The sequence below is a fragment of the Vicia villosa genome, unplaced genomic scaffold, assembly GCF_029867415.1.
Source record: "Vicia villosa cultivar HV-30 ecotype Madison, WI unplaced genomic scaffold, Vvil1.0 ctg.000835F_1_1, whole genome shotgun sequence".
NCBI lineage: Eukaryota > Viridiplantae > Streptophyta > Magnoliopsida > Fabales > Fabaceae > Vicia > Vicia villosa.
In genome coordinates, this window is record NW_026705367.1 from 381,134 (window position 1) to 453,222 (window position 72,089).

Sequence of the window (72,089 nt, forward strand, 5' to 3'; positions counted from 1 at the left end):
AGCAAACAATAGAAAACATTTAAATGAATCCTAAACTTTTAAGGTAACCCCTCTTTTATCGAAAATTTCTCCCCAGCAGAGTCGCCAGTTCTGTAATACGGTGAACTGACTTTTATAATCGAAAAATGTACGGTTAAGCAAGAGTCGCCACCGACTTTTATTTTATCCAAACAAATTCAGAAAGGCAAAAAGAAACAGAAAAAAACCTTTTTAAAGAAATCTAAGTTCGGGGGGTAATTTATGCAAAGGGAAGGTGTAAGGCACCCTTTGCATCCATGGTTTTCCATGGGCTCTTAATTGCTTTGCTTGCTCGTTTGTCTTTAGAAAAAAGTAGATGAAAGAAAAAAGTGGACTTTAGCTCGTAAATGAGCGTAGCCAGTTTTCGAAGAATTGTGAGAAAGAATATTAAAGATGAGCATTGCAAGGCAATTAGGGGCAATTACCTTAAACTCAGATGATAGGTCTCTTTTAGCCTTTCAGAATGAAAGGGTCTATCCTTGCCATAAGAGGGCAGGAAGCCTTTCGTTTGGAGGTTGAAGGGTCGTCGAAGCATCCTTTGCCACGAGACTGTCCCATGCCTTAGAAGGGCAGGTAGTCTAAGGCAAGAATCAGAATAAGCCATTTTCGTTAGGCAACCAGAAGATACCTCAGCCTTTTTCCGTAGGCAACTTCCGAGGGTCGAGGTCATTTGTGTATCGAAGGCAGCATCATTTAGGGTCGTGACCTTTTTATCGAGGCAACATGGCTGAGGTATCCTCGTATTCGAGGGACTTGGCTTATTCTGCAAAAAAACACAAGGCAACAGGCAACAAGGCAACAGGCAACAAGGCAACAGAGAGGTTACCCCAAAAGAGTGTGTGTGTGCCACAATCACGTGGTTCAGTTCAGTTATTTATCTTGTAAATTTAGTGATTCTATGTTCACTTCAAAAGTTACACTCCCTAGGATTACTAACCACGCATTTAAATAATATAATCAAAACAGATATGGGGGAGGGAAATTGTAACCAGCGGATCCCTTAATAGGGTTTGACATAAGTAAAAATAGACATAAAATAAAATAGGGTTTAGGGTTACCAACGACGTAGTTTTGGCATTTGACAAACCCTGAAAAGGAAAAAAGAAGAGACAGAAAACAGAGAGTGAGTGCATTATCGGTTCGAAGGCGAACTTTATTAACCATAAAAGTTAAAAGAATAATGAAATTAATGAAACAATAATAAAAGGCACTTAGCTTCGAATTTGATCTGATATGGTTGGCGGAAAGCCTCGGGGTAACCCTGAAAAAGGCAAAGGCAGAAATAGTGAAGGCAAGACAAACCCCTGATTTTAAAAGAAAATAAAATAGGCTTTAAAGATAAGATACTTAGCTCTGGGTTTTTGATCAGGCGCGTTGTCGGAAGGTATCTGGAAAGTAACCTGGATCCAGTGTGGCAAGTTTGTGAGGGACCATGGTGCAACTGCAAGCTCTGGGACGTTGGATTAATCCACGCATGCATAAGCTAGGAATGTCTGCAAAATAGTCCAATGCTCACGATGGTAGTACCTCGCAAAAAGAAGAAAGTGGTAGTATGAATATTTAAAATGATGTATGAACAGATAAAAATTATTGACGATTATTAATCACAATTAACAAAAAAAATTAAAATAACCGTATTAGACTTTTTAAAAAAAAACTAATAAAATTAAGTTGCTAAACTAAGACTAAATTGAATGAAATAAATAATTTTTTATGTATGTAATTTAAATAAATGATAAAAATGCAAGTTATGAAAAAAATGTATATATAAAAATGTGATGAAGGTGACGTGAGATCATGAGATTAGTGTTAATCTCATTTTTATTTTTAGAACCATGAGAAACTAAACAAAAAGGAAAAAACATGTTAATCTTAAAGCTAAATATACAATACAGATGAATAAGGCGGCTTGTTTCGCTGAGACTTTATGTACCGAATAACTCCTGCCTTTTAAATTATTTAGCACCAAATGCAAAACCACTCATGAATCAGATTGATAGATCATTATTAGCATAAGATGCAGAGACATAACAAATGAAAAAGACGCAGAGAATTTAAAATGGTATAAGCAATCAAACAGTAGAAACTTTGATAACCTGGCATCGTCGTCGTCAACGAACGCAAGCATGAAGGCGTGAACACATGATACCGTAATGACACAATAAAAACTCAGAAAAAGCTGCAACATCATTCTTTATCCACACACAATTTAAATCTAAACACACAATATTCTCACTCTTCACGAAAAATAAAATAAAATCAAGACAGAGAGTAGAAGGAAAGAATACCGCATACGTTGGATGGAGTACAACGCCGGTGACCAGTGGTGCGGCTATTGGTGATGTCTGATTCCCTTTGCGTGAGGCAGCAGTGGTCGAGATCCTGCAGCAGTGTTGCAACTGCATATAGCGTCATCGGTTTGTCGTTGTTGTGATTTTTATGTGATGCGACCATTGATGTTGTTCTGCTTGGAGGTTGTAATGGATCTTCTTGCTCCTTCCAATTCTCCTTTCAACCGTGTGGTTGGTGTTTGTGGAACGCGTCGGATCTGCAATGTGCGATGTCGGTGTGATGCCGATCGGGGAGTCGTCGATGTCACGTCGTGGTATGTTGGATTCAGACGGTAGTACTGTGCGTCATAGGGGCTGGTCGGCGCGATGAGGCATCAGCGGCGGCATGAGGAAGGTCACGGTGGTGGGCTCTCGCGACTGTCTTTTTTCTCCGCAATTGCTTTGTTATCGGCAACGATTCCATACCTCATGCTTTCTTTTCCTGTACAAAAAAAGTAGAAATTATCTGAATTTTGTGGAGAAGTTTGTTTATATAGTGTGAGTTGAAAAATTGATTGACAGAAATTTTGTGCAAGAAAACAAAAGTTAAGAAAGTTGCGATAAACATCAGGATGTGAGATGAAAAAAATTGGCGGTGGATGAAAAAATCTACCGGTTCCCCCCCTAGGTTAGGATTAGTGATCTTATTTATAATGAAAAAAATTAGGTTAAGTGTTAGAAAAGGAAATATATTTTTCATTAAATTATTAATACAAATTTTATTTACATTGATTTTGGTATCCAAAATTAATATTTTTTTTTATAGATTTTTGAGCTATAAAATGCATAAAATCAACATTTAAATGAAAAAGAAATATTTTAAAAATACTCATAAAATGGAAAATGAAAATAATATTTTAAATAATAAAAAAAAATTATTTTTGTGATTTTTTTATAATGAGTGGAAATAAAATTAACTAAAGTTAGAAAGCAAAAAAAGAAAGAAAAAAAAAAGAAAGTTAGAAGTGGGGTTCGAGCTCGGGATCTCTCACTCGTGTACCTTTTACCTCAAATTCTTACCAACGGTGTTATGTCACTTATACAAAATAAAATGACATTTGTAAATATGTGAGGGCAAATTTTGGGGTATGACAGTCTTCTCCTATACTTTTTACGGTTCCTAGGATTATCCATACTATATAGAAGTAGGAAATCCTTGTTTATATTGGACGTACGGGTCATCGAAGGGTCATCGAGGTCGTTGAAGGCAACAGGTAGAGATACCTTTAGCAAATTCGAAGGGGAAATCATCGTTTCGTAGGCAACCATTCGAGGGACTAGATCATATATTCGTAGGCAACATCGAGGGTCATCGAGGGACTTATGATCTTTGATGATTTTTAATCGAGGGAAAATTTGCTATTGGGTACCTCTATATTTGAGGGACACGACCATTATTATTCGTAAGGCAACCAAGAGGAGAGTACCCTAGAGGTGAGTGAGTGCAAGTGTGTTAGATTCGAGTATTTAATCTTGAATTAGGTTAGCTAGCGTTTGATTAAGTTATCTTGCCATACACGCCCTAATTACCATACATCTAACAGTTAAAGTTACGGAAAGTAAAAGCAGAAAAAATAAAGGCCTAAACAATTACATGGCTTCGGGGAGGGGATTACATATTTACCGAATGGGGACATAAATTATTACAAACCCATAATAGAAATTAAAACGAGAATACAATATACACGAAAATTAAAGAAATGGCTTGTGAATATCCATGAAATAATCCAATGCCTCAATGCGGTGGTACCTCGCATAAACAAGAGATGTTAGTAACATGATATGGAATAAAGTTGGAGAAATGATAAAATATCAACGTTAATCAAAATTAACTAAAAATCTAGAGATTTAAAATCTAAAAGGAAATAAAAAACAAAACTATATTTTTTGGTATTTTCATGTAAAGAAAATATAAAACATGCTTTATTTTATTTTATTGTATGATGTGAATTAAAATAAGGAAAACAATTATAACAGAACCAACAATTAACATGGGCTAAAAGAAGAAAATGGTGGTGTGGATAGCAGGTGGGGCGCTGCAGTCCAAATAGAGGCATTGGGCAAAAGTGATTAAGTCCAAAGATCAATTATGCAGTCAGCCAAAGGGTGCGGTCACGTGGGTGTGTAGCATAGCCAAAAAAATGAATTAGGCCCATTAAGATCACTTAAGCCAAAAATAAATTAAGAAAACCCTAAAACTATGAAACCAAACCGCCCCAACACCTTCATCAGTCTCATTCTCTCAACATAACTCTGTGCCCCTGTCTCTCTCAGAACGTAAAAACATCCTCTCTCACCTCATCTGATATTTATTTCAACTTCCAGATTTTCTTTTCAATTTATCACAGTTCCATACAAACTATACAAGTAAATCAAGGTTAAACAGCAAAACGGACCACAAGGAATCAACATCCAAGGGAATTAACCGCAATCAATCAAAAGGGAAATTAAACAAATCAGTTACCGTCGCAGAAGAATAGTTGAAGATTTGTGGTGTTGCTACAGTTCCGATTTGCCAATTGTTATTGATGTTGTCGAATCGAATTGCTGCGACGTGGTATCGATCGGATGCCAATTGCCTTGGTATATGCGTTGATCGGAAGGTCCTATGGTGGTGCGCGGCTGGATCGACGGTGGTCATGGTGGCTGCTTCACGGCGGAGGGTGGTGGGACGCGACGTCGTCGGTGAAGTTTGTTGCAACGTGAAAAGTATAGCATCCAATCCGATTTAATTTCCTCTTAATAAGTGTTTTTTTTTTTAATTTTCTGCTGATGAAGGATTGCTGCAAAAAGAACATACATAAACCTGAATGTGAAATTGTTAGTAGAACCTATTGTGTTAATTCTCATTGATGGATAAAGAAATTGGTTCCACATTATGTTAATGGTGATATGTTATAATTATTATTTTTTACAGATTTATGAACAAAAAAGAAACCTGACAATCTGGATTATGTAACTTATATAATTTTGTTAATTCTTGTTTCGCCATTTATGTACTGATGCTGTGAATGAAAGTTTGTGTGGGTGAAGACAAATATTAGTATATAAACATCAAGTGAAAGAAGTTTGATCCAAAAGCCTAGGTTTTAAATAAAAAAATAAGTAACGCAAGCTAAGTACAAGAGGGGTGGCAATTGAACATTTGGTAACATGGCATGAAAAAGATATGTATAAGAATTTGAATGTACGAAGAGTGTTAATGAAAATATGACGAATAAAATTTTAGAAAAAAGAGGGCCATCAGATAATATCATCCTGTAGCAAAACAAATTAGAAATTAAAATAGAAAAGATAAATAAAATTAGGGCCTCATATACTAATCACCGGCCAAAATCATTTGAAAGGAAAAGGAGGCCTCAGGTCAGGTGTCATCATTGGCCACCGCATAAAAAGAGGTTTTGAAAAAAAAAAGCTTTTGAAAAAGGATTTGCAAAATTGTTAGGGTTTGTGTAGAAATTGTGAAGAATTGTTTATGAAAATTGTTGATGATAAATGTGAAGGTGGAGTGCTCTATTTATAGAGTGGAATTAGGTCAAGACCGATCCTAAAAAGGGAATTGAACCCGTGACCTTTTGTTTGCAAGTCTTACTTCCTAACCAATTGTGCTTTGTTATTTTTTTGAAATAAAAAGCCAATTGAAAGTATATGAAGCATCGACCAACATTGTCTATTTATTAAAATATAAGTAATTTAAGAGTAAACTACTATATTTTAAAATAGACTCTAAATCGAATAGTTAGAAAATTTAGGATGTCAATGTAAATGAATCCAATATTTTATAAAAATCCAATTTTGAAAATAATTTCGAAAATTTTTATCACTAAAAAGTGTGGGCAAATTTTGGGGTATGACAGCTGCCCCTGTTCAATCTTCTTAAACCTGAGGATGAAGATTAGCTTGTGTGTCAGTTGAAATCTGAAGGTGGAAGAGGATTGAGCACTAGAATACCAAGAAATTTGCCCTTGCAGATGCAGGGACTTTTAACGGGGATGGGCTTACAGATGCCATCAGGATGTTGACAGAAAGTTGTCTGAGATGGGCTTAACGATGCCATCTAGGTGTTGACAGAGTATTGTCCAAAGCAGATGCTTTTCAGACTGAATCATATGCATTGTTTGTGTCTTAAGGAGAGATTCATCAAAATGAAGTAATGTCTTATAGAAGACCACCTGAAGAGGTTCCTGAATAGGGTAGATCATTGACTGATGTAAAGGAGATTAGGATTTAATACCAAGCTCGGGAAGAAGTGTCTTGTAGAAGACTAGCTAAAGAATCCCTGAAAAGGCAAGAAATGTCTTGGAAAAGATTGGATAAATGCGTTGAAGAAGATTATCTAAAAAGGTTGAGATATGTCTTAGACAAGATTACCTAGAAAGGCTCCTAGAGAGGATGATAGACGTCTTAGAGAAGACTACCTAGAAAGGATAAGCAATGTCTTAAACAAGATTACCTAGAAAGGCTCCTAGAAAGGATATGATACGTCTTAAACAAGACTACCTAGAAAGGCTCCTAGAAAGGATATGATACGTCTTAAACAAGACTACCTAGAAAGGATCCTAGAAAGGATATGATACGTCTTAGAGAAGACTACCTAGAAAGGTTCCTAGAAAGGATAAGCAATGTCTTAAACAAGACTGACCTAGAAAGGCTCCTAGAAAGGATATGATACATCTTAAACAAGACTACCTAGAAAGGCTCCTAGAAAGGATATGATATGTCTTAAACAAGACTAACCTAAAAAGGTTCCTAGAAAGGATAAGAAATGTCTTAGAAAAGACTACCTAGAAAGGTTCCTAGAAAGGATACTAAACGTCTTAGACAAGACTACCTAGAAAGGTTGATGAACGTCTTAGAAAAGACTACCTAGAAAGGTTGATAAACGTCTTAGAAAAGACTACCTAAAAAGGTTCCTAAAAAGGATGAGAATTTCTTTGATTATTTCTGAATTATCTTTGAAGACCCGGAATGAAACATCATAATTGTATTTTTGAGCGTTAAGATTAAATCGTTGATATGATTGTCTTTTCACTGTACTTGGATGATAACGTTCTTTTGATTGTGAAATGACCTGAAAAGGAAAAATTAGTTTAATGCAATGTCATGATGCATGTATTGTGAAACGAGGTTCTCGAAATAAACGAGAATATTGTATGTTATGTATGTAATGTGAATGAGGCATGAATGAATTATATAGTCGGAGCATATTGGTAACTTTGTATAGCAATTGTTGGTTGAGAAAATAAATCTCTGTAGGCTGCTGGAGACGATGACAAGGGGACTGAGAATTCCTGTCTTCCATTCAAAGATATCCAGCTGGGAATTTTTTGATTACCACTTGGGGATGAAAGTATCTTGAGTGATCTGATCCTGATGTATCCTGACCGGGGACAAGAGAGAAGAATAGTCTTCTGATGTACTATTTGACTAGGTTTCAGCTGCGAGCGTCAACTTTAATGGAGATAGTGAGTTTGAATAAACCCTGTTGGAGAAGAAGATTGTGTCGGAGAACCGACAGTTTCGGAGATAACTCCGTTGGGGAACCACGTCTTTGTTGGGGAAGAGACTATTTGAAGATAACTTCTTGAGGATTGCTATGTGGGCATATATTGTGAAAAACAACTCTATGGGGAAGATTCCCGGAGATTTCAAATTTTCATTGCCCCATGTCTTTAGGTACCATACATGGTCCTTCGTTTGTGAAAGTCTACCTGCCCCTAGGGTCGGTAGCCTGATATACCTGACGCTTGAGATGACTGGAACCAGAACTTTGAATGAGAGACTGATACTGACACCATCTGATACTAGTAGCTGAACAGCTCTTGCTAAGATTGGTGACCAATGCAACATGCCCCCAGTGATGGACTGGCGTTTCTGGCTGTTCAACGCCTTCGAGAGATTCGATGAATCATGACCATATTGCCCCTGGATATCTGAATGATTACTCAACAGAGTATTTCGACTGGTTTTGTGCCCCTGAGGGTGATCAGAATTTGAGATATTCTTCCTCGAACTCAACGGAGTTCTGAAGACAACTTGTCCTTTGAGAGGATTAATTTTTCATCAGCAGCTCATGATGGAAGCTTCCCTGGTGTCAAATACTTGTTCATATGCAAAGAATGTTTAGTATGAGAAATATAATTGTAATGCAAAGTTCATGTTTGTCTTGAAGTTTAAAAGGAGAATTTTTTTTAAAGGATGTCAAAACATCAATTTTTTGTGTGAAAGATGGTGCGATACCAACTCAAGCGTTTAGCAAAAACTCCTAGGAGTCGGTTTACCGTATTCTCATTACAGTATGCTTTCGAATTAACCATGCTTCAATTAGGACTTTTGAGGGTTTTAACGTGGTCAGGTTCACTGTTTTAGAAAAAAAGATTTTTAGGCTCAAAATTTTATTGGTGCCCACCCCCTTCGTGATGTTCTCCAACCTAAGTTCAGTTAACTTGACGTGAGCATTCATCCTTCAAGAGGAGTTTGAGACGTACGATTGAGGAGTTGATGAGGTGTTTAGACATGGCAGTCACTTACCTTTTATTCTTGGTGTCTGATCACACGATCTTGAATTTATAGACACGCGAATTTGCCCCTTTTTGGTTGAGGATTTTTTTTTATTTCCCTAACTTTTGCGTGGGAAAATTCTTTTGAATTCCGAGTTTGAAGTCCAACGGGATGCCCTAACTTTTTCCTAAGTCATTTTTTTTCAAGTTATTGACTTAGCGGGCTTTCTTTTTTCTTTTTTTGATTTTTTATTTTATTTTGAACAAGTCGTATGATTCTGAGACGTCTTCGATTGGCTGGAAAAATTGTGACTGCCTCATCTTTTGATCAACGAGGGATAACCATTGTGGTATTAACTTTCCTCAATCTTTTGAAGGATAACCATTGTTGTATCCTCAGATGCATGCTCATAATGAATTTTAAACGCTCAATCAGGTTAACTGAACACTACCCTGCCCCTAGGTTAAATGTGAGGGTTTTTCGTATAGAAAAGAAACTCCTACTTCAAGGCTTAAAGGGGTTGACAAGGGATTAACTTCCTTATATCTCCAGTGTTTGGGGATTTGAAACAATGTCTGTACATCATCAACAGGGTTTTACTCGAAAGCACACCATTTGAGATTATGAGTATTATGTGTTCGTCATTCTCCCTTCAGAGTCATCATGCTTTATCACTGAGAGTTTGGTATCACCAGCAAAGAAAAACGTGTTAGAGTGAGAGTGAATGAATTTTTTTCAAGACAAAAATATTCAATGCATCATTATCATAGTTCAAAAACAAACAAATATGGCATATAAGCAGTATTGAATCAAAACAAGAAAGACTACGCATGAACATGCATGATGATGTAGAGATTGTCAAAGTTGAGGAGATTTTCTCCGTATGGACTTATTGCTTCAGAAGATCTGTTGAGTCGAATGAGAACTTCAAATCTGGATTGCAGGTGCGAATGTGATAACCTTTGTGTCTATTAGGTCTTGAATCTTGTCTCTGAATGGCTGACAGTCATCAATCGAATGGTCAAGTGCCCTAGAGAGCTTCAGGGATTTGAGGAAGAAGATGAGAAACTCGTTGTCTAGTTCGCAACATTAGAAATGACTTTGGTTGCATCTTCGTTTGAAGACCTTTGGCTTTCACCTTCGAGTGTCCTTCTATAAGAATCAAGCTCACCATATCTAGTGGGTCATAGCCTCTGATTCAGGGTACGGTACTTTTGAGTTTAAAGGCGTGTGGCTAAAGGAAAATAAATCCTTTTGCCCCTTGATAGGGATTGTACCTTTGAGTGTGAAGGCATCTGGTTAGAGGAAAATAAATTCTTCTGCCTCTTGATAGGAATTGTACCTTTAAGTTTGAAGGCATTTGGCTAGAGGAAAATAAATCCTCTTGCCCCTTGTCGGAAGTTAATTGTACCTTCGAGTTTGAAAAGCATCTGGTTAGAGGAAAATAAATCCTCTTGCCCCTCGATAGAAGTTTAGGCTCCTGATAGTCCTTCCGTCCTAAATCCCTAAGATCCTTGAAAAGAGTTAGTCAACAGGTAATGTAAAAGCATAAGGTAGTATGAACAAGTAAATCCTACAAACAAAACCTGCAAGGAAATTAAGTGGTTAGATAACAAACAAGTCACGCAAGAGTCCTTAGGTTTAAAGGCTTGCATGAAGTATGACCAGGTGACTACCCTTCCCTAATAGGTACTTCTAAAGATAAGGATGATATCAGCAACGGGTTCTACCGAGTTATTCAGAATTGTCAGCCCTTCTAAAGCACCCTCGGACATGATGCATTTGCACGATGCAATGATACTTTGAGAGAGGACCTATCTGAATTGTAGCATCGGGTAGCGACTAGTTCTCAACATTTGTCAAGAGTAATCCCCCCACTACGTTCCTAAAGGCCAAGATGGGTTAAAGGGTAACTAAAGGTCCTTGAGCTCCGGCGCACCCAAAGTTACATACATAGACCTCCCTCATTTGAGAAAGGTGTGCATATATCTATGGAGTCCTAACTCAAGCGTCAACTTCATATTGACTCATCTCCCACATATGTGAAAGAGGTCGCCATGACTATGCCACTCCTATCTTAAATGTACTTGAATCCGGGTATAGGATTCGTCCTTCATTTAATTTCCAAGCAACCTTGAAAAGTAAAGCAAACAAAACAAGCATATTATATGATCTAAGCTCTAAGGTAACCCCTCTTTTTATTTATCCCCAGCAGAGTCGCCAGTTCTGTAACATGGTGAACTGACTTTTATTTTTATATGCAACAATGTTGCGGTGAGCAAGAGTCGCCACCGACTTTTATTTTGTCCAATTTTAGGAAAAGACCTTTTTTAAAAGAAAACGGGCTCGGGGGGTAAGTTATGAAAAGGGAAGGTGTAAGCACCCTTTTCATCCGTAGTTTTCTACGGGCTCTTAATTTGCTTAGCTCATGTTTGTTTGTTTTGAGTTGAAAAGAGGCATAAGGACTTTAGCGTAAATGCGTAGCCTTAGTTTCTCGAAAGAGTGTTGAAAATATATTTTTATTGAGCTAGGCAGATTAAGAGCACTACCCTAACTAATTGGTCTTCTCCTATACTTTTTACGGTTACTAGGATTATCCATACTATATAGAAGTAGGAAATCCTTGTTTATATTGGACGTACGGGTCATCGAAGGGTCATCGAGGTCATTGAAGGCAACAGGTAGAGATACCTTTAGCAAATTCGAAGGGGCAATCATCGTTTCGTAGGCAACCATTCGAGGGACTAGATCATATATTCGTAGGCAACATCGAGGGTCATCGAGGGACTTATGATCTTTGATGATTTTTAATCGAGGGACAATTTGCTATTGGGTACCTCTATATTCGAGGGACACGACCATTATTATTCGTAAGGCAACCAAGAGGAGAGTACCCTAGAGGTGAGTGAGTGCAAGTGTGTTAGATTCGAGTATTTAATCTTGAATTAGGTTAGCTAGCGTTTGATTAAGTTATCTTGCCATACACGCCCTAATTACCATACATCTAACAGTTAAAGTTGCGGAAAGTAAAAGCAGAAAAAATAAAGGCCTAAACTATTACATGGCTTCGGGGAGGGGATTACATATTTACCGAATGGGGACATAAATTATTACAAACCCATAATAGAAATTAAAACGAGAATACAATATACACGAAAATTAAAGAAATGGCTTGTGAATATCCACGAAATAATCCAATGCCTCAATGCGGTGGTACCTCGCATAAACAAGAGATGTTAGTAACATGATATGGAATAAAGTTGGAGAAATGATAAAATATCAACGTTAATCAAAATTAATTAAAAATCTAGAGATTTAAAATCTAAAAGGAAATAAAAAACAAAACTATATTTTTTGGTATTTTAATGTAAAGAAAATATAAAACATGCTTTATTTTATTTTATTGTATGATGTGAATTAAAATAAGGAAAACAATTATAACAGAACCAACATTTAACATGGGCTAAAAGAAGAAAATGGTGGTGTGGATAGCAGGTGGGGCGCTGCAGTCCAAATAGAGGCATTGAGCAAAAGTGATTAAGTCCAAAGATCAATTATGCAGTCAGCCAAGGGGTGCGGTCACGTGGGTGTGTAGCATAGCCAAAAAAAATGAATTAGGCCCATTAAGATCACTTAAGCCAAAAATAAATTAAGAAAACCCTAAAACTATGAGACCAAACCGCCCTAACACCTTCATCAGTCTCATTCTCTCAACATAACTCTGTGCCCCTGTCTCTCTCAGAACGTAAAGACATCCTCTTGAAGGATAGAAAAACACTTAGAAAGGGGGGGTTTGAATAAGTGTAGCTTTAAAAACTTGACAGATAAAAATAAATTGCACAGTTATTTTTATCCTGGTTCGTTGTTAACTAAACTACTCCAGTCCACCCCCGCAGAGATGATTTACCTCAACTGAGGATTTAATCCACTAATCGCACGGATTACAATGGTTCTCCACTTAGTCAGCAACTAAGTCTTCCAGAGTCTTCTGATCACACACTGATCACTCCAGGAACAACTGCTTAGATACCCTCTAAGACTTTCTAGAGTATTCTGATCCACACGATCACTCTAGTTACAACCTGCTTAGATAACCTCTAAGACTTCCTAGAGTATTCTGATCCACACGATCACTCTAGTTCCTTACAACTTAATGTAATCAATTCTAAGAGTATTACAATTTGCTTCTAAAAAGCTATAATCACAAACTGTGATATTTCTCTTAACGTTTAAGCTTAATCTCACTAATATATTACAACAGCAATGTAGTGAGCTTTGATGAAGATGAAGATTCTGAGCTTTGAATAGAACAGAGTTTCAGCAAGTTAATATGAGTTGTTTTGTTCAGAATCGTTAACCTTGCTTCTCATCAGAACTTCATATTTATAGGCGTTGGAGAAGATGACCGTTGAGTACATTTAATGCTTTGCGTGTTCCGTACAGCATCGCATTTAATGTTATACGCTTTTGTCAACTACCTCGAGCCTTGTTCACGCTGTGTCTACTGACGTTGCCTTTAATAGCTTTTAACGTTCCTTTTGTCAGTCAGCGTAGCTTGCCACTTGTACTTCCTTCTGATCTGATGTTTGTGAATACATCGTTTGAATATCATCAGAGTCAAACAGCTTGGTGCAAAGCATCTTCTGATCTTCTGACCATGAAGTGCTTCTGTGCGTGATACCATCAGAACTTCAGTGCTTCTGATCTCATGTTCTTCTGATGCTTCCATAGACCCATGTTCTGATTCTGCTTCGACCATCTTCTGATGTCTTGCCAGACCATGTTCTGATGTTGCATGCTGAACCCTTGAGACAAAGCTTCTGAGCGCTGAATTATGCATACTCTTTATATATTTCCTGAAAAGGAAATTGCATTGGATTAGAGTACCATATTATCTTAAGCAAAATTCATATTATTGTTATCATCAAAACTAAGATAATTGATCAGAACAAATCTTGTTCTAACAATCTCCCCCTTTTTGATGATGACAAAAACATATATAAATGATATGAATTTGCGATCAGAAAGAGCAGACGGCAAAAGACAAATTACACAGCTATAGCATAAGCATATGAATATGTCTCCCCCTGAGATTAACAATCTCCCCCTGAGATAAATAATCTCCCCCTGAAATAAATACTCGAAGAACTTTAATAAAAGACTTCCCTGATTATTTCGGTAGAGACGATCACATAAGCTTCTGTCTTCAGAGAATTCATAGCTTCTGACTTCTGCTTCCATTGGACAGCTTCAGAACTAGAATTTCTTTAGATCCTTAGAACACTCACAGCTTCTGATTCCTGCTTCCGTTTAGGACAGCTTCAGAACTTGAATTTCTTTGATCATCAGAACATTCACAACTTCTGATTCCTGCTTCCATCTAGGACAGCTTCAGAACTTGAATTTCTTTGATCTTCAGAACATTCACAACTTCTGATTCCTGCTTCCATTTAGGACAGCTTCAGAACTTGAGTTTTCTGGATCTTTAGAACATTCACAGCTTCTGATTTCTGCTTCCCTCGAATAGCTTCAGAGCTTTGAATTTCTACCAACATCACTTCATGCTAGATTTGTATCAGAACATTGTTGAATGTACCAGAGCATCATCAGAGCATCTCTACATCCTGAAATGTTACAGAACAAAAACTAAACGACAAAAGTCAGCATGAACGAGTCAGAACATAAAATGTATATTAGAACACATGATATGTATCAGAGCCATATAGGCTAAAATAATGTATCAGAGCAAATAGAATTTTGTCAGAGCAAATAGACAAATATGGATCAAATTCTATTATCAGTGCTTCTGATTCATTCTTCTTTCTTGCTTCTGATTTCTGAAGCTTGACAGCACTCAGCTTGCTTCAGTTTCCATGAGCTTATTCTTTTTACAGAATAACACTTCTTATGGTTTTGCTTCTTGTGTTTGCTTTGAAGATTCTCTTCACTTCTTTATACCTGCAAAACACTTAAACCATATAGAACTTGCAGTTCTTGTTAGTAAATGTGTGGGAGCTTTACCCAGCAACTGATAGATTAATCAAATCATTTATCATTTATCTTCTCCCCCTTTTTGTCATAACATCAAAAAGAATATTTCAAAAGATTCAGATGAATAAAACGACAACCAAAATCAATGAAATGTAAAACAAAGAAACTTTTCATTTATAATCAAAAGATATTACATGAGAAGATGTTTAACAAGCAGATGCAACAAGGAAAGAAAACAGAGACAGAGTGTAATAGAGAAAATATAAGAGGGAAGGAGAAGCGTTTGAAGAATATTTAAAAGAAAATAAAATGATGGATAGCATTTAATGTTACGTGACATGAGGAGAGATAATAAAGACAAATGAGGTGACTAGCACAGTTACCTATGGTCGGCGTCCCTTCAACTGCACGCGCGCTTATCCATGAACAGTAACGACAGGTTTACCATCCCGAGATAAAACGTTACAGCTGTTTTGCTTTAAAAGAGGTTCTGAATCAACTTAGACAATGAAACGTTAGTAATAACCGAATCATAATTTCTAAAAGATTTCAATCAGAACTTCTGGAAAAAAAAATCCACATTCATTTCAGAAGATACTCATAAGTAAGAACTTCTCATCTTCTCATTCTGGGCATAAATCCATACTGATGTTCTTCAGAATGAACTTAAACCTATCTTCAGCCAGGGGTTTTGTAAAGATATCAGCCCATTGATGGTCTGTATCCACAAAGTTTAAAGATATAACACCCTTCTGAACATAGTCCCTTATGAAATGATGTTTAATCTCAATATGTTTAGCCTTTGAATGAAGAATAGGATTCTTAGATAAACATATAGCAGAAGTATTATCACAGAATATAGGAATGTTACTCTCATATATCTGATAATCTTCTAACTGACTCTTCATCCAGAGCATCTGTGTACTGCAACCAGCAGCAGCGACATATTCTGCTTCTGTTGTTGATAGAGCAATAGTTGCTTGCTTCTTGCTATACCAGGAGATCAAATGACTTCCAAGAAATTGGCAACTTCCTGAAGTACTCTTTCTTTCAATTCTGTCTCCAACATAGTCAGCATCGCAGAATCCTACTAAGTTGTATTCTTTAGATTTTCTGTAAACTAAGCCAACATTAGTAGTACCTTTCAGATACCTTAGAATTCTCTTAACAGCAGTTAAATGAGATTCTCTAGGATCTGATTGGAATCTAGCACACAAACAAACACTGAACAGAATGTCAGGTCTAGAAGCAGTCAAATATAGAAGAGATCCAATCATACCTCTGTATAACTTCTGATCTACCTTCTTACTTACCTCATCCTTACCTAGGATGCATGTTGGATGCATAGGAGTTTTGGCTTCTTTGCAGTCTAGAAGATTAAACTTCTTCAGAAGTTCCTTCACATACTTGGTTTGGTGAACATACGTTCCTTCTGATGTTTGATTTATTTGTATTCCAAGGAAATACTTGAGTTCTCCCATCATGCTCATTTCAAACTCAGCCTGCATAGACTCAGCAAACTCCTTTCCAAGTGTAGCATTAGATGTTCCAAAAATAATATCATCTACATATATTTGACAAATTAAAATATCCCTTTTAAAGGTTTTACAAAAGAGAGTAGTGTCCACTTTTCCTCTAGTGAAACCATTATCCAGAAGGAAAGAACTTAAGCGTTCATACCAAGCTCTGGGAGCTTGTTTCAATCCATACAACGATTTCTTTAGTTTAAAAACATGATTAGGAGACATAGAGTCTTCAAAACCAGGAGGTTGATGGACATAAACTTCTTCATCTATATAACCATTTAAGAAGGCACTCTTAACATCCATCTGATAGAGAGTGATGTTATGTTGAGTGGCAAATGAAATTAATAGACGAATAGATTCTAACCTGGCCACTGGTGCAAAGGTTTCTGTATAGTCAATCCCTTCTTGCTGACTATAACCCTGAGCCACCAGTCTGGCTTTGTTCCTTACCACTTCACCTTTCTCACTGAGCTTGTTTCTGAAGACCCATTTTGTACCGATTATATTGAATCCATCTGGTCTAGGAACAAGATCCCAAACATCATTCCTTGTAAACTGATTCAGTTCTTCTTGCATAGCAATTATCCAGTCTGGATCTTCTAGAGCATGATCAACAGAAGTTGGCTCGATCAAAGATACAAGACCTAATTGACAGTCTGCATTGTTCTTAAGGAACGCTCTTGTTCTGATTGGATCATCCTTCTTTCCAAGAATGACATCTTCTGAATGACCAGAAATGAGTCTGGATGATCTTCTGACAGATGGTTCTTCAGAAATGCTTAGATTCTCCAGAGAAGCTGATACTTGATCTTCAGATTCTTTGCTTCTGAGAAGCTCTGCTTCTGATACGTTGCTTCTTGGCTCAACAACTTCTGATATATCAATATTACAATCTGCAAAATTATCAAACTGCTTTGGTTTTTCAGAACCAAGCTTATCATCAAACCTGATATTGATTGATTCTTCTACAATTAATGTTTCAGTATTGTATACTCTGTAGCCTTTTGAGCGTTCAGAATATCCAAGAAGGAAACATTTTTGTGCTTTGGAATCAAACTTACCAAGATGATCTTTAGTGTTCAGAATAAAGCATACACATCCAAAAGGATGGAAATATGAAATGTTGGGCTTTTTATTCTTCCACAATTCATAAGGAGTCTTATTTAGAATAGGTCTGATAGAGATTCTATTCTGAATATAGCATGCAGTGTTTATTGCTTCTGCCCAGAAATGCTTAGCCATATTGGTTTCATTGATCATGGTTCTGGCCATTTCTTGCAGAGTCCTATTCTTTCGTTCTACAACTCCATTTTGCTGTGGAGTTCTAGGACAAGAGAAATCATGGGCAATACCATTTTCTTTGAAGAACTCTTCAAAGAATCTGTTCTCAAATTCACCACCATGATCACTTCTGACCTTTATGATTTTACACTCTTTTTCAGATTGAATCTGAATGCAGAAATCAAAGAACACTGAATGAGACTCATCCTTGTGTTTCAAGAATTTTACCCACGTCCAGCGGCTATAATCATCTACGATGACTAATCCATATTTCTTCCCTCTGACAGATGCTGTTTTGACTGGGCCAAACAGATCAATGTGCAAGAGTTCTAATGGCCTTGAGGTAGAAACAACATTCTTGGACTTGAATGCAGGTTTGGAGAATTTGCCCTTCTGACATGCTTCACAAAGAGCATCTGATTTGAATTTCAGATTAGGGAGTCCTCTGACAAGATCCAGTTTGTTAATCTGAGAAATCTTTCTCAAACTAGCATGACCTAATCTTCTGTGCCAGACCCACTGCTCTTCAGAAACAGACATAAGACAAGTCACCTTCTGACTCATAAGATCTTGCAGATCTGTCTTATAAATGTTATTCTTCCTCTTGCCTGTAAATAGGATTGAGCCATCCTTCTGATTTACAGCCTTGCAAGACTTTTGATTAAAGATTATATCATAACCATTGTCACTCAATTGACTGATAGATAAGAGGTTATGTGTTAATCCTTCTACAAGAAGTACATTAGAAATGGAAGGAGAGTTACCAGACTTTATAGTTCCAGAGCCAATTATCTTGCCCTTCTGATCTCCTCCAAACTTGACTTCTCCTCCAGACTTAAGCACCAGGTCTTGGAACATAGACCTTCTTCCTGTCATGTGTCGTGAGCATCCAGAGTCCAGGTACCACGACATGTTGTGCTTTGTCCTTTTTGCAGCCAAGGATATCTGCAATAGGAATAATCTTATCCTTAGGTACCCACATTTTCTTGGGTCCTTTCTTGTTAGATTTTCTCAAGTTCTGATTGAACTTGGGTTTAACATTGTAAGCAATAGGAGGAACAGCATGATAATTCTTAATGTGAGTTTCATGATATTTCCTAGGTTGTGTCACATGCTTTTTGGTGTGTGTTATGTGAAAACTTTGAGCATGTGAAGTGTGCCTAATATCATGGGAGTGGCCATACTTGAACTGATCATACAATGGCTTGTATGTGAATTTCATTTCATCAACAGGTTCAAGTTTGTATGGGGTTTCACCCTCAAAACCAATGCCGACTCTTTTGTTTCCAGACACAGCATATATCATAGAAGCTAGCTGACTTCTGCCAATACTTCTAGATAAGAACTTCCTGAAACTTAAATCATATTCTTTCAGAATATGGTTTAGACTAGGAGTGGATTTTTCTGAATCAGAAGGAGATCCAACATTATTGGATAATTTTAAAAGTTTTTCTTTTAATTCAGAATTCTCCAACTCAAGCTTCTTTGTTTCAAGTTCAAATAGCTTTTTCAGCTTTTTGTATTTGAGACTAATCTGAGACTTGAATTCCAGAAGTTCTGTTAGACCGGAAACTAACTCATCTCTAGTAAGTTCAGAGAATACCTCTTCAGAATCTGATTCTGATGTAGATTCTGATCCGTCATCTTCTGTCGCCATCAGCGTACAGTTAGCCTGCTCATCTTCAGAGTCTGAATCATCTTCTGACTCATCCCAGGTTGCCATAAGACCTTTCTTCTTATGAAACTTCTTCTTGGGATTTTCCTTCTGAAGTTTTGGACATTCATTCTTGAAGTGTCCAGGCTCATTGCATTCATAGCACATGACCTTCTTCTTGTCAAATCTTCTGTCATCAGAAGATTCTCCACGTTCAAATTTCTTTGAACTTCTGACGCCTCTGAACTTCCTTTGCTTGTTCTTCCAGAGTTGATTTAGCCTTCTGGAGATCAAGGACAGTTCATCTTCTTCTTCAGATTCCGATTCTTCAGGATCTTCTTCTCTAGCCTGAAAAGCGTTAGTGCATTTCATGATATTGGATTTTAATGCAATAGACTTACCTTTCTTTTGAGGCTCGTTTGTATCCAGTTCAATTTCATGACTCCTCAGGGAACTGATCAGCTCTTCCAAAGAGACTTCATTTAGATTCTTCGCAATCTTAAATGCAGTCACCATAGGACCCCATCTTCTGGGTAAGCTTCTGATGATCTTCTTTACGTGATCAGCCTTTGTGTATCCCTTGTCAAGAACTCTCAATCCAGCAGTAAGAGTTTGAAATCTTGAAAACATCTTTTCAATGTCTTCATCATCCTCCATCTTGAAGGCTTCATACTTCTGGATTAAGGCGAGAGCTTTAGTCTCCTTGACTTGAGCATTTCCTTCATGAGTCATTTTCAAGGACTCATATATGTCATAGGCCGTTTCCCTGTTAGATATCTTCTCATACTCAGCATGAGAGATAGCATTCAGCAAAACAGTTCTGCATTTATGATGATTCCTGAAAAGCTTCTTCTGATCATCGCTCATTTCTTGCCTTGTCAGCTTTACGCCACTGGCATTTACCGGATGTTTGTAACCATCCATCAGAAGATCCCATAGATCACCATCTAGACCAAGAAAGTAACTTTCCAGTTTATCTTTCCAGTATTCAAAGTTTTCACCATCAAATACCGGCGGTCTAGTATAACCATTGTTACCGTTGTGTTGCTCAGCAGAGCCAGATGTAGATGTAGACTTTGCAGTTTCATCAGCCATCTTTTACTGAAGCGTTTTTCTCTTCCTGAATCTTTTCTAAACACGGTTAAGTGCTTGCACCTTAGAACCGGCGCTCTGATGCCAATTGAAGGATAGAAAAACACTTAGAAAGGGGGGGTTTGAATAAGTGTAGCTTTAAAAACTTGACAGATAAAAATAAATTGCACAGTTATTTTTATCCTGGTTCGTTGTTAACTAAACTACTCCAGTCCACCCCCGCAGAGATGATTTACCTCAACTGAGGATTTAATCCACTAATCGCACGGATTACAATGGTTCTCCACTTAGTCAGCAACTAAGTCTTCCAGAGTCTTCTGATCACACACTGATCACTCCAGGAACAACTGCTTAGATACCCTCTAAGACTTTCTAGAGTATTCTGATCCACACGATCACTCTAGTTACAACCTGCTTAGATAACCTCTAAGACTTCCTAGAGTATTCTGATCCACACGATCACTCTAGTTCCTTACAACTTAATGTAATCAATTCTAAGAGTATTACAATTTGCTTCTAAAAAGCTATAATCACAAACTGTGATATTTCTCTTAACGTTTAAGCTTAATCTCACTAATATATTACAACAGCAATGTAGTGAGCTTTGATGAAGATGAAGATTCTGAGCTTTGAATAGAACAGAGTTTCAGCAAGTTAATATGAGTTGTTTTGTTCAGAATCGTTAACCTTGCTTCTCATCAGAACTTCATATTTATAGGCGTTGGAGAAGATGACCGTTGAGTGCATTTAATGCTTTGCGTGTTCCGTACAGCATCGCATTTAATGTTATACGCTTTTGTCAACTACCTCGAGCCTTGTTCACGCTGTGTCTACTGACGTTGCCTTTAATAGCTTTTAACGTTCCTTTTGTCAGTCAGCGTAGCTTGCCACTTGTACTTCCTTCTGATCTGATGTTTGTGAATACATCGTTTGAATATCATCAGAGTCAAACAGCTTGGTGCAAAGCATCTTCTGATCTTCTGACCTTGAAGTGCTTCTGTGCGTGATACCATCAGAACTTCAGTGCTTCTGATCTCATGTTCTTCTGATGCTTCCATAGACCCATGTTCTGATTCTGCTTCGACCATCTTCTGATGTCTTGCCAGACCATGTTCTGATGTTGCATGCTGAACCCTTGAGACAAAGCTTCTGAGCGCTGAATTATGCATACTCTTTATATATTTCCTGAAAAGGAAATTGCATTGGATTAGAGTACCATATTATCTTAAGCAAAATTCATATTATTGTTATCATCAAAACTAAGATAATTGATCAGAACAAATCTTGTTCTAACACCTCTCTCACCTCATCTGATATTTATTTCAACTTCCAGATTTTCTTTTCAATTTATCACAGTTCCATACAAACTATACAAGTAATTCAAGCTTAAACAGCAAAACGGACCACAAGGAATCAACATCCAAGGGAATGAACCGCAATCAATCAAAAGGGAAATTAAACAAATCAGTTACCGTCGAAGAAGAATAGTTGAAGAATTGTGGTGTTGCTTCAGTTCCGATTTGCCAATTGTTATTGATGTTGTCGAATCAAATTGCTGCGACGTGGTATCGATCGGATGCCAATTGCCTTGGTGTATGCGTTGATCGGAAGGTCCTATGGTGGTGCGCGGCTGGATCGACGGTGGTCATGGTGGCTGCTTCACGGCGGAGGGTGGTGGGACGCGACGTCGTCGGTGAAGTTTGTTGCAACGTGAAAAGTATAGCATCCAATCCGATTTAATTTCCTCTTAATAAGTGTTTTTTTTTTAATTTTCTGCTGATGAAGGATTGCTGCAAAAAGAACATACATAAACCTGAATGTGAAATTGTTAGTAGAACCTATTGTGTTAATTCTCATTGATGGATAAAGAAATTGGTTCCACATTATGTTAATGGTGATATGTTATAATTATTATTTTTTACAGATTTATGAACAAAAAAAACCTTACAATCTGGATTATGTAACTTATATAATTTTGTTAATTCTTGTTTCGCCATTTATGTACTGATGCTGTGAATGAAAGTTTGTGTGGGTGAAGACAAATATTAGTATATAAACATCAAGTGAAAGAAGTTTGATCCAAAAGCCTAGGTTTTAAATAAAAAAATAAGTAACGCAAGCTAAGTACAAGAGGGGTGGCAATTGAACATTTGGTAACATGGCATGAAAAAGATATGTATAAGAATTTGAATGTACGAAGAGTGTTAATGAAAATATGACGAATAAATTTTTAGAAAAAAGAGGGCCATCAGATAATATCATCCTGTAGCAAAACAAATTAGAAATTAAAATAGAAAAGATAAATAAAATTAGGGCCTCATATACTAATCACCGGCCAAAATCATTTGAAAGAAAAAGGAGGCCTCAGGTCAGGTGTCATCATTGGCCACCGCATAAAAAGAGGTTTTGAAAAAAAAAAGCTTTTGAAAAAGGATTTGCAAAATTGTTAGGGTTTGTGTAGAAATTGTGAAGAATTGTTTATGAAAATTGTTGATGATAAATGTGAAGGTGGAGTGCTCTATTTATAGAGTGGAATTAGGTCAAGACCGATCCTAAAAAGGAAATGATCCAACCCAAAGGCCCATGGACCTTTCTTGATGACCAAGATTAAGAACCTGGACATACTTGTGTCCAGGTGTGTCCAGGTGCAAAAGAGATAACAAAAAAAGTTAAAAAATATGGAAATGCAGCAAGCGGGATTTGAACCCGTGACCTTTTTTTTGCAAGTCTTACTTCCTAACCAATTGTGCTTTGTTATTTTTTTGAAATAAAAAGCCAATTGAAAGTGTATGAAGCATCGACCAGCATTGTCTATTTATTAAAATATAAGTAATTTAAGAGTAAACTACTATATTTTAAAATAGACTCTAAATCGAATAGTTATAAAATTTAGGATGTCAATGTAAATGAATCCAATATTTTATAAAAATCCAATTTTGAAAATAATTTCGAAAATTTTTATCACTAAAAAGTGTGGGCAAATTTTGGGGTATGACAAGTGGCTTCGCTAGTTTTTTCTTTCAGATCTTCAGTCATCTCCGCATCAAAGGATTCTTCAATATCAGTATTGAAGACCGTGTTGTCATTTAGGCTTTCACTAACCTACTTTCTAGTTGAAATTATCTCCGATTCAGCAACATCGATCTCAGATACTTCCACCATGTTGACGTCAAGTGGTTCACACAGGTTAGTGTCAGCAAGATTCAAAGGGTCTGTGTTAACCTTCATATGACTCTAGGTTCTATCAGCGAATTTCAGACGTTCGTCCTTGATAGCATTCTGAATTAGATCTCTGAAAAGAAAACATTGTGAGGTTTTATGGCCTAAAAAACTATGATATTTGCAAAAGCCTCGCTTCTTCCGTTGTTCTAACAGAGGAATTTTGAAATTGGGAGGCACTATCATTTGGCCATCTTTTACTAACAAATCAAATATTTCGTCACATTTAGTGACGTCAAATGTATAAGTTTTCTTAGGAAATCTATCGCTTTTATCATTCTCTACTGGATTTTTTCCAATAGAAGGGGTGAGCAATTTGCAAGAATAAGGCGGTGCTTCTTTTAATTCAGCTAGATCTATTTCGACCTCTTCCACGTTGTATGAATCTTCGAAAGACTCGCCGTCAACGTCTTCAACTTCAATATATGCTACCCTCTCCTTCTTGTAACTTTTATTTGCTCTGGCCTTTTCTGCTTTTAGTCGTTCGACTTGTCGAACCCTGTCTGCCAATTGGGCCATATCCCTTAGGTATTGGGTATCTAGTTTCTTTCTGATTGAATAATCTAGACCGCCTACAGCCATTTCGACTAATTCGTGTTCTGGGACAACCGTGAAGCATCTTGATTTCATCAAACGGAACCTGTTTAAGTAATCATCTATAGGCTCTGTGAATTTCCTCTTGATGCTAGCCAATTCTTTCAGACTTATCTTGGTTTGACCCATATAGAATTGTTCATGGAATAATCTCTCCAAGTGTGCCCATGCGTCTATGGAATTTGGGGGTAAGATAGTGAACCAAACAAAAGCATTTTTTGTTAGCGAACTAGGGAAGTATTTAATTCTTAAATCCTCGTTCCCTGCTAGATCCCCTGCTTCCGTCAAATATCTAGCTATGTGTTCCACCTTTGACTCACTAGTGTCCCCTGAAAACTTCGTAAATTTGGGTACCATGGTACCTCTTGGTAATTCTATTTGCATAATGTATTCGGGTATGGGGGACGTATAGTTTGGACGTCGAAGTCCAGTATTAAGGCCATTGTTAGCCATTATTCTCTCTATCATGGCAGTAAGACTGTTTTCGGTTGCCAAATTGTCTCTCCTAACCCTATGCACAACTTCGTCAGGATGTTCGTCTCTTCCTACTACAACTACTCTAGGCTGTTGCTGGGGAATTGCTTGTCGAGCAACGTTGGTCGTTTGATTTTGAGTTTCTAAATCTACCACTTGGTTTCGTTCGACTGGCGCTGGCCTAGATGAAGGTACTGCGGTTTGAACTTGTTCTAGAACTGGGTCCCCTTCCTGATAGGTTGATTGGTTGTTTCTTCGCCTGTTTTGCGGGACTCCTAAAAAATCCGCCATTCGTCCTATTTGTGACGATATTTTTTGGTATGTCTCTACATTCTCTTGGTTAGTCCTGGCAATGTTTGTTGCTAACGGATTAAAGATCGACCCTAATTCTCTAGCAAGGACCCCTAACATATCATGGTTACTTGCATTCATTTCCTGTCGAAATGTCGCTTGACTACTGGTGGTTAAGGGAGGTATTTGGGCAGAGAAACCAGTGTTTCGTGCGCTTCGACCTATCGAACCGACATTAGGCGAAAACGCCGTTGGGTTAGGCGCAATGTATGTAGGCCCTGTTCCTCGTAATCCTGCCATGTATGAATATGGCATTCCATATGGATTGTTGGGTCTCCAACCTTCAAAAGCGGTTGATGGTCCTGGGGTAAATAATTGACTTGCGGCGTTTGTCGAGAAAAGTGGTATCTCGCTTGCGCCTGTGAGTGGAGGCACAGTAGTCGAACACGAGACTAGAACAGTCCCTGTTGTCCCTGATGTATTTTCGGGTACAGCCTGGGAACTACCTATGGGTGCAGATCCTGTCGAACCCGATATTTCCTGCGCCTCTTGAGTAGAAGTCGAAACGTGCATAGAATTTGCCGCTACTGTTCCTGACCCCTGTGGGGGATCTTGATCTCCCCCTCCACTGGCCGCATTGACCATTTTCTTGTTGTACCTTCGTTTAGGAATCGGTTGTGCATTGTTGGTTAATTTACCGTTCCTAAGGTTCATACAAGGTCTTGATATTTTCTAGACAAAACAAAACAATCAATTAATAACAATCTGTTTGACACTGTCCCACTGGGCGTGCCAATTTGTTTACGGTGATTTCTGGTAAACAACCGCTAGTCCTCCAAACTATAAAATATACTTTGGTTACTCGTAGGATCGACTAGATTGATCCTAGGACATAGTCAAACAATTGTCTTTCGATATGATTTGGTTCATGTTTGTTCTGGCTTCAAGAAAACTTGTTTGTGATGTATGACTATTCACTTGAAACAACACTTGTTATACATGTTAATGTGACTTTCGACAAAGAAAACATAAATAAAAGCGTGTAAATTGTAGGAATGTAAAGTGCAAGAATATAACGTGCTCGAATGTTAAATGCAGGAAAGTAAAGTTGCTTCGAAATGAAAGTTATACGAAGAAAATAAAAGGAATTGAAAAGATACTTGAATAAAGAAAGATACAAATGTATTTAAAATGGTGTTGGTGTCATACGTATATTTCTCAGCGAACTCGTTCTCTAAACACTTGATACTTGAGTGATTTGTGAGTGATTTGTACAAAATGAACACACGGAATCCTAACATTAAGACCCTTATTTATACTAATTTCGACCCTAACGGTCCTACACTAATCTGATGCCACGTTGCTAACAAGAATCCTTGGGACGCCATCTGTCCTTGTTCGGTTACACAGATTACTTCGAAATTCAAATCCTCCCGCCTAAATCCTCTTTCGACGCGTGGCAACGTGATCAGAACCGAGAATATCACGAAAACACGTTAAGCTTTAGTACCCTTTGTATTTCGCAAAACGTTTAAGTCTTAAAGATAATTCACTTTGAATTAGCTCCGATTCTAACTATCTTCGCTTCCAACCTTAAACAACATCCTCGAAACATGGCCATCAGTAGCCATTTTTAATCTCAAAAATGGTCATCAGTAACCATCTTTCCTCGAATACGAATTCTTCAAAGAATGTTTCCTCTAAACGAAATCTCCAGCCAACACATGGATATGAATAAAAGGTGAAGATTACATTATAGTAGTTAAGGACATACTCTATTTCTAAAAAATATGTGAGTCACATTGATATGAACAGAATTTATAAAACTCTTGTATTACATGAGAGTGAAGTACTAACGTGTCAACTACTTATGTTATTAAGTATAATGATAATGATATAGCAACAATTTGTATTATTGATACTGAACAACCTAACACAATGATTTTAGTTTTTTTGTTAAGAATATTCTTTGCCAAAGACTAAGGTTGTTGTGATATCAAACAGTGTTGCAAAATTGCAACATTACTTATGCCAACGACATGCAACGACATTTTTTTCAATGTTAAAAGTACATTTTGCAACAACTTTATATTTTTCTCAGCCACATGTATTGCTATCGAAACTCATTTTTTTGTAGTGTTATTATGAGGTTTTATGAAAAACTAGTTATAGATTCATGATCGTCGTGAAATTATGCCTCTAATAGTATATTTACTTGCTTAAAACGGTTAAGAATCATTTACCATTTTATGTTCTTGAGTTCACGAGTGTTTTTGAGCAAATTTCCGGAAATTCAATTTAAACGCGTTTTCATGCAACTAATGATTGAACTAAATTCCTTAAGAATGCATAAACATCATACACAAAGAAAACACAAGAAAAAAAAAACGAGAATTAGGCTTACTTGAACGAAAAACTCAAGAACTTGTCGACAATAATTGTGAACATGGTGGCTCTCCAATCAAGCTCCGATGAAGGTCTAAACAAGATTACAGTTTATAAATTTTTGTAGATTTGAAATCCTCTCAACATCCCTTACTCAAATCGAAGCTCAAATTCAAGATCCGGGAAACCTCAAAAATTGAGTTTAAAATCGAACTAAACCTTTGATCTTGATTTGAACTATTTTGGTTAGTGATTGGTGTAGGTAATGGTTTGGTAAATTAAATGTAATGAAGGTGGAAACACCGTTGCTCAAAAACTTAAAAGAATTGGTGAAAATTCAAAATTTCTCCAAAGTGAAGAAACATGAATTTTGAGGATTCAAATTGGTATAGTTTTGGTAAGGGTAAGGGTGAGTTGTGGATAATTTTCTGATGTGAAAATGAATTGTTATGTAGAGTTAGAATTAGGTTAAGGGTTAAACTTGGGATTATGAAAGTTGGGAATTTCACTTGAATCTGGTGTAATGCGCTCCAAATTGTTTATACATTGTGAATTTAGTGTAAATTCAAAAGTGTGTGAGATGCATGATTGGTTATGCGTGAAAAATTTGATTATTTTTGTCTTTTAGTGCCAAAATCTTGACTTTTTCACTGACTTTTTTTATTTATGATGCATCAAAATGATTAATGAAATTCAAATGAAAGGTTCTGACTTCTCACAGATAAAAAAAAATAGGTAAGTTATGAATTCTTACATAACACAATGAAAGATTCTAGCTTCTCACAGATAAAAAAAATAGGTAAGTTACTAATTCTCAGGTAACATAATGAAAGGTTCTGGCTTCCCACAGATAAAAAGATAAGTAAGTTACGCTTTCTCAAGTAACACAATGAAAGGTTCTAGCTTCTCATATATCAAAAAGATAGGTAAGTTGTGGATTCTCACATAACAAAATGAAAGGTTCTGACTTTTCACAAATCAAAAGGATATGTAAGTTCCGGATTCTCACATAACATAATGAAAGGTTTTGGCTTTTCATAGATCAAAAGATAAGTAAGTTATAGATTCTCTCATAACATAATGAAACATTTTTGCTTCTCATAGAACAAAAAGGTAAAATATGCCTTCTCACAGAATAAAAGGTAAATTCTAGTTTCCCACGGAATAAAAGGTAAGTTATAGATTCTCACAAAATAAAAGGTAAGTAAGTTACGGATTCTCACGTAACACAATGGAAAGGAAAATTATGGCTTCTCATAGAATGAAAAGCTAAGTTACGGATTGTCACACAATATATATGGGTTCTTAATTCTCACAGAACTAAGCAGATGTCATTCAATAATCCTTAAATTCAAAAGGAAAATTATGGGTTCCCATGTAACACAATGGGGGGTTCTGGTTTCTCACAGAACAAACTAAATGGCTTCTGGAAATACTTAGATTCAACAGGCTTATGAATTTTACAAGGAAATAAAGTGGCTTTTGTAGGTGTCATGCAATGTTGGTCTTTGCCCCAAGAATATAACAGTTATGACGGCCTAGGAATGCAAATGAGTGTCTCACATGACTTGTAATATACACGATATTTATATTTTATGTGTCCAATGTGCAATGAAGCGTGGAATGGTTTGCAATGGTTTAATGATAATGCATACATGGTTTATGCACGAGTAATGCATGATGTATGCAAACATGATCATGGTTTGACTGTTCAACTAGTTCCCATATGGTACAGTGGAACAATTAATACTGAGAAAGGTTCTTGTGTAACAAAGCTTTTTTTGTCAAAAGAGAAGGTTATGTGATATGGTATTATGAAAGCATGATTCCTCGGTGTCTATCTTGAACTCAAAGGTTGTTGATATGTTTTCGACTTGTTGGGTCTAGAAGAGATTTTTCACACTAGGAGCTCTGAAACAGCTCATCATAATGTGATCTTGAGATAATTTTCCCCAAAACTCATAAATATTGAAGCATTATACCCCATGATTATCTGGTTCCTAGAGGGATTTGCCTTTGACCAACAAATTCATTAGGTGATAAGTGCCCTAAAACTCATAAATGATGTTGAAAATGTTATTAAACTCTGATTTGACTTTCTAAAAATTTTCAAAACCAATTTTTTCCAAACCACGCAATTCACCCCCTCTCGTGTGTGAAGTCTCAAGTCCAACACTAAGTCCACTTCTTCCAAAGGATGTTGCACTTGCATCCTTTAGGTCAATATTATCGGGACTTTCTCAAACCCAAAAGGCTAATTGTCATATATTCAATCGAGCATGCAGATTTCTAAAGCTGTTTATTGGCCATTTTGGCCGATTTCCTCTATTCGAGAGTCTTCACGAACTCTGGCTTTGACTACCATCATTTCTCGAGATTCGGCCTCTAAGGTTTTTATTATTCTGTTTTCAGCCATGTAGGCCAAAATTTGAGCTAGTACGCTCGATTCAAGCCTTATTATCCTCTGACTTGGACCATCTGTTGTAACCAAAAATGGTCTCGTACTCCCACATAAAGCCATTGTATGGATGCAACTTAATGGAGTAGTATACATTTGTTGGATAAATAAATCCAACGTCACCCTTAGGGGTTCGAATGGGCTTAACATCCCAACCCATGGGGCCTAGAGAGAGTTTGCAAACCTCTCTTTAGGTGCATCCCCTGAGGGATCATACTATAACGAAATAAAGTTGCGCCCACACTAACAACAATTGCTTTTAGTGCAGTGGTAAACGCTTGATCCTACAATTGGTATTATAGCCTGGTTATGGGTTCGAATCCCCCTTGCTGGCACTGGGGGGAAGATTGTTGGATAAATAAATCCAGCTTCACCCTTAGGGATTCGAATAGGCTTAACATCCCAACCCATGGCGCCTATAGAGAGCTTACAAACCTCGTTTTAGGTGCAGCCCCTGAGGGCTCATATTGTAAGGAAATAAAGTTGTTCCCTCACTAAGAGCAATTGCTTTTAGCGCAGTGGTAAGCGCTTGATCCAACAACATCAACCCCTTTAAAGTTATAGTCTAATCCAGCGAGTGTACGTGGCAAAACATTCGTCACTTATCAGTCAAAGTTCCTCCTGTCGGTCAAAATATTCATAAGTATAACCTCATAATAACTTTACTTAATACAACATCAACAAATAAACATAAGAGCACTTCCTAAGATTAGCCTCAACAAAGGCACTAATATGAGATTCATGATACATATGGCATATTTTAGTTAACACATTCCTAAGAGCACTTCTTAAGAATAACATCATAAACATTTTACTTCACACAACCTTAACAAAATGAACACTAACAAGGAAAAAAAAACTATTTTACTTAACTCATTGTACATATGGAATTTACTTAACTTATGGTACACGTGGACTTTTGTCAACATCGACACTAAAAAGGAAAAACATATTCCCATTTTTATCAGCATAATTAGAATAATAGAATTAGTAGTAGAAAAAAGAACTTTCGTCAATATAATCTATAAAAAAAATGAGCAATCCAATCAACAAAAACTAACATTTTAAAGTTGTGTCCTTGGATAAAGTGAGTTACATACTGAAAAATGTAATGAAAAAGATACGACATTAAAGGAGGAGGCTTCATTGATGTTTGATTGTCTTTCCTTCATTTCAAGCTCCATTGATGCTTCAATAGAGTCATGGTGCTCAAAGGGAGGAAATATACATATGTTGCAAGAGTTGATGTTAAAACACTTACACGTGTTGGAAGAGATGTAGTTTCAAAAACGATGATGGAATTCGAGTTTAAATGCTAGGTGTTTAGATGAAGAAGATGGAGATGAAAATTGCTCAGGGTATATTTTCTTAAAAGATCGTTTGATTTCGTAAGATAATGAAGATGAAATGAGTGTTGAAAAGTAAATGAATAGTTAGAGTTTAGTTCGGGGAAATACATGTAAAAAAGATATCTTCTCGGCTGGAAAATCCAACTGAGGGAATAGATAAAATTTATATATAAAAAAAAAGAAGATAAAAGCCCATGTGAAATAGATAAATGATCTTTCCTCTAGGTTGGAAATCCCAAATGAGGGAACAGATAAATTATAAATAAAAAAATAAAAAGGCGTCAATTGAAAAAAATAAAAGCAAAATTAAAAAAGGTGGGTTTTGAGGCTTGGTCCCTAAGCCACATTTCCACTCAGTTGGAAGTCGTAATCGAGGGAATAGATAAATAAAAATATAAGAAAGGCATCAATTGAAAAAAATTCAAAAGGTAGATTGAGGCTTGGTCTTTCAACTAGATTTCTAGTCGGTTAGAATTACCAACTAAGGAAATAGATGATATTTATTTTTTAAAATTTTAAACGTTGCACTCCTAAAGATTATACCTTGGATATAGATTGACTAAGTGAAAGCTTAGTCATAAAATATATTATAAAATATATTACTGTGGTAGGGTCGAAATGTAACATAATTATAAAATAAATTAAGTTCTAAACTTAGTCAAGAATAACAAAAATTTAAATAATTTATAATTAACAATATAATATTAGGTTTCAAAATTTAGTATGATGCAGGTTTATGAAGCTCTAATCAAGGACAGAAATAGGGTCGACTGGTACCATATGATGACTCACAACTTTGCTAGACCGAGAGCCAAAGTGATTATGTGGCTAGTATGCCAAGATAGACTGTCAACCAAGACACGTTTGAAGCACTTTGTGTTGCTGCAACACACCAATTGTGAGCTCTACAATGAGGAAGAAGAAGATCTCGAGCACTTGATGTTCAATTGCAAAGAAACCACCAGTATATGGCAAATGATTCAGAGCTGGCTGGAAATAAAAGAGAATAGAAGAATTAATCTTAATTGGATCAAGAGGAAAACTAAGGGGAAAGGCTGGAAAATGGGACTGCTTAAAGCTACAACAGCTGAAGTGTTCTATGGTATATGGATGTATAGGAATAATAAGATTTTTGGAACTGTGGGGGCATATTGAGATCCACAAGTTGTTACTAAGAATGTCATTGATTCTATAGTCCATAGAGGGTGGTTGAAACCCAAATATATATACCATATAGTTAAAATACTCATGTAAATAGGGTTCAATTTATGTGGCTTATTAGCCTATGCTTGTAATTGTTCTTTGGAATAAATAAAATCTTTTATTTCAAAAAAAAATTAGGTTTCAAAATATTTTCTAAATGTGATGGAGGGGAAACATTTATTTTGTCTAAAAGATGAAGGGGAAATCCGACGTAGTAGTGGTGCGAGACGGGTCCGGCGTGGAAGGGACGAAATCAAAGGGGGTGGCAGGGATTAGTGAGAAATGGATTTTGGGTCATTTTTTCTACTGTAAAATTATTCTCTTTTGTAAAAATTGTACCTTATTTATACTAATTTTTTAGTTAAAATTAAAAAGGAAAAAACCTATATTGACAAATCATGATAAATTACGACCAATCAAAAACAAATATGACAAGTCACAACCGTTTAGAGACAAGTATGACACATTGCGACCAATTAGAGAAATTATGACGCATTGCGACCAATTAAAAAACAAGTATGTCAAATTATAACCAATTAGAAACATGAATAAAAAATTGGAAAAGATTATGTTTTTTTATATATTTAATTATTTTTTGATTAAAAATAAAAAATAAAAAATTCAAAAAAAAGTGAAAATAATATTAAAATACTCCAAAAATTCAACATTTAGCTTTTTTTGACCTTTTAATACAAAATAACAATTAAAAAGGAATACAATAGGGATCGAACCTACTGTTGGAACAAAATTGGTTTATGTTATATCCCTTAGGTTTTGACAATAACAAAGTATTTAAAGAACAATTTGGTAAAAAAAATGAGTGTTCAAGTGTGTAGGTGCAAAGATAAAAATATTGATTGGAAGTCGATTCTGAAACTGCGTTGAACATTGAAAGATAAGCTCTTAAGAGACCGATTCTGAAGAATCAACTTCTGATCAACTCATCTTCTGATGATCAGAACCTGAAGTCTCCAGACTTTGATCAAGTCAGCTTCTTAAGATCAAGCCAGCCTCTGAAGAGTCAGAGTCCGAAGGATCAGAAGTTAAGACTCAGACTCTGTAGGACCTAAACTTGAACCCAATCAAAGCTCAAGATCCTAGGATTTTCTGACAGGTCGCTATCAGACTCTCAAGTCAATTTGTCTTGTTCTGGTCACATGAAGACTTAGCAGAAAGTTGCAAAAGCCTTAAGTTTTGCAACGAATCTATTGATGCCACTCTTCAAAGACTCTTTTGTACTTGAAGTTCTAGCCAGCAACTCTTCATGGAACTCTATAAAAGGAGCTGAAGATTTGCAGGAACATACAACACTGCGCCTTGACAACAAAAAAGAAGTTACTTTATCAAAATTGTAGCACAAGAAAAACTTAAAAGGTTTCTTATCCTTGCATATCTTAGAAATCTCTAAGTCTTAGAGTCTTATTGTGTTTTATTTTGTAAACACCTCTGATTGTATATCAAGTATAATTATCACTATATCACTATCATTTATCTATTAGATAGATTGTTAGAAGTATTTTGCTTGTGTGCTTGAGCATTTAAGTCCATTACTTGTGTGTTTGGGAATTGGAAGTCTCTTGCCTGCGTGTTTGAGAAATCATAAGTCTCTTGCCTGTGTGCTTGAGCATTGAAGTCCCTGACTTGAGTGTTTGGGCATTGAAAGTCTCTTGCTTGTATGCTTGAGCAATTTGTAATCAAATTTTGGTTATAGTGGAAATCTCTTGGAAGTGAAAGGGGACTAGACTACTCTCGGTTTGTGAGAGGAACCAAGATAATTGCTTTGTGTCCCTCTTTTCTTTCTAAGTCTGAATTTATTATTTGCTGTTACAATTATCTCAACTCTGAATTAATGTTTGGTTCAGAATCTATTAAGATTATCCTTTAGATTATGAGTTAGATTCTGAATTTACTCAGGTTCTAAATGTTGTACTCATAATCTGTCAAATGTTCTTTGAAGATAACAAAGTATTTTCTTTAACTCGGATTTGTGACATAACAGTCCGGAATCTAATCAGAAATATTTGAAGAGAACTAAAAGAGGAAAAAAAGAAAACACAAATCAAGCCCCTTTCTTGTATTTTTCTCACCTTTACCTGCGACCATGCATCTCATGTCCCTACATAACTACCAACTGAGTTGACTTACTCATATACATTTTTTTGTTTTTTATCTTGAAATGTTCCTAAAAACAAGATTGTAAAAAACACGTGGGCAAACTTTAGGGTATGACATCTGCCCCTTAATTACCTTTAATCCGAGAGCACGAGTAACGAAAGTCTTCATGTAATCATGGTGGAAAATAATTAAATACGAAAGAACCCAAAATTTTGTCCACCGAGGTATGAAAATAAATATAAAGGAATTAAGAAAACATCTAGATCAGCACAATATGTGAGATCGTCGTTAACTTGTAAATTGATGCTTAGATCAAATAGGAAAGGATCGTCCTTAACTCGTGAGTTGATGCTTAGATCTAAAAGATAGGAAACTATCATCATCAACTCGTAAGTTGATACTTAGATCTAAAATACAAGTCGTTGCCATCCCAATTTTAGAATAAATAAATCTCTCAAACTCCTCAATCATAAGTTCCATCTCACCTTTTTTATTTCCAATTCATATCTTATAATATTTGAGTGTTAGAGACCTTACCATATCTAATGAATCGGTCTAATAATTATTTTCAAGTAAGTTGTTATTATACCATTGTAAATTGGCTTAGTGTTACTATTAGGCCGTTATTCTAATCATGTTCATTTGTTCAGCATAATTATTTGTTTATATTAATGTGACCTACTCTCTGTGCCAAGAAGTCACTATGTGCTAAAGGTTCAGTAAAGATAATAGCGAGAATACTTTTGTTTGAATTATTTATATAATGATAATTAGTGACAAATAAAGAATATCTTACTTGTCACATCTGATATGTTTTTGACTATTTGTTTGAGTTATCTATGAAATTGATGTAAATTATACAAATGATGTTGAATTCTCTAATCGTGTAATTGTTATTGATGCATTGTGTTTATGTTGTTAAAATAAATTATGTGAATTCCCTATATATGCCTTATGTGAAATTCGTATATGTGAATTATGTAAAATCATTTTGTGTGAATTATGTGAAATCCCAACATGTGAGTTATATGAACAATGGTTGTGAAAATTGGATAGTTTTTATGTTGATAGTAAGTTCTTCAACCTCTTACATAATCTCACATAAAACAAAAACGACACATAATATATATCCTTGTAGTGCATTATTTTAATTGTCTACCAAATAATACTTCAATTCCAAAATACAAGTTGCACAATCATTATACAATGTAAAATGTATTAATTTCTCTATCTAGAACTTATTATTGAGAGAGTTACTTCATTCACGGAAGATGCTTGTCTTTCAGAAAAAGATTGTTCTTCAATTGATATCATTTCTATTAAGAAACCTGGTTCCTTTGGTTGAGGTAAAGTACTTTCACCACCTAACATCATAATCACATGTGGCATGTTTGGCCTATAATCAGGAATATGTTGCACACATAGAAGACCTATTTGAATGCATCGTAAAGCTTCATGTTGAACACATGTGTCTTTTAAACAATTATCAATCAATTCATGTGGGACTCCCTCTCTCCATAATCTCCATGCCTTCAAAAATTTAACAGAATTATTATTTAGTATGTTAATAAAAGCAAAAGAATTGTTTAGTGTTAAACTTACATGCCAAAGAAGATTGTGATCGTGTTCATGATAGGTAAGTGATCTATTTTTCTTCCCACTTATTATTTCTAGCAATAACACGCCAAAGCTAAATACATCGGATTTTATGGAGAATAATCCATGAATGACATACTCAGGCGCCATGTAACCACTGAAAGAAACCATTTAGAAATTAGTTTGATGATAAATTAATCATAGCAAATTGTTATTATCATAAAAGATACTTACTATGTTCCAATTATTCTTCTTGTCTTTCCTTCGATTTGATCACCTCCGAACATTTTAGCTAGGCCAAAATCTGAAATTTTTGGGTTCATTTCATTATCTAATAAAATGTTACTCGCTTTCAAATCTCTGTGTATGATTCTTAACCTAGAATCTTGATGAAGATATTGAAGTCCTCGAGCAATTCCATTCAAGATATTAAAACGCATAGACCAATTTAATAATTTACTTTGAACCGAGTCTGCTAAGATTATCCAATGAATTGATTAGATAATTATTATTTTTTCAAAATTAGTATAAAAAATAAAACCAAATTTTAAAAAGAAAATTACTAACCAAAAATAAATAAATCAAGACTTCTTTTAGGCATGTACTCATATAGTAATATTTTTTCCTCTCCTTCAATGCAACAACCAATAACCTTCACAAGATTTCGATGTTGCAATTTGGCACACAATATGACTTCATTTTTAAATTCTATCAGCCCTTGTTCAGACTTTCCTGAAAGTCTTTTGACTGCAATTATTTGTCCATCTATCAATGTACCCTGGATTTTATAATTAAAAACAATGATTTATGCAACGGATATATTATCTTTTTAATTTAAAATCAAACACGTTGAAAATTTACCTTATATACGGGTCCGAAACCACCCTCGCCGAGTTTATTATTGAATGAGAAGTTATTTGTAGCCTTGAGCATTGTGGATACATCAAATAGAGGAAGCTCAAAATCTTCGTTGCCGTCTTTGAGATTTTTTCCTTTTGTCACAAGACTTGGGATCAATGACATTTAAAATTGAAAATTATAATATAATTTTATCATATAAAACAACAATTTTTTTGGGTTTATGAATTGATTAGAAAAATTATATATAAGTAAATTTTTGTATATATATTAGATTTAATAAATAAAAAATATTCTGTTATTTGTCTTTATGTTAGATGATTCATGATTGTAATCAGTTAGTACTTCAAGTTATTTTAATAATAAGTTAGTCATCCTATGTGTATAGACATGAAGACATATGATTGGTTTATATGCCTTGAAATTCTGCTACATTTATCATTTTATCAAGACACATAAATCATTTAGAAGTTTGGTAATCAACCCATATTCTTCTTCATAGTCGTATTGCCAAAGAATTGAATAGATGATTTTTTTTTAAATCTAGATTATATTTAGATGAGAGATGAATTTGCCTATAATTAAACTAAATTTAGACTCTTAAGAAACTTACCTTTATGTTTTACTTTGGTTATATAAATGTAGGAGAGAGCCAATAGCATCAAAAGGGCAATGGAAATTGGGATAGAAACTGCCAAAATCACATTTTTCCTCTGCCCATGTTTAGCATCTGCATTACATGTTCACAGTGAAATGAATCACTACTCAAAATCTCTATTTATTATTAACAAAAAAAAAATTTTTAAAAAAAAATTCAAACTCTTACCAATTTCTGAACTAGTATCTGTACGAACATATAAATCTTGGCCACTACTTTGTGAAAGTCTCAAATCAAGAAGATCATCAAACCAAAGAGAACAACCACTAACTTTTCCGGTTGGATCCAAATATGTATAAGCAGTGCAAGAACAATTTTGCAAGCATTTCATTTTGCAATTATCAAGTGTCATGTTTAAATTGATCCAAGAATTCGTAGTATCCGGAAACTTCATCCCTACAAATTTATGAAACCCATCTTGATTTTTAACTCCACAACTCCAATTTCCACTCTGCACGCATCCTTGTGTCCAATTCATTGCATTCCATCGTTCATAAGATTTCGGCTTAAATCCGTCTAAACATTGACACATTGGTGACCCATCAATGATGCAATGTCCGTTCGGGCCACAAATGTTGTAAACATCACAACCATCAAGTGGCAATGATTGGTAAATACTCCATGTTTTTGACTCGGGAACCCAAATGAGACGTTGACGAGACGAGAGGGTTTGGTTGATAACCATTATTGAGACCACACTTTTATTTTTTAGTGTGTACATATAATACGCCTCGTCCTCGTTGTTGATAAACTCAAAATTATAAAGTGGATTAGTCTTTAATCCAACAACTCCACTAGTTTGAGCATTCCATGGTCCTGACCTATAATATTTTGTTGACCCTTTCCAAATTATAGTTTCGGGATTGCTGGTATGCATCATGGTTATAGTTAAATTACCCGAAGATGGATCATCCGCGGTTCTCCAAGCTGCAAGACGCTTTTCAAATCCAGTTTTTTTGTTCCATCCAAATTTCATTTCTGATAATATTGTATCACACGGATAATCAAAACTCTGCCACAAAAAATTTTCTTCTCCTCCCAAATTTGACTCCGAATTTGAATTTGAATTTGAATTTGAATTCTTATACCTAAGAACAAAATTCCCGTTATCCAACAGCTGAAGGAAAACGGGACTCGAAATCTTTTTTGTTGCATTTATTGACCAAACAAGAGATTCATTGTGGTTGAGAAGCAAAAGGTTTCCATCTCGATTTATGATCAACTTGCTCGAATTATCTTTGGTTGGATTATCGCGATTTGCAACCCAAACAACTCTTCGAACCGGGATATTTTTATACCAAATTCCTATATAACGGTTTGAGGAATTACCAAAGAATCCCAATTCAAAGCTTCCATCTTTAGAAACCAAAGTGCTGCCATCAAGAAATGAAGTTGACTGGGTGATAGTATCTATTGCAAATGAAATATGAGATAGAACAAACAAAAGACTAGTGATGATGATAACTAGCATAGAAGGAAAAGACATTTTTTGGTTGGTTTTGGGATAAAACAAAACAACCAAAGAGTTTTGACAAAGGGAAAGAGTTGAGAATGAGTGATAATGTGGCTGCGTTTGTTTTCAATAATAATATTTTTGAATAGGCATTTTAGAAGGGTTGACTAATTTTCTTCATTATCTACTTTTAAAATATTCAATGGTTACCACTTCATTGTCTTTTTAAAAATATTATGGGATAGTAGGAACTTTTTGAATGCATGTATATTCAAACACGATATTCACACGTAATGATGTGAGCATTATCATTTAAGAAAAGGAGAAAAACACTATTAAAGTTATTCTAAACAAAATATGGATAGCTCTAATTTGGTGAATGAGAAATACAATTATTTTTTATAACGGTATTTTTAGTTATGATGAGGTGATATCCAACATCATGTTTTTCTCTTGGAGATGGAGTTGTAATAGGGAACCTCATAGTAGGATATCTTTTTATGATTGATATAAATTATCATTACTTTGTAACAAAACTTTATAGTTTTTTCTTGATGTAAGGGTTGCACCCCTAGTGCGATATCTTATATACAGTTGCTTATTAAAAAAAAGTTTTTTAATTAACATTTTTACATATATGATTATATTTTTAAAATTTTAGTTTCTTTGATACATTGAAATAAATGATACATTGTCAATGTTTGTTTCTTTACAATTATCATACATTATTAAAAATTAAATTTTTTGTTAATATATGTAAGATATAAGTATCTTGATTTTCAATTATTATATATGTATATGAATTTCATAATTAATTAGTAAGATATCCGTGCTTCCGCACGGGTAAATTTATTTAATATTGTATGAAATTTAATTAGATGCATATAAATTTAAAATATATCATATAAATTCAATTATATTAATAATTATATAAAAAAGAATCTATAAGATGAAGAAAAAAATTTTAACATTTAAAAATAAAAATTATCTCTCAATTTATAGTAATTGTTGATTAAAATAAAATAGATATTGTGTTGATAATGACCCGTGAAATAAAAAATTTATTTGATGCGATATAAAATATATTTAAATACAAATGTAAAATGAACAATAATCATATGAATTTAATTGTATTAAATAATCATTAAAAAATCGTGAGATGAAAAAAGAAAAAAAACTAAGGATATTATCTCTCTAATAAAAATAATGATTGATTAAAATAAAATAAGTATTGTGTTGATAGTGACCCGTGAGATAATAATATTAATAATTTTATTAAAATTAAAAAAAAATTAGAGATGATAAATAAATAGAGAAATTTTTTTTAAATGAAAGTAAGAAAGTGTGGGAAGAAAATTTGAGAGAAATTTGAAATTTTAATTAAGATAGAGAAAGTGTGTAATGATCGATTAAAATAAATTAAATATTATGTTGATAGTGACCCGTGAGATAAATAAATATTTAATTTTATTAAAATTAAAAAAATAGATTATTAATAATTTTTGTGATTAAATGGAGAATAATTAAAATGAAAATAAGAAAGTGTGAGAAAATAAAATGTGAAAGAAATTTGAAATTTTAAGAGAGAGTAGTGTGCTGGGGAGAAAAAGTTGAAAAGTTTGTTATTGAAAAGTTAAAAAGTTGGGCCAATGAAAGACCAACAATTGGAGCATAGTTATTAAAAAGTTGAAAAAGTGGTATGTTATTTTGTTAATTACGGAATTGTCCTTTTTTTATGTGTAAAGAGTTTTTTAGCAAAGGGCATATTAGTCGTATTGGTCAATCTCTTATTATATGTTTGTATAGTAGATGGCTATTGATCGACTTCTCACAAAAAGTTGTATGTTCAAAAAGAAATAACATATATAATATTAGTTATGAGAATCAATAAGGTTAAATGTGTTTCGATCTCATTCACAAAAGTTAATTCAAAATGGTAAGGTAGTCCTAACACATTTTTACATTTAAATTTTGAGAACTTAGGCAATATAGGACTCCAAACAAACTCCACAATTCAGATGCAGTGGGGTGGAGGGGTTCTGCAAGGTTAGCACTCCAACGCTCAAATCAGTATATGAAGAAGAAGAGTGACGTAAAATTAAATTTGAAACTTGTTTCTTCAATTTAACGTCATCTCTATAAATAGAGAGAGGGAAATAATGAAGTTGTTATTTGTTAGGAGTGGATTGTAGAGAGTTGTTGGATGTACTTGTAGTTGAGATCCTTTGTGATAAAAAAGACAATAATTCTCGTGTGCTGAGAAGATTCTAGAGGGAGTGAGATCCCTCTATGGTGGTCGCTAGGGATCGATATGGATGGATGTCAAGCAGTATACTTATCATCTTTGGAAGGGCGGAATGGAAACATTCTAGTTTTTTGGAGATTCGTGCACTTAATACCCCATGCTTCCGAACATATTTTTGAAAGTGATATCGTTACGGCTCTTGGGAACTGAAGCTCTTGAGTCCTACATGTGAGTGATGAGACACATTTGGTGTAGTCTTTATGCATGATAAATTATAATCTTTGAAGAGTTAATACTGCTCTTTGATTCATTCCTCTGTTTGGCAATTATCTTTTTCTTTGCGTTTTGCTTCACTGCATCTGAAAAGTTAGCACATTATAGACAGGAGATTACAAAAAATAATCACAAGCCCTTGAAGAATACTTCATCTCTTGGATGGATTTTGTCTACTCTTCCATTATTTCTGCTCTTACAAAAGTGGACGGTCTTGATGATGCTGTTACAAAAGTGGACCGACCTTCCTATTAGGATATCTTGAGTGTACAACTCTAATGTTTAATTACTTTTAATTATATTATTTAATATTATCTTTAATATTTTAATAGTATTTTATTAATTGAATAATGATATTAGTAATAATATTTTTATTATTAGTAGTATTATTTTATTTTGTATTATTATTATTAGAAAAAGAAAATAAATAATTGAGTTAGTAGGAATTAGTGGAGAGAGAGAGTGGGGGGAATTAGAAAAATTAAAAAGGGGAGGAAAGAGAGAATAGAAAAAGGCAGAAAGAAAGGAACGAGAAAAATTGGGAAAAGGAGAATAGGGGAAATTGAGAAGAGGAGAAGATGATTGTAAGATCATTTGAGAACAAACAAGAAAAAATCTAAATTCAAGGAAAGGGGGGAAATTGTTTTAGAAAGGGATATATTGGCTTGTTAAATCTTGATTGTGTTATCGTTGATGTGTTGATTTACTTGTTAAATCTTGAATTTGGAATTTTCTCTGTATTTGAAAGCAGTTTCTTTGTTGCGTGCTTTAAACTTATGAGCGATTTGATTTGATTTGACAATTAGAGTACGTTTAATTAGTGTTGATGAGTTTTTGGAATAAGAATTGGGTACCTTAATAGCTATAACAAGTCAAAACAGGTAAAACTCAGTGAAATGGTCAAGAACTATCAAAAATACCAAAGAAAACTAAAAAAATCGTAGAAAATGCAAAAAGGGAATTTGGGGTCAGGGCACTGATACGGGCCAAAATAGGTGTTACGGGTGGCCGTAGCATCCCTTTGGATTTTGTACCAGATGCGTAGAAATTGGAAAATGGAGTCTAGAAGCAATTAGAGCCTCTGGTTTTTTTAAACGTCAACCATACCCAAGTTTTCAGTTAATACGCACAACCCCAAAGAAACAAAAATTTCTAAAAATTTAATATTTCATTCATCATTGCAAGATATATATGTACATGAGGACGATGGAAATACAATCACAACATTTTTAATCATGTATGGGTAAAAGGAAAACATAATGAGGCGGGCTAGACGCCGCTTATTCTCCCCACTCGCCATGGCCAGCCAAGCCAATTTTTGGAGGACGGATGTCCATCTAGCTTAGTTTCTCAGTGAAAAGCTACATTGATCTCAATGGCCACATCTTATCCTTTATTCTTTTAGACGATTTGATATATTCTTTTTTTCACTACGAGGTTAGTGTTTATGGTGGCATGTTCTTCTTGGATATTGTGATAGTTTAGCTTTAGGTGAATCGTTGAGGACATGCCGTCTAGCATGGCTGCAAAAGGTCTTCCTAAAATGCAGTTGTAGACGCTCTTGCAAGGGATAACAAGTAATTATGAATTTACCATCCGAGTGTATTTCCCGTCGCCTACGGAAACCACCAGTCCCCCTATCCCCAACGACATGTAGTTGTTCCATCGAATGCTAGAGGTCAGAGCCTTCGTATGACCATAAGCTGCCTTTATCAAGGCTTATCTTCTTGGAAAATTCTAAGTTTATTATGTCCCAAGAGCTGCCACCATCGAAGAGGATCCGGGAAACATCAAATTTCCCGACAATAGTCGTGATTACAAGGGGAATTTTTTTTTTTGGGGATGCCTGTAACCTTCTCTGAATCCTGGAACCGCAACATGGCCCGATATGATCCTTCCCTGACGTGCTTGCCTCGTTCTTGTAGATAGCCATCATATTGGAGATCTCCTTGTTTATAATACCTTTGGAAGGGATATGTTCTTGGGTGCACCTCTAGTGATGGCGGCTATGTAATATCGGTTTCCCTTTCCAACTTCCTTTCTTTCGCTGCTGGTCCCGACATCAGCTATTTTCGAGGGAAATTTACCCCTAGGCAACTTCTATCTATCTCTTTTATCGCCCTTAACATATTCAATTAGCCGACCCTTCTTAGTTAGCCCCTCGAAAATTTGGTGTTGGTGCGCTCTTGGTAAATTTTACCTCTAGAAAGGGTTAAGGGTGTAACGCCCCAGACTTCTTTTGGGATGATCGACTAACCCCACAAACCAACACAGGTCTTTTCAGCATGATTTGTCCTCACTCACATGATTTCCGGGAAAATTCCCGGAAGGTCACTCATCCCAATACTACTCCAAGTCAAAAACGCTTAGCTGTGGAGTTCTTATGGAACGGGCTACCGAAAAGAAGATGCATCTTGTTGGTATAGGTAGTACCTATCAATCCTTATATGCACTCCTTCAACCACGCAGTCCCATACCTGCACGGTGTCAGGATCCCTCTCATTCCGACATGGCGACCACCCTTACCCTCTTCGGCCTCAGGTTTTACATGCGGTGCAACCACCCCTCGCCTTCTTCGGCCTCGGGTGTTACATGCCCACCAGCTTCCGCATGGTTCGTCCTCGAACCACATCGTACTGGGAGAGGTATAGCTCTGATACCATTAATGTAATACCCTTCTAATTCCACAGAAAATACGCTATAATTTAAATAAACTATATCAAAGTACAACACAGAAAGGTGTCACTTTTCTTCATAAAAATTCATAAAACGTAATCCTGCTCCGTAACACGGGTTCTCAAAATTATCACTTTCACACTTTATAATTTTCATCATAAAACTTCAAACATCACAACGAAATTATTATCTCAAAAATACTTTTCTTAAATACTTCAATAAAGATTTTACCGTCAAACTTCACAATTCAAAAATCTTGCTTAAACAATTTAAAACAAGATAAAACATCTCCATACATCATTGTCAACATATAATCTAGTTCAAACGATCCCAAAGACCCCGATGTTGCATATCAGAGCAAGACCCTCTATATGCGGAATAAAATAACTAAAACTCCAATAAGCTATCTTGAACTTCTACGGCTATTCTTGAGCACCTGCGCATTTCCCAGATAGGGGGAACATTCAACACGCAGGGTGAGTATTCACAATTCATTATAAAAGATATAAAAGAAAGAATACTAATAGGACAACAACATCATCAATAAAACACATACATCAATCAACAATCAACTCATATACATGCAATGGGACAGCAAGCATTAATATCACAACAAAATTTATCAATGCGACATAACAACTATTTCACAACTTTTATGTAATACATGTCACAACAAGTCAACAACATAAAGCAACAACTAATATATTATCACCACAACTCAAGATACAACATAGAATGCGTCTCAATTACAATGACACATGCATGTGGTACCATTGGAGCAGAACTCCCAACTTAAAAATGGAGCAGAACTCCCAACTTAAAAATTTCCAATCAAGGCCAAGACATAAGCCTTCATCACAGTTTGCCATCAAGGCCAAGGCATAAGCCTTCGTCACAGTTTGCCATTAAGGCCAAGGCATAAGTCTTCATCACAGTTTGCCATCAAGGCCAGGGCATCAGCCTTCATCACAGTTTGCCAATCCAGGCCGTCGCAAAATATGCAATGCATGTGACTCGACACATGCAACATCACAACAACAACAACACATCAACAAATAATTCATTATTAACTTCACAACAACAATCATTCTTCACAAAGGCATAAGCCTATATCACCATTGTTATCAATAAATAGCGGTAACTCATCATCAATTCAACACTGACCATAGGCCTAAAACTGAATTCTGCCAATTATTAGAGACAACACAACATATACTCATCACCTGCAACTTCGCAATTTAACAACAATAACATATCAACAACAATAATGCAACTATCAGCATAATAATTCCAACACAATTCTCTTTCACCATGTATACATTTAACACGTATATCATTAAACAATCATCATAGATCATATAAACATTTAACTATAGCGTCACAGCAACATCAATATATATCACAACAGTATAACAACTTCATCACACAACAACCGCAACGATTACATTTTTTGAATTATACCAAACACCGCATAAACCTCCGAAAAAGAAATTAATCATAAACAGCAGAAAATAATCATCTACTGTCACAAAACCTATTTTTATCAGTTAGTTCGTTACGTTAACTTTCCAACGCTTCGAACGGTGCGTGAATCGGACTCCCGAAACTCAAGTTATAAATTTTTGAAGTTTTCAAAATTCAGCATTAACATAGCTACGGGTTTGATCACTTTTTGCCCAAAAACCCATCGAAACTTCGATTTAATTCGCGAAACTCTTATTTTATCTTAGTAATACCTATTAGAACTCGTTGGTAGCATAAAAACTAATTTTCGCGACAATGAATTTCGCACCAAAGTTTTTAGTTTTCACTATTCCTAACCCAAAACAGAATTTATCGAACTACACTATTCCATCATCAATCAAAACATCAATAACATAATAACATGGTACACATATATCATTCCAAATCAAACATACATCCTAAATTCATCACTTTATACCCAATTCATCAAGAACTCATCAAAACCCCAAAACCCCATAAAACCCTAACCTATCTATATTCAAAATTCTATATCAATCGTAATGAAAGTTATACTCCCCATACCTTACGATTGAAATCTGAATTCTCTTCCCTTGAATTCTACAACAATTCTTCCAGAGCCCTAGCCTTCTTCAGTCTTCCCCTTCAGAGTTCTTCTCACCAAAAATACGTGAAATCAGAATAGTGAAATAATTTCTCATTTTTTTATTCTTATTAGACTCTTAATAATGATTTCTCAATTATATCCTCACTTATCCCTTCACAATTACCACATTGTCCTTAAGACCCTTTTTATGTTATTCCAACCTTATCCTCACTTATTCTTCCCAATTTTACTAACTTGCCCTTAAAATCTCTACTCGCCCTTAATTTAAATAATAATAATCTAAATAATGCAATCTATATTATTATTATTATTACTACTATTATTATTATTATTATTATTATTTATTATTATTATTATTATTATTTGGAATCAGAATTGAGATGATGCTTGATTGAATTGAAACGCGGTGGATCTAAGTGTTTTGTTCATAACACTTTTGATTTGGTAACCTGTGGAGGTTGCGAGTTGCTGAGTCTGAAAGAGTACTTGAAATCGTGTAAATCATAGGAATAAAAATTTAATTTCTAAAGATGGCGCCATTGTTTCGTCCAGGAACTAAAAATAAGATAAGAAATAGTGGTGACGACAGATCAAGGCTTTAGATGCAGTGGAACGAGGGGGTCTACAAGGTTCAACTTCATCACTCAAGTCAGAATGTGATGGAGAAGAGTAAAGTAAAATTGAATTTGAAACTTGTATCCTCAATGTGGCGATTTCTCTCTCTCTCTCTCTCTCTCTCTCTCTCTCTCTCTCTCTCTCTCTCTCTCTCTCTCTCTCTCTCTCTCTCTCTCTCTCTCTCTCTCTCTCTCTCTCTCTCTCTCTCTCTCTCTCTCTCTCTCTCTCTCTCTCTCTCTCTCTCTCTCTCTCTCTCTCTCTCTCTCTCTATCCCTCTCTATATATATATATATATATATATATATATATATATATATATATATATATATATATATATATATATATATATATATAAAAAGAAATAACGAACTCGCTATTTGTTAATAATGGATTGCGGAGAGCCGTTTGATATACTTGCAATTGAGATCATTTGTGATCAACAAGACAATAATTCTCGCGTGCTAAAAAGATTCTAAAAGTGAAGTCCCTCTGTGGTGGCCGGCCAGGATCGATATGATTATCACAAAATAGATATCATGTTAAATATGGTTGGACCTCATCTCCAAAAGATAGATTAAATGGTGAGATAGATTAAATTGTGAGGCTGTCCTCACACATTTATCATTAAAATGCCCAAAAATCTAAATAATATTAAAATTCAAACAAATTTAATAACTCAAATACAACATCAACAATAATGCCTAAAATTGTTTTTAAAAAATGATATGCATATATATGTAATTTTGTTTTACACTAACCATCATTAAAAATCAATTTTTTTTAAAGAAAAATATTATTTGGACACTTTTTAATGCTTAAAACTGTATTTTTACACGGTTTCGTATATGGCGTTCTTTTTTGTTTTTATTATTTTATTTCTCACTTATTTTAGATGTTTAAATAACACCTATCATTTTCAAAATTTTAGTTTTAAAATATGGCGTCAATATTCAGACGTTCATATAACACCACTCGTTTTCAAAATCTAATTTTGAAATAGACTTTTGTGGCAATATATTTAATTTTCATTGAATCTAAATATTAAAAAACTTTTTCCGCTAATGACTTTTATTCATAAGTAAATATAAAGTATCTTTCCTCTCAAAAAAAAAAAATATATAAAGTATCTTTTGAAAGTCTTCTCATAGCAGGGTCTCTCTTTTTTTACTTTTATGAATTTTGAAAAATGTTTTGATTAATTAATTTGAGTTTATTTTATCGACATAATTTTTTAAATATTTTTTTATGAAATCTTAAGAAAGTAGTTTATAATATTTTTATTAATTTTTTAAAAACAAATTTATAACATAAACTAAAATAATTTTAATTTAATAAACACTTGTGCTATAGGCTTAATCACAAATTATTTTATAAGTTATGTGTACCAATCTATTTTGTTGAAGCATCTGTCTTCCTCAAATGCAGCCTCTAATTTATTTTTTATTCTCTTGGTGAATAGCCTCTATCATATTTTTTAAAAAAATTGTGAGGAAAGGTTTTGACCCGTTTTCGAAGGAGGTTGCAAACCTTAATAGGAACAAGGACGTGCTCTTTGGACTTTTTATTTAACATAGGCCAACGATATATGAAATAATTGAGTATAGTATTTATAATTATTAGTTGTCTTATTCGATTATTTGTAAGTAGTTGATGTGTTAGGATTAAATTCAACAATCAAATATACATGTTCAATATAAAATATGATTTAATTTGAAAATTAAATAATTATATAAATATGTATAAAATTAAGAATTAAATATGTTTTTCATCCTTATAAATATATCAAATTTTGTTTTTGATTCCTATTAAAAAAATGACATGTTTTAGTTCTCACAAAATTATAATGCATGTAGTTTCAGTCTCTGTTGTTAAACTGATTTGTATTTTTGAATAATTATTTTACTTTAGAATGTTATAAAAGTTCCTCGAAAAAAATTCAAAATTTGATTTCTAAGTCGGGATTTGCATTACTTTTATCATTAACTTTTAAAATTTAAGAAATTCATATTTAATTATTCTCATTTTAAAAAATGTATAAATTGATAAAGAAATATTTTATAGTATTCTAAATAAGTATGAAAAAAATTATTCAAAAATTTAAAAGTTTAAAGATAATTAAGTTGTTCTCAAAATTTTAAAAAAATAGCTCATACTAAAACTATGTGCATAATAATTTTGTGGGGACTAAAACATATATTTTTTTAATTGAATCAAAAATAAAAGTGGATAATTTTATATAGTCCAAATACATACTTAACCCTAAAATTAAAGATTCTTGAAAGTTTGGATCTATTAAAATTTAGGCTATAATCTTGAAATATGAATGTTAACAAACGAATTACGAACACCCAATAATTTGTGTGGTATTTTCTCAACCAATATTCATAATATCACGAATACTCTTTAAGCAGAGAGAACAAATAATATGTTTGCATATGGTATATATATATATATATATATATATATATATATATATATATATATATATATATATATATATATATATATATATATATATATATATATATATATATATATATATATATATATATATTTATAAAGCATATCAAGTGAGAGCATTTTATAATGAGAGATGAGAGGAAGAAGTATCAACCATTAGATTAATCAAGAGAGAGAAATTAATAGTCACATTAAATTCTTAACATTCCCTCTCTTGATGAATCTAATTGATATGATCCCTATTATAAATATCTCAAATTTTATTTTTAGCCCCTATTAAAAAATGAGATATTTTGGTCCCACAAAATTATTATGCACATAGTTTTAGTCTTTACTGTTAAATTGATTGATATTTTTGAATGATTATTTTACATAAATGTTTAGAACGTTATAAAAAATTCCTTGAAAAAAAAGAACTCATAATTTAATTTCTAAGTCGAAATTTACATTACTTTTATTATTATTTTTTGAAATTTAACAATTTCATATTTAATTCTTTTCATTTTAAAAAATTATATAATTTTATAAAGAAATATTTTATAATATTTTAAACATGTATGAAAAAAATTATTCAAAAACTTAATATTTTAAGGGTAATTAAACAGTTTTCAAAATTTTAAAAAATAGTAGGGACTAAAATTGCATCCATAAAAATTTTATAGGGACTAAAATAAAATTTGAGATATTTATAAGGATAAAAACATACTTAACCGATATATATATATATATATATATATATATATATATATATATATATATATATACATTCAATTAGGATATTTACTATTTTAAAATAGGACCTTCAAACATCCACACATTTTTTTTTAAGCAAGTTGATTTAAAGAAGAATAAATATTCTATAAAACTCAATTACAAAATGGCGAAAGAAGCCAAAAAGAAAATTTTACCCACCAAATAGAACCTAACTTAAGTAAAACAAATGATTTTTGCTAAACTGATAGAAGTTACAATATTGGGATGTGTAATTTTTCTGATAAACGACTACCTCCAAACGAGCACTTTACAACTCCAAACCAAATCTCTCGTGTTGCAAGTAGAGTTGTTAAAAATAATAACATTCCTACTCAACCAAAAGGCTTCACACTATTGCCAACCCCACATAACCCACCTTACCTCTTTTGACTTTCCTATGAAGACAAAAGAAACTTCAAACCCAAAAACTCTCTTTAAAATCTACCACTTTATGATAATTCAAACCAATCCACACCGCCATATCTTTCCAAATTTCTTTGTGAGATATTGGATCGAACTCTAGTATTGTCGAAGGGTAGCTTCTTGGTTTGACAGTTCGACAGAGTTAAGCATGAAGTCGAAGGATTGTTCACATGCTGGTGTCGAAGTGTGCATGCTATAGTCGAAGATGGGTCTAGCATGCAGATGTCGAAGATGCTAGGGTTGTTAGCATGTTAAATTAGGTTTTAGTGTTTAAACCCTAATTTGTTAAGTTAGCTTGTTTATTAAGTTGGCTTGTGTAATGGGCCTTGCTGAAAAAGCCCATTAGTTAGTATGTTAGGTTTTATTATAAATAGCATACTAGTCTCTCATCATTGCTAAGCTGCAAATCCTAATTTAGTATGAGAGAGGTTATTTGTTATTCTTGTAAACTTGTAATCTTGTTTTAAGAGAAAGTAAAAGAATAGCAGTTATAACCAATTCTTGTGTTCCTCTTCTTCCTTGTCCTTTATTATCCCTTGTATTATACTTTGTTCTTGGCATTGAATTCACAACAAATTGGTGCGGTGAGCGTGGAGAATATGCCTTCAACAAAGTATGAGATTGAAAAGTTCACCGGAGTGAATGATTTCGGTCTGTGGCGCTTGAAGATGAAAGCCCTACTGGTTCAGCAGGGTCGTCTGGAAGCGTTGAAGGGAGAGGCAGCCATGAATGCAGAATTGACGGCAGTGGAGAAGACGAATATGATCGAGAAAGCACACAGCGCAATTTTGTTGAGCCTTGGTGATAAGGTTCTCCGGCAGGTATCAAAGGAGACGACGGCATCAGGGTTATGAGTGAAACTTGAAAGTTTGTATATGACCAAATCGCTGGTAAATCGACTCTACCTGAAGCAAGCTTTGTATTCATCCAAGATGATTGAAGACAAAGTATTGGCTGAGCAGTTGGATATGTTCAACAAGCTGATTCTTGATCTTGAAAATATTGATGTGAAGATCGATGATGAAGATCAAGCGCTGTTACTATTGTGTTCTTTGCCTCGATCACATGCTCACTTCAAAGAAACTCTCTTGTATGGAAGGGAGTCCCTGACGTTTGAAGAAGTTCAATCACCCTTGTACTCTAAGGACTTGAATGAACGAAAGGAGCATAAACCTTCGACTGTTGGCGAAGGTTTGGCCGTTAAAGGAAAACTCTTACGAAAGGATGGTAAGTTCGACAAGAAGAAAGGCAAAAGTCAGTCGAAGACTTACAGTGGCGAAGCATCTGGCATTCGATGCTACCATTGTAAGAAGGAGGGTCACACAAGAAAGGTGTGCCCTGAACGCTTGAAATATCATGGAGGTAAGGATAATGGCAACGCTGCCATTGTTCAAGATGATTTCGAATCATCTGATGTTCTTGTGGTTTCAAGCAGTGAGTCTAAGAAGGAGTGGATTATGGATTCAGGTTTCACTTGGCACATGACTCCAAACAAAGACTTGTTCGAGGAATTATGTGATCAAGATGGTGGATCAGTATTGCTGGGAAACAACAAGGCTTGCAAGATTGCAGGTGTTGGATCTGTGAGATTCAAGCTCCATGATGAGTCAATAAGGTTGGTGACTGAAGTCAGGTATGTTCCTGATTTGAAGAGAAATCTGCTTTCTCTTGGTGAATTCGACAAGAAAGGATATGTTTTCCAAGGAGAGAAAAGTATCCTAAGAGTCATGAAGGGCTCGAAGGAAGTCTTGAGAGGCGTGAAGAAACAAGGCTTGTATACCCTTGAGGCTGAAGTTGTAAGTGGTTCGACAAATGTTGCATCCACGAAACCTTTGTCGAAAACAGAAATCTGGCACATGAGATTGGGCCATGTCAGTGAAAGGGGTCTGGTCGAATTAGGGAAACAAAATCTGCTTGGTGGAGACAAAATCGAAAAGCTGAAGTTTTGTGAACCCTGTGTACTTGGAAAATCTTGCAGAGTGAAGTTCAACAAAGGCAAACAAAGAACACATGGATCCCTTGATTACATCCATGCTGATCTTTGGGGGCCTGCAAGGTGTCCATCACATTCAGGAGCAAGGTATTTTCTATCCATAGTAGATGATTATTCCAGAAAATTATGGGTATTCATCCAGAAGACTAAGGATGAAACTTTTGAGAATTTCAAAAGTTGGAAGACTCTGGTTGAAAATCAGACTGGCAGAAAGGTCAAGAGGTTGAGAACTGACAATGGCCTTGAATTTTGCAATGAGGCATTCGACAGTTTTTGTGCTGCCTCTGGTATTGGAAGGCATAGAACTACTGCAGGTACTCCACATCAAAATGGTTTGGCTGAAAGGTTTAATCGAACTATTTTGGAGAGAGTCAGATGCATGTTTACTAGTGCGGGGTTAACAAAGGTGTTCTGGGCTAAGGCTGTTTCGACAACAACATATCTGATAAACAGATGTCCTTCGACAGCGTTAGATATGAAGACACCTGAAGAAGTTTGGTCAGGACATCCACCAGATCTCGACAAACTAAGAGTATTTGGCTGCGTAGCCTATGCTCACATTAGGCAAGACAAGGTCGAACCTAGAGCTCTGAAATGCATGTTCATGGGATACCCTGAAGGAGTCAAAGCTTATAGGCTATGGTGCCTAGAGCCAGGTCACAGGAGGTGTATCACCAGTCGAGATGTAGTTTTCAATGAAGCTGAAATGGCTTTTAAGAAAACTGATGATGTTGGTCGAAGTACAGAAACATCTGACGAAGAGCTGGAACAGGTAGAGATTCTTGTTGAGGTGGAGCATGTTGATGCTGAATTGCATATCCCAGATGAAGTCGAAGAAGAAGCAGAAGATGCTGAAGTTGAGGAAACTGACGATGACTACCTATTATCGAGAGATAGGTCGAGAAGAGTCATCAAGCCACCTCAAAGACTTGGATATGCAGATCTTATAGCTTATGCCTTAATCTCTGCGAGTGAGGTTCTAGACGAAGAACCTAGAGACTACAAGGAAGTTATGAGGAGTCGAAATAAGACTGAATGGCTGAAGGCCATGGATGATGAGATGAAATCTCTTCATGATAATCATACCTGGGAACTGATCAAGAAACCTGCTGGGGCAAGGTTAGTCAGCTGTAAATGGATTTTCAAAGTTAAGGAAGGAATTGAAGGAGTGACGTCGAAAAGATACAAGGCAAGGTTAGTCGCAAGGGGTTTCACTCAGAAAGAAGGTGTCAACTTCAATGATGTGTTTTCTCCTGTTGTGAAGCATAGGTCCATTCGAATGTTGCTTGCCATGGTGGCACAGTTCGATCTTGAACTGGAACAGATGGATGTGAAGACTGCGTTCTTGTATGGTGATTTAGATGAAACGATCCTGATGAGGCAACCTGAAGGGTATGTCGAAAAGGGGAAGGAAGATTATGTGTGCAAGTTAAAGAGATCTTTGTATGGGCTGAAACAATCTCCTCGACAGTGGAATAGGAGATTCGACAAGTTCATGGCACGCATAAGTTTCATTAGAAGTCAGTTCGACCACTGCGTTTACTTCAGATTTCGATCTGGTAATTCATTTGTTATTTTGTTGCTTTATGTGGATGATATTCTCATAGCAAGCAACAGTGTTGAAGATGTGATGAGGGTGAAGGCTGAACTCAATAAGGAGTTCGATATGAAGGATCTGGGAGCTGCTTCCAGGATTCTTGGAATTGACATTTGAAGAGATAGAAAGAAGTGGAAGATATGCTTATCTCAAGAGGCATATCTACGGAAGATTCTTGAAAAGTATGGTATGTCGAATTCGAAGCCAGTTGTGACTCCAACAAACCCTCAATTCAAGCTGAGTATTGATCAGTGTCCCAGTACTGATGTCGAAAGAGCCTATATGAATAGCATCCCATATGCTAATATAGTCGGCTCTTTGATGTATGCTATGGTCTGTACTAGACCCGACATAGCATACGCAGTAAGTTTTGTAAGCATGTACATGGCGAATCCTGGAAAGGCTCACTGGCAAGCATTGAAGTGGATTTTAAGGTACATAAATGGGTCTCTGAATAGAGTCCTAATTTATGGTGGAGCCTTGGGTGAAGATAGTAAAGCAGTAATAGAAGGATATGTCGACTCTGATTATGCAGGTTGTATGGATTCCAGAAAATCTATTTCTGGATATGTTTTCACTATGTTTGGCACTGCAGTTAGTTGGAAAGCAACACTTCAGAAGGTTGTTGCTCTATCAACCACTAAAGCGGAGTATATTGCCCTAACTGAAGCTGTGAAAGAAGCATTGTGGCTTGAAGGTTTTGCGAATGAGCTGAAACTTCAAGGTCGAGGTATCACTGTTAAATGTGATAGTCAAAGTGTAATACACCTGTCGAAGAATTCAGCCTATCATGAGCGAACTAAGCACATTGATGTGAGGCTGCATTTCGTCAGAGGAGTAATCGAGCGTGGAGAAGTCCAAGTGCTGAAGGTTTCGACTGAAGACAATGCTGCTGATATGATCACCAAGACATTGCCGAGTTGCAAGTTTTTCCACTGTATGCAGTTGATAAAGCTGCATGAAGAAAGCTAGTTTGTTCCTTGACGTTGTAGAGTTAGGTCCAAGGTGGAGATTTGTGAGATATTGGATCGAACTCTAGTATTGTCGAAGGGTAGCTTCTTGGTTCGACAGTTCGACAGAGTTAAGCATGAAGTCGAAGGATTGTTCACATGTTGGTGTCGAAGTGTGCATGCTGTAGTCGAAGATGGGTCTAGCATGCAGATGTCGAAGATGCTAGAGTTGTTAGCATGTTAAATTAGGTTTTAGTGTTTAAACCCTAATTTGTTAAGTTAGCTTGTTTATTAAGTTGGCTTGTGTAATGGGCCTTGCTGAAAAAGCCCATTAGTTAGTATGTTAGGTTTTATTATAAACAGCATACTAGTCTCTCATCATTGCTAAGCTGCAAATCCTAATTTAGGGTGAGAGAGGTTATTTGTTATTCTTGTAAACTTGTAATCTTGTTTTAAGAGAAAGTAAAAGAATAGCAGTTATAACCAATTCTTGTGTTCCTCTTCTTCCTTGTCCTTTATTATCCCTTGTATTATACTTTGTTCTTGGCATTGAGTTCACAACATTCTTCGACATTACGGCAACACATAAAAGAATGAGACAAAGATTCTCTAAACTCATAAAAAAACGCACGAAAGATTCGAAGAAGAATTAAAGATACCTCTTATCAAAAGCGAATCTCTAGTTCGAATCTTATTCTTGAAACATCTCCAACCAAAAACTTTGACTTTAAGAGGAACTTCTACCTTCCATATAGAGGAGAAAACAAAATCAAAACGGTTATCCGGTCCACACGGGAAAAACGATTTGCATAAGTCGCTATAACAAGAGGACACGGTAAAAGAACTGTCTGCCGACGGCAACCACAAAGCCGAATCAACTTCGGCAGGGGAAAAAACAGTCGTTGGCAGCAGTTGAATCAACCCAGACAACACTAAAACAGAGCCTGATACAATCGGGCTTTGGATGCCGAAATCGCCCCATATCCACTCTCCATCTATTCAACCTCCCATACCGAAAATTGAAACATCCTACAAAAGAGATAAAGCAAACAAATTCGGAAAAAATATCCTTAATAATTCTCGCATCCAACCATAAAGCATGCCAAAAAGAAATAGAATGTCTGAGACCAACTCAAACTTTGATATTCTTCACTAAAAAGCCTTTCGGGAGATATTTCCCCAAAGAAGAGATGTCCGACCACCACACGGATCTCCTATTCCTATTATTGGTCTTCTTTTCTCCAATCAAAGCCTTTAATTTTACATCCTCACACCTTGCCTTCAAGACCCGGTACCACAAAGAATTAGAAGCTTCCAAAATTCTCCACTTCCACTTCAAGAGAAGAGCATAGTTAAATTCTTCCAATCTCCTTAAACCAAGTCCGCCTTTATCTAACAGGAGACAAACTTCTTTCCAACTTATCCAATGAATTTTCCTCTTCTCCTCCTCCTCCCCCCCTAAGAAATTACTTAGCAATTTATTTATCTCCACTATAATCTTCTTAGGAGCATAGAAGAAAGATAAAGTAAAGATCGCTAAACTACTCAAAACCGTTTTTAATAGTGTAATCCTCCCACCAAAACTAAGGCACCTCCCTTTCCAAGAATTCAACTTTTTCCTAATATTATCCAAAAGCGATCTCCAAGAAGACGTCCTTCTAGGATTAGAGCCTATAATAATACCAAGGAATTTAAACTCTTTCGCCTTCGTCCTACAAGAAAGAAACGAAGTTGTCACTCTCAAAAAATGAGAATTAATATTAATACCAATAATCTTACTCTTGTGATAATTTATACCAAGACTCGACATCGTTTCAAAACTTTTCAAAACCGACTTAATAGCCCAAAGATGATTCCAACTCCCGTCTCCTACCAATAAAGTGTCATCCGCGAATTGAAGGATATCAATGAAACATTTAACATTCATATTGCTCCCCGCAAAATCACCGTTATCAACCGCCTTATTAACCAAATTCTTTAAACCTTCTGCCACTATAACAAAGAGAAAAGGAGAAATAGGATCACCTTGACGTAATCCCCTTTCACACCGAATTCATATCCAACTAATTAATTATTTTATAAATTAAATTTTAATTATTTCTTTTAAATTTTATTTATCATTTAATTGAATAAAACATTAATTTAATAAAATAGTATAATAAAATATATACATTAATGTAATTATTATCTATGAAGTTGTTTTAGGGGTTATATTAAAGAGGTGTGTTATTTTGATACCATTTTTCCTACACTGTATTGTACACCATGTATAATAACAAATCAAAATGTATTGCACATAAATCAAAGTTGATTAAATAATTAAAAAAATTTAACTAGTACATCTATCATATAAGAAAACTATTTCATATAAGTAAACTAATTTCACTCTTCCCACATTCATCCACGTTACTATTCCTAAACAATGCCACGTGTATTTGGATCCCACCTTAGTATTTCCCATCATTCATTCCAATTTTCATCATTTATTCCAATTTCTATCCTTTCAATTCAGCCTTCATTCCCAAACGTTCTCATGTCCATTGTTTCTGATTTTTGTGACTCCATTATTTTTGTAACGGTTTCTATTCCAAATGAATGAATGGTTTTGTCATCATTACCATACAAACCTTTCATCATCCATCAGGGACATAAGTAGTCCAATCTTCTTTCTCACAATTTCCAACATCATATTATTCCTAAGTTCATTCATCATCAATGGAGTAAAATTTTGTCTACAAACATTTGTTTATTTTACTTGTGAGATATTGGATCGAACTCTAGTATGGTCGAGGGGTAGCTTCTTGGTTCGACAGGGTTAAGCATGAAGTCGAAGTTTGTTCACATGCTTGTGTCGAAGATGCTAGGGTTGTTAGCATGTTAAATTAGGTTTTAGTGTTTAAACCCTAATTTGTTAAGATAGCTTGTTTATGAAGTTGGCTTGTGTAATGGGCCTTGTGGAAAAAGCCCATTAGTTAGTATGTTAGGTTTTATTATAAATAGCATACTAGTCTCTCATCATTGCTAAGCTACAAATCCTAATTTAGGGTGAGAGAGGTTATTTGTTATTCTTGTAAACTTGTAATCTTGTTTTAAGAGAAAGTAAAAGAATAAAAGTTATAACCAATTCTTGTGTTCTCCTTATCTCCCCTAATTCCCTTTTATATTTTGTTCTTGACATCGTTTTTCACAACAAATTGGTGCGGTGAGCATGGAGAAGATGCCGTCAACAAAGTATGAGATTGAAAAATTTATCGGAGTGAATGATTTCGGTCTGTGGTGCTTGAAGATGAAAGCCCTACTGGTTCAGCAGGGTTGTTTGGAAGCATTGAAGGGAGAGGCAGCCATGAATGCTGCATTAACGACAGCGGAGAAGACGAATATGATCGAGAAGGCACACAGCGCAATTTTGTTGAGTCTTGGTGATAAGGTTCTCAGACAGGTATCAAAGGAGACGACGGCATCAGGGTTATGGGCAAAACTTGAAAGTTTATATATGACCAAATCGCTGGTAAATCGACTCTACCTGAAGCAAGCTTTGTATTCATTCAAGATGATTGAAGATAAAGTGTTGGCTGAGCAGTTGGATATTGTCATACCCCAAAATTTGCCCTCCAGATTCTTTTTAAGCGTATGCTTTGCATATCATCTGCAAATTAACTTAATTTTGCAATTTTTTGAAAATACGTATTATATGTTCATCTTTGCGTATTTTGGTCGTTTTTACGATTTAACAATATTTTCGATTCACTAACCCCTTTTTAGGCTTACAATTATAAATTTAATTCAATTTAGATTTAAGTTGAATTTTAATTAAAATTAGCAAATCATTTTATTATATTTACATATTATTCTATTTCTTTTTGGTTTTTAGGTGCAAATATAAATGAAGTCCATTGAACTTAAATTGATCCAAGTCCATGACCTTAAAAGATGTCCTTAGTCCTATCATTTTTATTTTTATAATTTTACTAATATTTATTTGAGTTTTTATTCATTTAAAATATTAAAAATATAAAATAATTGGTGTGCAATCACAAATTATATGTTGAATCTTTCTAAAAGCCAAAAAGATCTGATCCATGTGATAAAGGAATCGTGTAAAGCTTGATTGGAAAATTGAATTGGTTGATTGGTTTTAAACTAGAAAGTTTCAATATTTCTTCCAAAATCAATTTCAATCTCTTGATTGGCAAAGATTTGATTAAGTTCTTCTGACCTAATCTGTGCTCTATATATGTTAATTCATGCCAAAGCAAAAGGAGGAGGAGAAATTCATAAGGATTGGCAGCCAAGAAGAACTCAAACAAAACTCAAAAGTCCAAGAAAAAGACAGATTCGGATTCAAGATTTCAGTGGAATTAAAGCCAAGCACAAGATCTTAATCAATTCTTGGGAGTCTCCTGGAAGTGTGGCGACGTTCAGCATCGGCAGAAACGCTCGGAATCGCCGTCGTCACGTTCACGGTTTGCCACTTATACTTGATTTTCGATTTTGATCATATAAGCATCATAAACATGTTTTGAACACATATTCGTAATCGTGAGGGCCTGTATATTGTTTCTGGATAGTTTGATTGTATTTTAAGTGCAGGTCGAAGCATACACCATGGCTAGGGTTTTGAGTTCATAGTTTGGGGCTACGCGTTTAGGGACCAAATTAATTGCAATTGATCACGTTTTCGTGATCAGGGGGTATTATTTAATAAATATGGATTTTGTTTGGTACCCATATATCGTGATTTGCAAGTTTTTAGTGTTGAAGGTCTATGGCCATGGACATAAACCGTAGGTAAAAGTGTTTTTTTTCCAGAAACATTCCACGAAGAAGAAAAAGTAAGGGCGCGTTGATTTTGTTTTTAAAATTGTCACGTGTACTTTTTGTATATTATAATTATTGATGATAGCATTAACAACTGGTTAATCTGGTTCTAGCGGTAGCGCGTGTGTTTGGTGACCAAAGGGTCCAGGGTTCGATCCCTGGCCCTTGCATATTTTCTTTTCTCCTTGATTTCTTCTTCAGGACTCCTTGATTTCTTCTTCAGGATCGTGTGTGTCTCAACCATAGCACTTGCCCTGCATCATCCCATCATCAGCCATCAGATCATTCTTGTCTTGGATCAAACGCACAGGAAGCTCAAGAACATCATAGTCCCTCATGGCCATACCACACTGGAACATAAGCTAAGTATTTCTAATTATTTATTTATTTATTATTTTATTGTATTTTATTTGTTATATAACATAGTTTTTGTTTATTCTTTCAAAAAACTTTTTTTCAATATTTCTATTTTAACAAATTTTGTTATAAATTTCTTTTTTCTCTAAAAAACATAAAAAATAAATAAATAAAAGATTTATTCAATTTAATTATTAAATAATTTCTTAAATAATCAAACATTTAAATTAATTTAAATTGTTTAAGTTACTTAATTAATTATTAACGTTTATTAAATTACATATTAGGATGAAGCTATTTAATCAAAATTTTATCTTTTTGCCGATTTAATTAATTAGGTTAAAAACCAATAATTAATTAATTTGGTTTTATTTATTCTATTAATCATGATTAACTTGTGCCCTAATCAGGGTTTACGAGGATCATTCCTACACTAAAATATTTTCTTTGTGCATTTTTTTTCAGGATCATTATCAGACATCTTCCGACTACGCGCCACGTCAAATTCAAAGCTAAGTTCTAATCTTTACTATTTACATATTTTTTTCGCCTTTTGTTAGGGTTTGATTACCCCCGTCAATGAACTCCTCCTACACTTACTTTTTCCTTTTATTTTTCTGCCAATTCTCAGATGATCAGGGTCAATGCTCGAGGAAAACCTTTGCCCATCAACCTTCATCAATCGAAGCTAAGTGTTTTTACCCTTCTTCTTTTATCATTATTTTTTATTGATTAGGGTTAACCGTATCTGACTTTTGAGTTGATAATGCACTCATCTATGTTTTATTTATTTTTCCCACCTTTTCAGGGTTTCCCAACTGCCAAAGCTCGAATAGTCGGTAACCCTAAACCTTGATCTCATTTAAATTATTACTTGTTCATACCTATTGCTCTATTTCTCCCGCTGGTTTCATTCTCCCTTTCCCCCGCTGGTTTCATTTTCCCTTTCCCCGTTATTGTTTAATGATGCTGTTAATATTAATTCATGTGGTTAGTAATCGTAGGGAGTGTAAGCTTGTAATCAATCTAGAATAACTAGTTATAAGATGAATATCTGAATCAAATCACATGATTGTTGCACCCACGCACACTTTTTGGGTAACCTCTCTGCTACCTGTTGCCTGTTGCCTGTTGCCTTGTGTATTTTTTGCAGAATAGCCATGTCCCTCGAATACGAGGATACCTCAGCCATGTTGCCTCGATAAATACAAAGGTCATAAAACCCTAATAACGTTGCCTTCGATACACCAATATGACCTCGACCCTCGGAAGTTGCCTACGAAAGGCTGAGGTATCCTCCGGTTGCCTACGAAAGGCTAGTCTGATCTTTCCCTTAGACTACCTGCCTCTCTATGGCATGGGACAGTCTTATGGCGAACGATATTGCGACGACTCTTCAACCTCCAAATGAAAGGCTTCCTGCCCTCTTATGGCATGGATAGACCCTTTCACCCTGAAAGGCTAAAAAAACTGATTTTCTACATTATTAAGGTAATTGCCCCTAATTGCCTTGCTCTGGCTAAAAACATTTTCATATTCTTTCTCATAAACCTTCAAAATGGCTACGCTCATTTACGAGCTAAAGTCCGTATTCACTTCTTCTACATTTCTGAAATCAAAGAGCAAAGCAATTAAGAGCCCATGGAAAACCATGGATGCAAAGGGTGCCTTACACCTTCCCTTTGCATAATTACCCCCCGAACTCAGTTTTTATTTAGAAGGTTTTTCCTGTTCTTTTAGCCTTTCTGATTAATTTGGATAAAATAAAAGTCGGTGGCGACTCATGCTTAACCGCAACATTTTCGATAATAAAGTCAGTTCACCGTATTACAGAACTAGCGACTCTGCTGGGGATTTTCGATAAAAGAGGGGTTACCTTAAAAGTTTAGGAATCACTTAAATGTTTTCTATTGTTTGCTTTGCTTGTTTTATTTTTTCAGGGCTGTTTTGGGAAAAATGAAGGACGAATCCTAATCCCGGATTCAAGAACACCTAAGATTAGGAGCGGCATAGTCATGGAGACCCCCCTTGTGCATGCTTGGGGTTGGTCAAAATGAAGTTCGCGCTTGAGTTAGGCCTCCACTGGTTATTGTGTACCTCTTTTGCATGAGAGAGGTTTATGCATGTACCTTTGGGTGCGTCGGAGCTCAGGGACCTTTAGTCACCTTTAACCCATCTTAACTTTTAGGAACGTAGTGGGGGGGGGGGGGCTATTCTTGGTGCATGCCAAGTTATGGTCGCTACCCGATACTACAGCTCAGATAGGTTTCTTCCTAAAGTATCATTGCGTGGTATGCAAGTACCATGTTCGAGGGTGCTTTAGAAGGGGCTGACAATTCTGAGTCACTTGTAGAACCCGTTGCTGAAATCTCCTTATCCTTAGAAGTACCTTTGGGGAAGGGTATCTCACATGATCTAAACTCCATGCAAGTCGAGCCTAAGGAAATTGTGTGACTTGTGTGAATTGTGTGACTTGTTTGTTTTTGCTACTAACTTTTGTTTCCTTGCAGGTTTTGTTAAAGGACTTGTTTACCCTTACTATCTCACACTAAGTCTAATGAACTGCATTCGCATAACATCATGGCATCATGACATCATAAGCATAACATAATCAACTAACCCTTTCAAGGATCTTAGGAATTTAGGGCGCACAATTTCAGGTGCTCTTATCAGGGACTGAATTCCTATCTAAGGGCAAGAGAATTTATTTTCCTCTAGCCACATGCCTTCCAATTCAGAGACTCAGTACCTACCAAGGGGCAAGAGGATTTATTTTCCTCTAGCCATACACTTTCAAATTCAGAAATATCCCGAATCAGAGGCGATGACCCACTCGATATGGTGAGCTTGATTCTCAAAGAAAGATGTTCAAAGACAAAGTTCAGATTTCTTCAGACAAAGACGCGACCAAATCATTTTCTAATGTTGCTAACTAAATGCCTAAAGATCCTTGAAAATATTTCATTTGCATTCATAACATCACATAACAGGTTTCTTACAATAGGTCTCTCATCCTTCCTCGCTGTTTATTTCAGCATCATGAATCTCGAAAAATCAGTTAAGGATCTCCAAGCTCAAAACACTGAGTTCCAAGCCTTGATTCTGAATTTGTCCAAGGGGCAAGAAGAGCTGAAAGCCTTGCTGACTAAAAAGAAGAAGAAGGGTAAGAAGACTCAGGTGAAAAAGCTGAGACCGATCTTGCAACTCAGGGATGTCGAAACCTCTGAAGACAGTGATGAGGATGAGCAAGATGATGATGCTAGTATCAAAACTGATGCAAAAAGTAACCATGATTCTGCCAAACCCTCTGAAGAAAAAGAGGACTATCACCATGAGGATGAACATCCTGATGACAAATACAAGCTGCTGGAGGAACGTATGAAAGCCATGGAAATTCAGAAAGTACCTGGACTGGATTTTGAAGATCTAGGACTCATCTCTGGAGTTGTTATACCTCCGAAATTCAAAATTCCAATTTTTGCAAAATACGATGGAGTCTCTTGTCCTAAGTTGCACTTGAGGTCCTATGTAAGGAAGATTCAGCCTCATACTACCGATAAGAAGCTATGGATCCACTTTTTCCAAGAGAGCTTATCTGGAACTCAACTCGAATGGTACTATCAACTGGAAAGCACCAACATCCATACCTGGGAAGATTTGGTTGTTGCTTTCTACCAGAAATACCAATACAATGCTGACCTCGCACCAACTCGCATGCAACTACAAAGCATGTCTATGGGGCCCGAGGAAAGTTTCAAGGAGTATGCTCAAAAATGGAGAGATCTAGCTGGAAGAGTCAAACCCACCTTAGCTGACAGAGAATTGGTCGATCGATATATTTATGAGTACACTGACTGGTCCTTTCTATAGTCATTTGCTGGGAAGTTCATCATCTGGATTCACTGAACTCATACTGATTGGGGAACGTGTCGAGAGTGGCATTCGAAGTGGTAAGATTCAAGTGGTTACATCCTCAGGTACTACAAAGAAGCATTTCAATGGGAGGTCAGATTCCAATGTTGTGTATGGGCAGAAAAGGATAAAACATGATCAATCTATCGGGGCAATTCTGAGTTCCACACCGGCGCCTCAACAAGGTCGTCAAAACAAACAAGATACACCCAGACGTCAATTCACAAAGATCAATATATCGCTAGCTCAAGCCTTACAATATCTTCTAAAGGCAAATTTGATCACCCTAAGGGATCCTCCTAAGAATCCTAACACCTCTGCTCCTAGTTACAAGCCCAATGCGAGGTGCGCATATCATTCTAATAATCCTGGACATGACACAGAGAATTGTTGGCCGTTGAAGAACAAGATCCAAGATATGATCGACGCTGGTGAAATTGAGTTCGACTCCCCTGCAACCCCTAATGTGATCACTGCTCCCATGCCTAATCACAACAAGATTTCTAATGCTGTGGATGGCTAGAAAGATGGACTTTTAGATCATTAGATGTACTTTCATTTGCAATTTCTTTCCTGTTTGTTTAAACATTCGACTTATGATAGACATTATCTGTTTTAATAATCATCATCAGTGCATTGCATATGCTTGTCTTGAATTAGTTATTTCGCTATCACTCATTTTAAATTATGTCTTTACTTTGCATGTGTTTTGTGATATTCAACTCCTGCTAAAGTTGTATACCTTTTGAGGGAGGATGACGAAAATGATATCGCAACCTCATACAATATGCTTTTGAGCGGACTATGCTGACGATGTACAGGCATTGTTTCAATTCCTAAACAGTGGAGATATAAGGATGATAATCCCTCGTCAACCCCTTTGAGCCTAAAAAGTAGAAGTTTCTTTCTTGTACTAATTAAAACCCTTGATCATAACCTGGGGCAGGATAGTTCTCAGTTTAATTTGGCTGTGCATTCTATTTTAAGAGAATCATTCAGTACACCTTTCAACAAAGGTTTCAATCACAAGCGTTCATCCGCACACATCAAAGAAGTGTTGGAGATGTCAATCAAAAGCCAATGATGGTTCATCAATCATTAAGCAGGGTAGTCAATATCTTTCAAAAAGAAAAAAATGAAAAAACATATATACAAAGAAAAGCCTGCTAAGTCAAAAATCAAAAAGATGACTTAGGCAAAAATCAAGGCATCCCGCTGACTGTAAGCTCAAAATAGACAGTTCAGGAAAAAGTTAGGGATATCAAAAAGATGAAAAAAGAGAGAAGTCAATAAATTCCTGAACAACACAATGTTGTGACTACCAAAAGGAAGAAGTGACTGCCATCTCAAAAGTTCTCTTTGCTTATGAACCATCATCATTATCAAAGGTGCAAATCCAAAAGTCTCTTGGAACCTGAATGCATAGGTTGAATTAACTGAGCATAGGATCGAAGAACATCACGAAGATTGGGATGGATACAAATAAACTTTGAGCTATTATCCTTTGTTTCTTAAACCGTGAACCAAGCCACGTTACAACCCTTGAAAGTCCTAACTGAAGCATGGTTAGTTCGAAAGTATACTGTCGCTAAAAAGGTATCCTGACTCCTTAAGGTTTACCAAAAATGCTGAGTTGGTATTTCTTTTTTGCAAATATCATGTTTTTACAAATATCACGCTGTTACATCTCCTGTTTTAAATGTTTTCAAAAAACTCAAGACAGACGTATGCATTGCATCTCATGAATTCATTATTAAACATATTCTGCTACATAATTTCAAATGTTAGCATCAGAATAAATTTGCACAGGGTATGGCTAATGACTCAAAGTTATCCCGACCAACACAGATTACTCCAAGAAGCAATGTCTCCTACGTATACAAGGGGCATGGCACGTTTTTCCCAATCAATCTAGGGCAATCCAGTCAAGATTCCAAGAATCTCTCAAAAAGCCAAGTAGTTAGGGGCATCATCCTAAGTTTACGATTACTAGGGGCATGTCACCTACAGTACACACTTCATAAAGTCCTCGCGAGGTGGATCTCTTCAAGTTCCTACTAGCTGGGGCAAAGCTATGCAAAGCATATTCGACACTTCAATCAATACTCGTTGGTGTGTCCCAAATCAATACGAGTCCAGGAAGTAGCAAGAGGTATAAATCACTGGGGGAAACGTTGGAGACATCCATGTCTTCCCACAAAGCCGGTTTCACAGGAACATACCCCACAGAGTAATCATTAAGAAGATATCTTCAAATGCTCTCGTCCCAACAAAGACTTTCTTCCTCAACAGAGTTTACGTCTTCAACACTGCCGGTTCCCTGACACTTTTCTCTTCTCCATAAATCTCCAGCTGAGCATCTTCAAAACAAGATCAGACATCAAAATCACAAAGACATATAGATTTATTTTCTTATACTCCAAATAGCATACATCATGTTCATACATCATGTATCATAGTAAATTCATACATAACATACGTACGCCTCATTGCATAGACATAACACTCCCATTCATTTCAAAAATTACAATGCATGCATCACGACATTGCATGAAACTAATGTTTCTTTTTCAGCCTATTTCTACAATCAAATAAACATTGTCTTCTAGATATAGTGCAGAGATAATCAAGTCAACGATTTAATTCTGACGCTCATTCAAGACAGAGATTTAGTTCTGACACTTAATTTTGGATATCGTCCAAAGATAGTTCAGAGATAATCAAAATAAAGATTTAATTTTGACACTTAATTTTGGATATCTTCCAAAGATAGTTTAGAGATAATCAAGACAGAGATTTAGTTCTGACACTTAATTTTGGATATCGTCCAAAGATAGTTCAGAGACAATCAAAACAAAGATTTAATTTTGACACTTAATTTTGGATATCTTCCAAAGATAGTTCAGAGATAATCAAGACAGAGATTTAATTTTGACAATTATTTTTGGGTATTCTCCGAAGATAGTTCAGAGATAATCAAGACAATGATTTAGTTCTGATACTTAGTTTCGGGTATCTTCCATGAATAGTTCAAAGATAATCAAAAGACTTAGATCTAATTCAGTTACTACGAACGGTGCTGACACAATCAATCTCCAATACATCTTCTCCAAACACCTGGATGGCATCTCCAAGCCCATTCCGACAAAAGTCCCTACTACAGCTAGGGCAAATTTCTTGGTATTCTAGTGTTCAATCATCTTCCACTTTCAGATACCGACTGGCATGCAAACCAGTCTACATCTTCAGGTTTAAGAAGATTGAACAGGGGCAGCTGTCATACCCCAAAATTTGCCCTCTAGATTCTTTTTAAGCATATGCTTTGCATATCATCTGCAAATTAACTTAATTTTGCAATTTTTTGAAAATACGTATTATATGTTCATCTTTGCGTATTTTGGTCGTTTTTACGATTTAACAATATTTTCGGTTCACTAACCCCTTTTTAGGCTTACAATTATAATTTTAATTCAATTTAGATTTAAGTTGAATTTTAATTAAAATTAGCAAATCATTTTATTATATTTACATATTATTCTATTTCTTTTTGGTTTTTAGGTGCAAATAGAAATGAAGTCCATTGAACTTAAATTGATCCAAGCCCATGGCCTTAAAAGATGTCCTTAGTCCTATCATTTTTATTTTTATAATTTTACTAATATTTATTTGAGTTTTTATTCATTTAAAATATTAAAAATATAAAATAATTGGTGTGTAATCACAAATTATATGTTGAATCTTTCTAAAAGCCAAAAAGACCTGATCCATGTGATAAAGGAATCGTGTAAAGCTTGATTGGAAAATTGAATTGGTTGATTGGTTTTAAACTAGAAAGTTTCAATATTTCTTCCAAAATCAATTTCAATCTCTTGATTGGCAAAGATTTGATTAAGTTCTTCTGACCTAATTTGTGCTCTATATATGTTAATTCATGCCAAAGCAAAAGGAGGAGGGGAAATTCATAAGGATTGGCAGCCAAGAAGAACTCAAACAAAACTCAAAAGTCCAAGAAAAAGACAGATTCGGATTCAAGATTTCAGTGGAATTCAAGCCAAGCACAAGATCTTAATCAATTCTTGGGAGTCTCCTGGAAGTGTGGCGACGTTCAGCATCGGCAGAAACGCTCGGAATCACCGTCGTCACGTTCACGGTTTGCCACTTATACTTGATTTTCGATTTTGATCATATAAGCATCATAAACATGTTTTGAACTTATTCAATTTAATTATTAAATAATTTCTTAAATAATCAAACATTTAAATTAATTTAAATTGTTTAAGTTACTTAATTAATTATTAACGTTTATTAAATTACATATTAGGATGAGGCTATTTAATCGAAATTTTATCTTTTTGCCGATTTAATTAATTAGGTTAAAAGCCAATAATTAATTAATTTGGTTTTATTTATTCTATTAATCATGATTAACTTGTGCCCTAATCAGGGTTTACGAGGATCATTCCTACACTAAAATATTTTCTTTGTGCATTTCTTTTCAGGATCATTATCAGACATCTTCCGACTACGCGCCACGTCAAATTCAAAGCTAAGTTTTAATCTTTACTATTTACATATTTTTTCGCCTAGAGCCAGGTCACAGGAGGTGTATCACCAGACGAGATGTAGTTTTCAATGAAGCTAAAATGACTTTTAAGAAAACTGATGTTGGTCAAAATGCAGAAACATTTGACGAAGAGCTGGAACATGTAGAGATTCCTGTTGAGGTGGAGCATGTTGATGCTGAATTGCATATCCCTGATGAAGTCGAAGAAGAAGCAGAAGATGCTGAGGAAATTGAGGAAACTGCCGATGACTAGCTATTGTCAATAGATAGGTCGAGAAGAGCCATCAAGCCACCTCAGAGACTTGGATATGCATATCTTATAGCTTATGCCTTAATCTCTGCAAGTGAGATTTTAAACGAAGAACCTAGAGACTACAAGGAAGTTATGAGGAGTCAAAATAAGACTGAATGGCTGAAGGCCATGGATGATGAGATGAAATTTCTTCATGATAATCATACTTGGGAACTGATCAAGAAACCTGCTGGGGCTAGGTTAGTCAGCTGTAAATGGATTTTCAAAGTTAAGGAAGGAATTGAAGAGTGACGTCGAAAAGATACAAGGCAAGGTTAGTTGCAAGGGGTTTCACTCAGAAAGAAGGTGTCGACTTCAATGATGTGTTTTCTCCTGTTGTGAAGCATAGGTCCATTCGAATGTTGCTTGCCATGGTGGCACAATTCGATCTTGAACTGGAAAAAATGGATGTGAACACTGCGTTCTTGTATGGTGATCTAGATGAAACGATCCTGATGAGGCAACCTGAAGGGTATGTCGAAAAGGGGAAGGAAGATTATGTGTGCAAGTTAAAGAGATCTTTGTATGGGCTGAAACAATCTCCTCGACAATGGAATAGGAGATTTGTCATTAGAAGTCAGTTTGACCACTACGTTTACTTCAGATTTCGACCTGGTAATTCATTTGTTATTTTGTTGCTTTATGTGGATGATATTCTCATAGCAAGCAACAATGTCGAAGATGTGATGAGGGTGAAGGTTGAACTCAATAAGGAGTTCGAAATGAAGGATCTGGGAGCTGCTTCCAGGATTCTTGGAATTGACATTTGAAGAGATAGAAAGAAGTCAAAGTTATGCTTATCTCAAGAGGCATATCTACGAAAGATTCTCGAAAAGTTTGGTATGTCGAATTCGAAGCCAGTTGTGACTCCAACAAACCCTCAATTCAAGCTGAGTATTGATCAGTGTCCCAGTACTGATGTTGAAAGAGTCTATATGAATAGCATCCCATATGCTAATATAGTTGGTTCTTTGATGTATTCTATGGTATGTATTAGACCCGACATAGCATATGCAGTAAGTCTTGTAAGCAGGTACATGGCGAACCTTGGAAAGGCTCACTGGTAAGCATTGAAGTGGATTTTAAGGTACATAAATGGGTCTCTGAATAGAGTCCTAATTTATGGTGGAGCATTGGGTGAAGATAGTAAAGCAGTAATAGAATGATATGTCGACTCTGATTATGCAGGTTGTATGGATTCCAGAAAATATATTTCTGGATATGTTTTCACTATGTTTGGCACTGCAATTAGTTGGAAAGCAACACTTCAGAAGGTTGTTGCCCTATCAACCACTGAAGCGGAGTATATTGCCCTAACTGAAGCTGTGAAAGAAGCATTGTGGCTTGAAGGTTTTGCGAAGGAGCTAAAACTTTAAGATCGAGGTATCACTGTTAAATATGATAGTCAAAGTGCAATACACCTGTCGAAGAATTCAACCTATCATGAGCGAACTAAGCACATTGATGTGAGGCTACATTTCATCAGAGGAGTAATCGAGCGTGGAGAAGTCCAAGTGCTGAAGGTTTCGAATGAGGACAATGCTGCTGATATGATCACAAAGACATTGCCAAGTTGCAAGTTTTTCCACTGTATGCAGTTGATAAAGCTGCATGAAGAAAGCTAGTTTGTTCCCTTGACGTTGTAGAGTTAGGTCCAAGGTGGAGATTTGTGAGATATTGGATCGAACTCTAGTATGATCGAGGGGTAGCTTCTTGGTTCGACAGGGTTAAGCATGAAGTCGAAGGTTGTTCACATGCTTGTGTCGAAGATGCTAGGGTTGTTAGCATGTTAAATTAGGTTTTAGTGTTTAAACCCTAATTTGTTAAGTTAGCTTGTTTATGAAGTTGGCTTGTGTAATGGGCCTTATGGAAAAAGCCCATTAATTAGTATGTTAGATTTTATTATAAATAGCATACTAGTCTCTCATTATTGCTAAGCTGCAAATCCTAATTTAGGGTGAGAGAGGTTATTTGTTATTCTTGTAAACTTGTAATATTGTTTTAAGAAAAAGTAAAAGAATAGCAGTTATAACAAATTCTTGTGTTCTCCTTATCTCCCCTAATTCCCTTTTATATTTTTTTCTTGACATCGTTTTTCACAACATTACTTTATTTACGAAATAACGTCCGACATCATAAGCTTCTTCTTCTTCTTCAAATTTTCTTTACTTTTGAGGTTATGCTTAAATTTTTCTATCTATAGTACGAATTTGTAATTTTAAGCCAATTTTTTAGAACGGTAATTTTCTCTATCATTTTTTCGATCGGAACAAATTTAAATACGTGATAATGTTTAGTACATGTTCATGAAGATGGAGGATATTATGGGAAAATGGGTGATGATAAATATTTTCAGTGCGGAAGAAAGTGACAATGATGATGGAATGATTGAGATTAAGAGAGAGGAAGACTAAATCTCTATTTCAATATTTTATTTTATTTTATTCTTTTGGTACAAATATAATTTAAGTTTGCTTTTCTCTTGGTTTTCTAAGTTATTCAGATTCGATCTCTGATTTTTTTACTTCATTCTTTGACAGCAAAAAAGATTTTGTTTATTATCCTTACTACCCTTTTCATGTTTGTGTTTTTATTAATTTTTTCCAGTACAATCTAAAAAGACAATTTCAGATCTTCCACCAACTAACTCTAAATGTTATTTTTCCAGGTTATTAAAGTCGGTTACAAATTTTTTTAATTGATTTCTTCACCTATTTCCTATATGTTGGACCTTCATCTTCAATATTAATACTGATGTTCGTCTCCGATTACAAGGTAACAACTAAAATTCTATAAATATGTTCTATTTTGTTTTTTTTTATTCGAGGTATTATTTTATAACCACAACTGAATAAAGTTTTAATTTCTTCACTTTATTTATTTTTATAATTCTTTTTAATATATTTTACGATATGAGTGATTAACATTGTTTGATTCCACCAATGTTCTTGCAACATATACATGCGCATTTTCAAGTTTTAACTGATGACGAGATGAAGTGAAGAGTAGAATTAAGATTGTAATTC

General features: G+C 35.3%; 2 protein-coding genes across 6 annotated transcripts; both read right to left on the reverse strand.

Moving 5' to 3' along the window:
- Nucleotides 1–10,906: 10,906 nt before the first annotated feature.
- Nucleotides 10,907–28,263, reverse strand: LOC131631508 (uncharacterized). 2 transcript variants are annotated; one of them, XM_058902305.1, is made up of 3 exons: nt 27,376–28,261; nt 21,690–26,682; nt 10,907–12,605 (listed from the first exon to the last, which is right to left on the reverse strand). In XM_058902305.1, exon 2 carries the CDS (start codon nt 25,683–25,685, stop codon nt 23,628–23,630), a length of 2,058 nt encoding a protein of 685 aa, XP_058758288.1. In that variant the 5' UTR covers nt 25,686–26,682; nt 27,376–28,261; the 3' UTR covers nt 10,907–12,605; nt 21,690–23,627. The 2 variants fall into 2 exon arrangements, with proteins under 2 accessions (XP_058758288.1, XP_058758287.1); XM_058902304.1 differs by lacking the exon at nt 10,907–12,605 and adding an exon at nt 20,588–21,578 and having other exon boundaries at nt 21,866–28,263.
- Nucleotides 28,264–35,507: 7,244 nt separating this feature from the next.
- LOC131631500 (G-type lectin S-receptor-like serine/threonine-protein kinase At4g27290) lies at nt 35,508–39,151 on the reverse strand. 4 transcript variants are annotated; one of them, XM_058902297.1, is made up of 7 exons: nt 37,762–39,151; nt 37,549–37,665; nt 36,939–37,069; nt 36,645–36,855; nt 36,312–36,552; nt 36,084–36,234; nt 35,509–36,011 (listed from the first exon to the last, which is right to left on the reverse strand). In XM_058902297.1, the coding sequence occupies exons 1-7, from the start codon at nt 39,077–39,079 to the stop codon at nt 35,709–35,711; spliced, it is 2,472 nt and encodes an 823-aa protein (XP_058758280.1). In that variant the 5' UTR covers nt 39,080–39,151; the 3' UTR covers nt 35,509–35,708. The 4 variants fall into 4 exon arrangements, with proteins under 4 accessions (XP_058758278.1, XP_058758280.1, XP_058758279.1 ...); XM_058902298.1 differs by having other exon boundaries at nt 35,510–36,011; nt 36,312–36,549; XM_058902295.1 differs by having other exon boundaries at nt 35,508–36,234.
- Between the last annotated feature and the right edge of the window lie 32,938 nt (nt 39,152–72,089).

Coding starts and splice junctions, on each gene's coding strand:
- LOC131631508 (XM_058902305.1), bottom strand. CDS start 25,685: ATGAACCTTAGGAACGGTAAATTAACCAACAATGCACAACCGATTCCT.
- LOC131631500 (XM_058902295.1), bottom strand. CDS start 39,079: ATGTCTTTTCCTTCTATGCTAGTTATCATCATCACTAGTCTTTTGTTT. Junction 37,666..37,761: donor AGATACTAGTTCAGAAATTG/GTAAGAGTTTGA, acceptor CATGTAATGCAG/ATGCTAAACATGGGCAGAGG. Junction 36,235..36,311: donor AGAAGAATAATTGGAACATA/GTAAGTATCTTT, acceptor GGTTTCTTTCAG/TGGTTACATGGCGCCTGAGT.